The 72,089-nt window shown below is 37.6% G+C and overlaps 1 long non-coding RNA gene across 1 annotated transcript; it reads right to left on the minus strand.

Moving 5' to 3' along the window:
- Positions 1 to 20,832: 20,832 nt before the first annotated feature.
- Positions 20,833 to 47,149, minus strand: LOC123581254. The gene is made up of 3 exons (XR_006703687.1): positions 46,846 to 47,149; positions 32,693 to 32,807; positions 20,833 to 21,032 (listed from the first exon to the last, which is right to left on the minus strand). It is a non-coding gene; the product is annotated as an uncharacterized LOC123581254 (long non-coding RNA).
- Positions 47,150 to 72,089: the final 24,940 nt, after the last annotated feature.

Here is a 72,089-nt window from a genome sequence, read left to right on the forward strand (position 1 = left end):
TTGTTCTTTTTCTAGTTCCTTTATAAAGTTAGATTTTTTTATAAAGTTAGATTTTTTATTTGAGTTTTATCTTATTTCTTGAGGTAGGCCCATATCACCATATACTTCCCTCTTAGAATTGCTTTCACTATGTTCTAACTATTTTGGACCACTGGGTTTTCATGTTCATTTGTCTCCAGGTGTTTTTTATTTCTACTGTGATTTCATCATTAACCCCTTGGTTACTTAGCAGCATGCTGTTCAGCCTCCATGTACTTGTTTCTTTTCCAGGTTTTCTCTGTGACTGATTTCTTGTTTCATACCATTGTAGTCGGGAAACAATGCATAATATGATTTCAATCTCAAATTTATTGAGACTTGTTTTGTGGCCTAACATGTGATCAATTCAGGAGATTGTTCCATGTGCACTTGAAAAGAATGTGTATTCTGTTGTTCTTGAATGGAAAGTTTTGTATATAAAAGTTATGTCCATTTGGTCTAATGGGTCATTCAAAGACACTGTTGCCTTATTGATATTCTGCCTGGATGATCTACCCATTAATGTAAGTGGGGTGTTAAAGTTCCCTATTATTATTGCAACCACCAATTTCACCCTTTATGTCCATTAATATGTGCCTTATGTATTTAGTTGCTCCAATGTTGGGTGCATAGATATTTATAATTATTATATCCTCTTGTGGGATTGATCCCTGACACTACAATTTTTTTAACATGATATAGTTCAGAACATTTAAAAATCAGAGAATTTCACATAAAAGTTCAGATGCATAGCTTTCCTTGAAAAATAAGCCTAGGGGAGCATGAGTGGCTCAGCCTGGTTCGGCTCAGGTCATGAATCCACAGTTCGTGAGACTGAGCCCAGTGTTGGGCTCTGTGCTGACAGCATAGAACCTGCTTGGGATTCTCTTTCTCTCTCTCTCTCTGCTCCTCCCCCTTGCTCACTCATGCTCTCTGTCTCTCTCTCTCTCTCAAAATAAATAAACTTAAAAACAAAAAGGAAAAATAAGCTTAAATAACAAGAAAAAAAAGCAGTAACAAAACACCAGAAAATGACACTGGCTAATCAGTGGGCATCCCATTTCAGTCATGCATGTCCTATTATATTTGTTGATATCCATTCCGGACCACCCTGCCTCACTTACTATAGTGCTTGCCTGACCTTGCAAAGCATTTTACCTACAGGACTCAACCAAAGGGAATATAAACCATAACAAGAGTTAAATTGGACTTAGAACATATCACTTTTCCCCGGTATAAAGGTGAGTCACTGACTTAAGAGTGTCCCTTTCCCATCAGGAGAAACAGATTTATTTTTGAGCCAACTCTGACTCTTTAAGCCAACTTAAGAGCCAACTCTGACTCTTTAAGACTGAAGTAGACTGGGAAGCTCTGTACTCCCAGAAACAAAGCTTCAGTCTTCAAAATTTCTTCTGACTCTCAAAATAGGCATGCCCTCCACAGGAGCTCTCCTTACCTGCCAGCCTATCAATGATCTCCAAGATGATACTCATACTAACCCCATAGATAAGGCAACTGTGTCAGGCTTGTCCTCATGCTTGGGATGATACTAACTTGCATAATAAGAAGACAAACCAAGATCCCCCAGTGCTTCAGTGCCCTTAATGCAAAGGTGTGAGGTATTAGGAGGTTGCCAAGTTTGTACTGTGAGGCAGAGAAAAAAACCCAAACTCCTTACGATTGAGAACATAGAAAACGACACAGAGAGAATTCAGTGTAAAATTCAGAACAGAAGAGACAATAATGGATAACTTGGTGTCTTAGTCGCCAGTTTGGACTGCTATAATAACAAATTAGTACAGACTGAGTGGCTTAAACATTTATTTCTTACAGTTCTGAAGAGTGGGAAGCCCAAGATCAAGGTGAACCAGATCCGGTGTCTGGTGAGAGCCTGCTTCTTGATTTGCAGATAAGTATTTCTGGTTCTATTTTCACATGGCAGAGGGCAATGAGGGAGCAAGAAAGCTCTCTTATAAGGGCACTAATCTCATTCACGAGGGCTCTACCATCATGACCTAATTACCTCCCAAAGTCCTCACCTCCTAATATCATCACATTGCAGGTTAGGATTTCAACATATGAATTTGGAAGGGACACAAACATTCAGTCCATAACAATGGGTGATGGATCTGATCATTGTATCTGGTGATGATAAATGTCCTGATCACAAACATTAAGGACAGAGGGCCAAAGTAAATGAGATCATTATCTCCAGCTGACTCAGAATAAAAACACTGTTGTCCCAAGACAGGGGCTAAGCACTGAGGAATCACTGCAGGTAATACCTAAGGGGATGCTGAGTCAGGTTTCATGGACAACATGTTCTTTTGAGCCACAGGGCTAAACATTTCTATCTGGCTCCCTATAAAAATCTTAAGATTCAGAGTGAATAGAAAAAAAATATTTTTATTGATTTGAAATTCATCCATGTATGGAGACCCAAAACATTGTTTAAGGCAAAGAAAAAAAGAATATTCTGTTTTTGAATAATTCAATTATACTTTTATACTCCTTTGTTCACTGATAACCTGGCTTCTGATTTTAAATTTGCTATTTTATAGGTAAGGTTTTTAATATATATATTTTAATATATATATTTTAATAATTTAAAAAAAATTATTTTAGAGAGAGAGAAAGAGAGAGAGTGAGAAAGAGAGCAGGGGAGCGAGGCAAAGGGAGAGACAAAGAGATTCCCAAGCAGACTCCGGGCTCAGCAGAGAGCCCAATGTCATGCTTGATTCCACAGCCATGAGATCATGACCTGAGCTAAAATAAAGAGTCAGATGCTCAACCAACTTAGCCACTCAAGTGCCTCTAACAACTTTTTAAAAAGCAAACCTACAAGAAAGAAATCACAAGTGTCACTTAGTCACATTCCCAGGAATGAAACAGTCTTACCAAATAAAACCTAAGTATACCACCACCACCTGTCTATCCTCAGCATTCCCCAACTCACAAGTTACATTTCTATCTGTATTTGTTAATTATAGGTATGAGGCACACAGCGCCATGTAATTTTGAGTATAATTAATTCTATCTTTTTATCAGTGAATTATGTAAAACATTTTATATTAAAACAGAGATTTGCCATACTCATGATGAGTAAAAATGTTAATTTACCTTAATCAGTATGCCTGGTCCTTATTCCTCTCTCTCATCTTAGAAATAAAGATAATATAAAATTTCTTTTAAGTAGTTGTGGATTCTTTGCCTAATCTTCATCTCCACCATTTCCCAATCAGATTACTCTTTCCTTTCCTCTTCACACACATACTCTAATCTCATAACTTTAATTTTATGTAGCAATAAGTTTTACACATGCTAGGTATCAGCATAATAAAAACTAGGCATATAGAGAAAAATAAAACACCATATATTCCTCAAGAACTTCATAATCTGGTAAAAGAGATATTTAAGTTAAAACATTTTGTGCATTCATTTATTTATTTTCTCAACAACCAATAACTGAATGCCTTAAACATATCTCTCATTGTGCTAGAGATGGGGGAAAAACACCATGGGTTGACACCATGGTGCTTATAATCTAGCTGGAGTGGGGGTGTGATAGACAGCAAATACATAGATATAATTGTGTAATTAAAGTTGAGTAAAGTTTTTTGAAAGTAAATAGCATGTTCTAAAGACAATATAGTGACTCATTCAGAAATGGACATCAAAAGAGGTCAAGAAGACACACACACACACACACACACACACACACACACACACACACACAAATCAAAAGAAAATCAGGAGAGCCAAGGGAAGAGAGAGTTTCAATGAAGAGAAGTCAATTCTGGCAAATAGTATTTTGCACAACTGAGAAGTGTTTTTTCACATGTCTCTGGATAGGAGACTGGGGAGTGTCATGGAAGACGTCTCAGAGGAGGATATTCTTAAATAGGACCTTAATGCATGTAGGAGTCTGTCAAAGCGAAAAGTGATATGTACTGCATTCCCAGAAAGGAGAAGACATATAAAAGCATGGAAGTATGAATAAGCATGACACAGTTAGGTAATTGAAGTTCTTTCCACAAAGCTGAGGCATAAGTTCTATAGTAAGAAGAAGCAGTATCTTAAATAATGACAATGAATAGGAGGTCTTGAATGCCATGGAAAGGAATTTGAACTTTATCTGATAGACAATCAAGTAATTTAATTTTATATGGAAAAATATTTGACCAGATTTGTACTTTAAAAATGTCACTCAGGGGCGCCTGGGTGGCGCAGTCGGTTAAGCGTCCGACTTCAGCCAGGTCACGATCTCGCGGTCCGGGAGTTCGAGCCCCGCGTCGGGCTCTGGGCTGATGGCTCAGAGCCTGGAGCCTGTTTCCGATTCTGTGTCTCCCTCTCTCTCTGCCCCTCCCCCGGTCATGCTCTGTCTCTCTCTGTCCCAAAAATAAATAAACGTTGAAAAAAAATTAAAAAAAAAAAATGTCACTCTGATTATAAAGGAGTAATAAGAAGGGTGACAATTTGGGCAAAAGAAAACATAGGAGGACATTGTAATCATAACTTAGTAACAATATATAGGATGCCAAAAGCCTGGTATGATCCATTAGAGTAATTCATACGTGAATTTATAAAGTTTAAAGTTATGGTAGTGGCAGTTAAACCAGAAGGAAACAAAAGACCCAATAATAGAATATGCCCAAGATATTTCAGAAAAATTTAAAGAGAGGCAGAGCAAAGATGGCTATAGGACTTATGATAGGATTCCATTTATCTGGACCAGAAATTCCTTTTATTTAAAATGAATAAATCAAATGGAGATATAGAAGAAATATTTACATCTTCAAAACCGGGGCTTGAGAAAGAAAATAAGCTTGAGGTTCCTATTTTTAGAACCATCCATTTAGCAAGTTCAGTTGGAATCTTTAAAAGTGCATGGAGAGCAATGTAGAAGCCTTCCTAAGTAAAAACTTTAGAGCTACAAATGCAGAAAATTCAATACTAGTCTATAGGTACAGCCTACATTTTGAGGCAAGGAAGACAAGACTACTAAGGAATACTGTATATTGAAATGACATACAAGAAGGGAGTAGATCCAGAACACTAACATGCCATGAAAAACATCTGGGTCATTTCAGAGTTGGTTTATTAGTTTCAGGTTGGCATGTCATGGAAACTCCAGATTCTGTTATTCCCTGCAGAGTGTTGCATTTTTTGGTTTGTGTTTTGCTTTTCCAGTTTCCTTGGCTACTACAAAGTAGTAAGCCGAGGTAGTTTCCTTGGTTAAACTCAAACTGCAAACTCTGTCTCTTGGTTAACATCTCAAATCTAGTTCAGATATTTTGTCCTTAGCTGACCTATTTGGACTATGTCCATTGCATGAATATTTCAGGGGTCATCCAGAGATCTTGCAGAGAGTTTACACATGAAGCTCCTCCTTTCTGACTCTCCATTTTCCAGGATTCCTTTGTCATTTTTCAGCAGCAGTGACTGCCTTGAATTCTGTATTCTAATTCTTCAGTTCCAGCCTCTCAGACATCTCCAAAATTAGATGATTTCTAGGTTTCTCCTCACTTTTACAGTGATATTCTGAACACAGCTTAGTAAAAATGACCTAATTTAAATGCCATTCTTGGGATGCCTGGGTAGTTCAGACTGTTGAGCATCCGACTCTTGATTTCAGCTCAAGTCATGATCCAGTGTTGTGGGATCAAGCCCTATGTTGGGCTCTGTGCTGAGCATGGAGACTGCTGAAGATTCTCTCTCTCCCTCTGCTCCTCTCCCCTGCTTGTTCTCTCTCTCTCTCTCTCTCTCTCTCTCTCTCTCTCTCTCATAAAATAAGAATAAAAAACACCATTCTTAAGAAAATTTCTGATTAATACAAAACATAATGAGCTATTACCTCCCTTACACACAACAGACTATTTTAATTCATGCTACTCAAGACTGTATTCACATTTAAGTACCCATTCATTCCTTTTAAGCTTCAGAACAATTAAAATCATATTTTCCTTTTGTTTTTGTTCTTCACAAAGCAGTTCATAAATTAAGATTTGTCAGTTGAAAGAACATCAACATAAGCTTCCTCTACTTTCTAAATATGTAATTTACTTAGCACATGACCTAAAACAATCTTCACATAATTTCAATGTTTTTGTTATAGATTTATTTATTCATTCATATTTATTCTTGCAGCAAATATTTTTAAAATATTTTATGTTTATTTATTTTTGAGAGAGAGAGAGAGACAAAAGCATGAGCATGAGCGGGGGAGGAGCAGACAGAGAGGGAGACATAGAATTCGAAGCAGGCTCCAGGCTCTAAGCCGTCAGCACACAGCTCGATGCGGGGCTCCGACTCTCAAACTGTAAGATCATGACTTGAACCTAAATCAGATGCTTAACCAACTGAGCCACCCAGGTGCCCCCATTCTTGCAGCAAATATTTATTGAAATCCTCTAAGGCACTTGAGAAACAGTAAACATTACTGATAAATTACTCTTCTTATTTGGGGTGCTAAATTATACACAGGTAAACAAGTGATAACATGAGATAACACATCTACAAAACATACTAATTCAAAGGAATATATGCACATTTATGTGCATGATTATCTACAGTAGCCAAATTATGAAAATAGCCCGTGTCCACTGACTGATAAATGGATTAAAATATGATTGATATATATATAATATTCCATTATATTTCATTATATATATAATTCCATATATATTACATTATATATTACATATAAATATATTATGTAATAGATAGATAGATAGATAGATGAAATGGAATAGTAGTCAGCCACAAAAATGAAAGAATGAAATCTTGCCATTTGCATCGACATAGATGGAGCTAGAGAGTATTATTCTAAGTGAAATAAATCAGAGAAAGACAAATTCCATATGATTTCACTCATATGAAAGGGACAAAAAAGAGAGAGAGATGCAAACCAAGCAACAGACTCAACTACAGAAAACGAACTGATGTTTATCAGAGGGGAGGGTTATCAGAGGGGAGTGGGTAGGAGAATGAGTTCAATAGGTGATGGAGATTAAGGAGTTCATTTGTTGTGATGAGCACAGGGTGTTGTATGGAAGTGTTGAATCATTGTACTGTACACTTGAAACAAAGATTAGAAATACTAAAAAGTTCAAGGGCCCCTAAGTGGCTCAGTCAGTTAAGTGACTTCGGCTCAGGTCATGATCTCACACTTTGTTAAGTTCGAGCCCCGCATCGGGCTCTGTGCTGCCAGCTCAGAGCGTGGAACCTGCTTCAGATTCTGTGTTTCCTTCTGTCTCTGCCCGCCCCCTGCTCACACTCTGTCTCTCTCTGTCTCTCAATAACAAATAAACGTTAACAATTTTTTTAAAAGAAATACTGAAAAATTCAAAGTTAGAAAAAAAATAATGTGTCACTTTAGTAAATTCCTTCCATCTGCCAGAATGCACTAGGAACCCAATTGTTTGGGTATTTTAAATCATGAAAAAATCAACCCATTTACTTTTTGTGTCATAGACAATGTTTTTTCATCTCACCATAATTATATCATCAGAGAATTTATTCAATAATATTCTACTTGTTGAAATATTTTCTCCATGTTTTAACCAAAGAAATTTCCACTGCTTTGAGGTTTATCTCATTGAAATTCCCTTATTTATCTTTTCTATCTCCCCTTAATCTAAGTGACAACACATATATATGTATGCATACTAGTTAAAGTAGATGAAAAATCCCCGGGAGTGGGCGCATAATAGTCATTCTCCGCCCATCCCCCAAGGTACCAAGTGTTAAAAACATCTCACACATAATAGGGAGGCAATAAATGTTAGTTGAATTATTAAATAACATGATTAAGCAATTCTTTAAAAAATGCGCAAAAATCAAATGGCCAAGGAAGAAGGAATTAATTTTAAAACATCAGATAAATGAAAGCATTTTAGCAAACTGTTAGCATCCTGTACAGCTGGAGTGCTTTCTACATGAGTAATGGCCACAACATTATCATTCCTTAAAAATACAATGTATAACATCAAATTCTTGGTGGGGAGACATCCTTTACAGATCTCAGTGATACAATTTATTTTATGATGCATATGATAGTTCTTTGGATAGTATCTAGTAAGCATATATCTTTATATACTTGCCCATTAAATTTTACCTACAGGAAAGGAAATAATTCTGTATAGAAGAGAAAGATCCTCTTACTAAGCCCTCATTTACTCCTTGCCAGAGATGCAAGAGGTCAGTTTAAAGAACAGACCTTCCTAAGATGCTTCTTGATGCCATACATTTTAACCAGTTTATCACATGTCTTCATAATAAATAACATGCTATTTTATATCATCCTCTAATCATTAGTTGTAGAGATACACCATTTGAGAAAGAAAACAGTTCCATTCTGATTTGAATTTGTCTCTGTTAAATGTCATTTTTTAATACAAGCATACATATACACAGTTCATCCTAAAAGAGAACAATATTCAGTAAGCAAAATGAAGAAATTTTATAGCTACTTACCACATTTCGAAGAAATGCACCCTAGGTGAACAGAGAGAGAGAGAGAAAGAGAGGGAAACCATAAGAAATTCTTAATGATAGAGAACAAAAGGAGAGTTGAGGGAGGGAGGTGAGTGGGGGGATGGGCTAGATGGGCAATAGGGTTTAAGGAGAGCATTTGTTATGATGAGTTCTGGGTGTTGTACATAAGTGATGAACCACCGAATTCGACTCCTGAAACCAATATTGCACAGTATGTTAACTAACTAGAATTTAAATAAAAGTTTGAAGAAAAAAGAAAGGAAAAAGGAAATGCCCCCTTTTGATACAATAAACAGCACATAAGATAGTCATTCCCTAGATAGAGAACATGGCACACTTCATTATATATTTTAGTAAATTATAAAAGTAAAAGTGCTTGGATATATGCCCGTTAGGTTACCTTTTTACCTTTTCTCTGTGTCAGACTAAATAATCCCTATTCTTCTCTCTTTTCCTACCATAATATTTTAATCTTCTTAGTACACCTCATGTCTAAATTTCTTAAATCTTTAGAATTATGGTGTCAAACTGGGCACAGAGCTTCAGTAACAGGTGTTTGCTAAGTGCTGGCTTTCCTGAGACGATTATCATACTGTGCTTACATGCTGTTCTCAAGTCCACGAATCCCAAGTTTATACTCACTTATAACTGAAAGTAATGCAAGAATTTCTACTTCTTCTAGTAGGAAAGAAAATCAATGAAAATATTTCACAATCTCTTAGCTTCCTTAACAGACTGAAATAAAATGTTTGCCACAACAATATTCATAAGAAGCACTGTCATTTTAGAAAATACATATGCAAACATCAAGCACTCTTAGGCCAGGCCCATATGCCTACAGCTTTGGACATTTGCACATTAATTCTAGGGCACAGCACTAAGGACTAAGATTATATTTTTATCATCATGGCTGAATTCTCATGATGGTTATAGGAGAGGAAGAAAACAACCTCCAAAGAGTCATTCTGACACATTCTGAGAAGCATATATTTTACTCACTAAAGTAAAAATATTATTTCAGTGTCTGTAAAATATTTGGGGGAAGCTCTGAGAGGAAAATCAGTCATGTCGTAACCAAAAAATAAGGTTAGAGGATAAGAAAATAAAGATAACACATGAATAAAGAAAATGTATCTTTTTGCCTATTATCTCTAAGCTGGGTCTAACAAAAAGGCAATGATTCAATTGAGAAAATAAATTATTGTTTTAATAAGGCATGATCATTGACTTATGAGAGATTAAATTTGACCCTCTATGACCCAGTGTCATAGGCAATCATTTAACAAAATCCCTTCCCCTGCTCCATAAGAATTTGACCTTGTTTAGCTTTCTAGCTTTGTTTCCCTAGGAGCCAGATAAGGGTAGGCTATAAACTCTGTTACCAGTCAATATTGATTAGAGCAGAAATGGTCCCTGATTGGTAGATCTCATCTGGACTAGGAGGAACTACAAAGAAATGATCATTCCAGATGCAGACACCCCATGAAGACACACGATTTGGGCTCCCTTAAGTATAGTGACTCTTCTATGCATACATGGCTCTCTAACTGACCCTGGAAGCAAGCCCTTGGAGATAATACAAGATATTTTGGCTCTTGAGGAAAATGAAACTTCTAAGTACAGAAGGCTCTGGAACTTTAACCAACGTGAATCTTATCTCCTTGTATGTGAGCTATCACCTGGAGAAAATGACTCCTGGTTGCGTCCATGAATGTTTCCTTTAGAAATGTCTAACTCTGCTCTATTAGCAAGATGTGATTCCTTGCCTATATCATTTTCATTAGATTGGTGCCAAATATGGTCTATGGAATGGTCCTAGGAATCTCAATGTTTATTCAAGTAACCCCTAAAACTTATATACACAATTATAATCACTGTACACTGAAAAATGTCATAGATATAATGTACTCAGGTCTCCAACTTTGAATAAATGTGCCATTTTAAAAGATCTAATATGATACATCTCTTTCCTTACATATATTTTTATAACTTGTCACTAGTAGCATATCAATGGTGAGTACATTTTCTTTAGAGAATTAAAATACAATGATAAAATCAGCTCATTTGCTTTTCATGATCACCACGTACCCAGAAATCTAATTTGTCAATTTTAATGACAAAATATTGCCTACAGACACTAATTGCTCCCACTTTGATACCTTTGGTACATGTCATGAAAGTGGCATTTAGCTTTCAAGGGGATTTTTATAAATCTAACAAGAGTCAGAATCCAGGATCCTAGGTAGGCTTATAGATTGCCAAGTGATTAGCAACCAAAAGGATAATCACTAGAAGAGTCATTTCCTTCTTGCAATTACACCCTTTTCTCTTTCCATCCCTTTGCATGAAGCACTTTCCAAGGAGTCTAAAACAAATACCAAAGTGCAATGACTTGCCCCTCCATCAACACTACCAACACTAGTACTTTATAGATGAGGTAAGCCAGAGAAGAGACCAGCCAGTGTGGTTTAGGCAGGTCTTAGAAAACGAGGAAACACTCACTCTTTAAAATGTGTTGGCCTATACTTGGCATTTAATGAAAAAAAAATAATAATCACAAGAAAATGGTACATATGCCAAGTAATCCAAAAATCACCTAGGTATGCATGCAATCACCCAGCCAAGGTATAAAGGTAAAGTTCTCTAACTGACACCTATACATTATCTGCCTTTAACTGCCTAATCCATGAATTGCCTTCAATTCTAATGTAAACACAGCAGGAAAATCAAAACAACACATATTAGTTAGAGCAATGGGGTCCCCTCAAAAACTCTCCAAAGAGGAAGGAAAAAACATTGCTTACAATTTAAAACAAAACCTCTTTATGTCTACCCAGATTGGTTTGACCACTGTGCCAGTGAGGTATGGAGCCCACTTCCACTATCTATAACTCCAGGCTGATATCTATGACATTCATTGGGATTTGGTCAAAATGCTCTCAGCATCCCTCCCTGTCTCTCAAAGTCAGTGGTGTTTTAACTCATTTGAATTGTTGGCTATATGTAGAACCTTGAAAACTAAAGAACTCTTTAGTAAATTCATCCCTAATCTTGAAAAAACAAATCACAAATCATACCATGGTTTAGTAATTGTTTTTCTTTCTATCTTTTTTTTTTTTTCATGTTTATTTATTTTTGAGAGAGACAGAGCGTGAGTGGAGCAGGGGCAGAGAGAAAGGGAGACAGAATCCAGAGCAGTCTCCAGGCTCTGAGCAAGCTGTCAGCACAGAGCCTGATGCAGGGCTCGAACTCAAAAACCATGAGATCATGACCTGAGCCAAAGTTGGATGCTTAACCAACTGAGCCACCCAGGTGCCCCGTTTTTCTTTCTAACTTTAAAAATGCTTTTTGCATTGTGAATATGCCCTCTCCAAGCTTACTCTTAATTTTTTTAAGAAGTCACTGAAATCTCTTATCCCACAACTTAATTATGCTTCTGTAAGCAATATAAGTAAGTTAGAAATTCCCTTTCTCTCCATTTAACTTAATCAAAAGTTACTTCTTCAATAAAGATTCCCAGTGCTATGGTAAGCAGCTTTATGAATCAAAGAAAAGTTGAGAGAAATCCAACCACTTCTTGGATACAATCAGCAAGGGGCACTGTCAATAAGTGTCAAGCTAATAGAATTGCTTTAAATCTTGGATAAATTAAGGTAAAGCCACATAATTTCAGATATACAAGTGATTCCCTAGTGGGATAAAATTTTTTTGTAGGCAAGATCAGAGATCAATGACAACCAGCTACTTTAAATACAATTTCATTCCGTTCTCATTAAATGTTCCTATAAATGCCTTTTCACCAATGGTGAAAATTAGTTTCTGGGAGATCCTAATTCCATATGTAAGTGTTTATTTAAAGTACAATTCCTTTTATTTATAATTTGTAAAACCGAGAAGAATTTTCTGTTCCTGGGAGGAAACATTACCTAATATATTATGCTTCTAAGCAACCAGCTCAAAAAAGAAACAAAAAGCTTTGAAACAAGATGATATATTAGACTGTAGTCACCAAGAAGAAAATGCCATTGTAACATTCAAGGAAAATATATAATTATCACACATTAGCAGCAGGATCGAAGTGTATATTACAGTTCTCTGCATATGATAGGACATTTGTATTCCTGTGAGCTTGATGGGAAATGGAAGGAGGAATGGGAATCGTGCCTGAAAAATATTAAAAATCAATGAAGAAAATATAATCTGTACTTAAAAAAAAGAAACTTCAAGATAAAATTGAAAATGTAAAATAGAGAAACAGTGCAAGGAACACACTCTGAGACCTGTCTTTACCTAAATGTTTGGTATCCAGAATATTCTGATAGGTTCCATAATTGGGACTGATGAAGAATGCTTCACATTATGAACACGGTAGTTCTCTTGAGTCTATTATTCATTCCTGATGCCCTAATATGAATGTATCTAGAATAGCAGAGAGGGTATATAGGCTTTGGAGCCAGATAGAAATGAGTTTAAATTACACCTCGAGCATTTACTATACATGAGAACATAAGCAATCCCTTAACTTCTCTGAGCTTTTGTCGCTTCTCATTTTTAGACCTAATTTCATTCAGAAGGTGTCAAGGCAGAATTAAATATAATAGTATATTCAAGGGGCACCTGGGTGGCTCAATTTGTTAAGGGTCCAACTCTTGATTTTGGCTCAGGTCATGATCCCAGGGTCATGGATCGAGCCCTGCATTGGGATCCCTCACTGAGCATGAAGCCTGCTGAAGATTCTCTCTCTCTCTTTCTCAATCTGCCCCTCTCCCCAGCTCACACACACTCTCTCGCTAAAATTTAAAAAAAGAAAGAAAGAAAAAGAAAATTAGTATATTCAAATATCTATGAAGGGACTCATATTAAATGCTAGGGCAGTCACAACTGGATAGAAATAAACTAGAAATCTATTGTCTCACAGTTCTGGAGACAAAAAGTCCATAATTGAGGTATCAGCAGGGCTGCGCCTCTCCTCCCCCTGACCCCACTACAGGCTCTTGATCTTCTAGCTTCTTTCTGTAGCTTCCTTCTGGCAGCTTCAGGTGTTCCTTGGTTTGTGACTACATCACTCCAAATTCTGCCTCCTTGTAAACATGACCTTCTACTCTATATCTTCCAGGCTGGTCTCTTCTGAGGGCATTTGTGATTGGATATAGGGCCCACCTAAATAATTCAGGATGCTCTCATCTTGCTATCTTTAACTTTATTACATCTGCAATGACCTTATTTTGAAATAAGGTCATGTTCACAACTTTTGGAACACAGACATATCTTTTGGTGGACCACCCTATAGCCTACTATGAGCCCTAAAACATAAAAATGCTCAATAAATGTCAGATTTTTCCTAAAAATATATATAATGCATAAATTTACAGATTTGTAAGATAAGCTTAAGCAAGATAAGGAGGGATGAATAGGACTCTGGTATTAAAATTAGTCCTCATATGATGAAGATCACTGTTTTTCTAAGATTAAAACATTTATATAATTTGTAAAATTTTTTATATCCACCCATCCAAGTTCACTTTTCTCCAGAATAGTTCTAGAGGAGCCATGCCTTCCCATTTACTATTACATCTCAAAGCCCTAACCGAATGCCTGGCACTTAGTAGGAATGCAATAAATATTAATACATAAATAAATGAAAAGAAACCAAGGCCTAAGTCTTACAAGTAGCTGGGGTAGAGCCAGGTTTACAAAGTTGTTGTTCTAATCACTGTTACTATCACTGAAAGAATGTTTTGTTGACATTAGTTTGTTTTTATTACAAACAAATTGAACCACACATTAGCACTGTAAGAAAGTATCCAGAGGAATTCATTCTGTGGTTTGACTTGGAACCAGAATGTGGCTTATCAGTCATTCATGGAGCCTGATCACTGACAAAACCTTATGGTTTTGAGTAGGTATACTGAATAAATCAAAAGAATTCTTGCAAGATAAGGTTGGTGTTCAAAATATGTCATGAGCCCTTACAGACAGGATTATTTCAAAAAGGAGCCTATGTGGTAGGATTTGGAAAGCATCCTACCAAAATGTATCTTCTGCCTTCTAGAAGTTTCACTGGAACTTAGTCCTTTAGGTTAAGATGGCATTATATCTTTTTAAAAATCTCCATTAAAATGCAAATACTCCTTGGGAGGGCATCATATTTTAAGTTATTATTTAGTATATACAAGTATATGAATATAAACTATTGTGGCATTTTGCTAGATATTGTGAAGTCTATGGTGATAAACCAAGGCCTTGCACTGAAAAAGTCTGTGGTCCCGTGGGAGAGACAAGATCTGTCTTGTCTCTAATCTAATTCAAGACATAAAGCATTAAGATCCAAAGTAAAAGTACCAATTGTTACAGGAACACACGGTAGCAAGCTATTAATTCGAGAGAAAGAAGGAAGGAAGGAAGGAAGGAAGGAAGGAAGGAAGGAAGGAAGGAAGGAGAAAGAAAGAGAAAGAAAGAAAGAAAGAAAGAAAGAAAGAAAGAAAGAAAGAAAGAAAAAAGAAAGAAAGAAACAGAAAGAGAGAGAGAAAGAAAGAAAGAAAGAAAGAAAGAAAGAAAGAAAGAAAAGAAAAGAAAGGAAAAGAAAAGAAAAGAAAAGAAAAGAAAAGAAAGAAAGAAGTAGAATTTGAATGACATTTCAAAAAGCTGGGTTGGGTATTGACAAGGAAAAATGTAGGAAAGGCCATTAAGAGGCTGGGCAAAGTAGGAAGAAGAGAATGTTCCAACTACCAAGAAAAATGGGGACAGGGAGAAACTGCACAGAGGGGCACACAGTTTTCTAGGCACCCCCATCTCAAGTATTTACCATGCTTCCAGCATTGCCTACAATTTCAGAGAAATTCCAGAGGGTCAAATAAGCAGAGTGATACTGGATTTGGGGGTGGAGGTCCCTGAGGGATAGTCAGAGAAAGAATGTTTGGAAGAGAGAGGTTCAGGAAGACCAAGTCAAAGCTGAATATTGTGACCAAGAAGGGAATCCTCTAAACACATTTCCATTCATTCCTAGACTTCTGAACTGCTCTTAGAAGCCACCCAGGGGATAGGGCCTGGCATGAGTACTCTCTACTGAGTGGCTTCTCCTCAGTCAGCCAGCTCAGAACCTCACCTAGCCTCTTCTCTCTGTTCTCATGGCCACCTATTCTCTTGAAAGATGCTCCTCCAAGCCACTCTCCAGATCCAGCAACACCTCCACCCCACCATTTTTTCTCTTTCTCTTTTCTTGCTCCTCTTCATGCTACTGCCCAAGACCTTTCTTCTTCGTTTTCCTTCATACTCTTGTGCTAAGTTGATTTAGCTGTATTTGGTCCAGGAGGTAGGAAGACAGTGCTATTAAAAGTCCTTAAAAAAAGACCAAGTCAGTTGCTCCCAAATATTTACATAGGAAAAATGGTGTATTTAACTGACTTGGTGAGGAAAAAAAAATTATGTTTGCTTAACTGGGGAAATTGCTTCTTCAGTGCAATGCATTTCCATGGCCTAATAAAGGATTAACAGCACACCTACTGTGGAAGTACCTTTTAAAAGCCTCAACCTATGCCTGTAAACTCTAAATTGCTGTTTTCAAGTGTCTACTTCCTGCTGAGCTGCTTTTGTTCTTTTCATGAAGCTTCCCTGATCTATTATGACTGCTGCGTGCTTCTAATTTTCCCGAGCATACAGTCATTTCTAAGGATGACTTCATACATCTTATATAGGGCTTTTAAAACCATTTGTGAAGAAAAGTGAGTATTTAAGAGCAAAATGCATTTCTGAGGGTCTCCAATAATGGGAGTGATCTCTTAATTAGACATTTCCTTTGCTATTAGGGATAAGATTCTTTTGTAAGCCTGTCTTTTCCCATTGTTGTTCAAGTTCAAAGATGGAAATTAGTGATTTCCTGAAGATTCATGCTACCCCTCTTTAAATAGGAGATTATTGAGAGGTAGGCATATTTTGGGCCTTGATCATTTTGGACATTTTTGACCAACATGAATACATCGATGTAACAATGAGTTTACTTTTTCCAGTTCATAAAAACTTGAAATAGTTATATATTAAAAAAATGTGATTTTCCTACCCTAAATGAAACCTTATTTTTTTCTTTTACTTCAGGAGAATTTTAGGTAACCAAAAAAAGCTCCTTCACCTTCACTTTTAGAGTCTCTTTTCCCTAACAGTTTTCTTTCATTAATAACATTAGAATAATTTTTATCCCTTTGTCCAACAATAAAACAAAGAATTAAGAATAGCTCTTTTTAAAAGTATAGTTGACACCCATGTGACATCAGTCTCAGGTGTACAACAGGGATTAAATGCTGTATGTTACACTATGCTTACCACAAGGGTAGCTACAATGTCATGGACTATATTCCCTATGCTGTGCCTTTTATCTCCATGACTTATTCACTCCATAACTGAACGTCTGTATCTCCCACTCCCTTTCACCCATTTTACCCAGCCCCCAGCCCCCTTCCCTCTGGCAACCATCAGCTTGAACTCAGTATTTATGGAAGAATAGCTTCCGTATTTTGTTTTCTTTTGTTTCAAAGGTGCAGCAGTTGCTAGAACTGCCTCTGCCATTACAGTCTGTATTATAATTTATATTGCAATGTTCTTTGTTAAAGGAGGAAGGCAAGGTTAAGCTTCTCCTGGAAAGGAGAATTGAAACAAGGACTGCTTACAAGCAGCTTGTGAGAGATGATATAGAAAAGATAATTTTTCTTTTCTTTATATCTCAGTCTAAATTTCATTCTTACAAATGAAATCCCAAAATGCTTAGCAAATGGAAACTTCCCAGCTGTAAGGCTTGAGTTAAACTTATCCAAATTCATGGCCTTCTAAGATAATTCAAAAATAAACAGTCACCTCACTGATCTATTATGACCTATACCACTTCACAAATCCAGGCACTTGATCCACCAATGGATGAGCGTTGCCCGATCTATAGTCCTGGCTAGAAGGCCAGAGGTAATAAAGAAATCTGTATGACACAACCATTTTGCCCCTGTGTGAGATAACAATGAAAGCTTCTAAATATTTATTTCTCCTAAATTAAAAAATTAAAGATGAAAATACTGCAAGATAATATCAAAGGCAATGAAGCAGTCAGGTAATGGCCTGGGCCAGATTTGGGGTAAACATTTATTCATCGCTACTCTCACAGAAAATGTGCCTGGTGCTTGAACTCCCTGAGCCATGTGGGTCTGACCATCTGAACAAGCCTCTTCAGTCATAAGGTCAGTACTTAACCTGATTACACCTTTAGGCTAATTTCTTTTTAATGTGGTTATAGAACAGGCTTTTGGAAAAATTAGTCCATTTGTTGGCCACTGAGTACAGAAGATGTGCATTGGCAGAGTTAGAAGGAGACAGCTCAAGGGTGTTCCAAGACTGGTTTTGCCATGTTCTAAGTCTGTGACCTTGGGAAAGATAATTTTAAAAAGTCACATGCAGAAGTTAATTCATGGTATTCTCTGCATTGCTAAAGATACCAACTATTGAATTGTATTCAAGTCATTTAATTATTCAGTGTACCCAAAATAATACTGCTCAGAGTCATTCTGAGCATTAAACAGGGAAGAATAGATGAGGAAGTGACTGGTAAAATACACAGGAGCATACAAGGGTTGATATGGCCCTCATATTGCCCATTAACAAATAAACATTTCACATGAGAAACCATTTTATCCACCTCAGTAAGGTAAACAGTATGGTCCTAAAATGTGTATTTGGAAAACCACTAGGGAATTATTTTTAAAGCAAATCATTCTTTTACAACATCACAAATACCTTCCTACTACTCAAGCTATTATATTAAAATGGACAAGTCTGAAATAAAAGTACACATGCCAGGCCCTTGCTGTACAACTTTGTAATACCTCTGACTAAATGTTAGAGTATATTTTCCAATGACTTTGGGCTTGGCCATGTTTCTGCTTTGTAAATAACACACAATACCACTTAATATTCCCTTCACCTACACATGAGAGCACCTGTTTCTCTGTGGCCTTATCAAAACTTGACATATCACATTCATTAATTTTAACAAATCTGGTAAAGAGAAAATCATGTTATTTTAACTTGGCTTGACTTTCATATACATATTGAACATGTGTATTTATGCTTCCATTGAAAATCTTTTTCATATCATTTCCCCTATACTTTACTGGATGCAATCTTTTTGTTTATAGCTACAAAAATTATATTTTAAGTACTCTTTACTATAACAACTCAACTGTTGTTCAATTTATCCCACTGAAAATTACATTCTTGAGAATGTAAAGAGATATATATATGTACAAGTTGTTCACAATAGTATAATTTAAAATAATTCAAAAAAATTCTTTGAGGGAGAAGTAATGGGAGAAAGTCCTGCATTTTCTTGTTCTTATCTTATCACAATGATAAACATATTCTTTCACAGTTTTTAAACTTAAAAATTTAGACTGGCAAAAGAAAACTAAAACAACACAATCAGAAAGAAAAAACACTACTAGCATTTCTACTGTTGAACAGCCTTTCTATTCTACCCATATGTGTATCAGTATGTATTTTTATACTGCATCATTTTGCAACCTACATGTTTCATTTAACAATATATAATGATAATTTTTCTGATGTTAATACTCTTCTACAACATCATTTTCAAAGGATTTCCTTTATTTTATTGTTATTATTTTTTTAATGTTTACTTCTGAGAGACAGAGCAAGAGAGTGTGAGCAGGGGAGGGCAGAGAGAGTGAGACAGCTCTCACAGAGCCCAACACTGGACTGGAACTCATAAGCCGCAAGATCATGACCTGAGCCGAAGTTGGACACTTAACTAACTGAGCCACCCAGGTGCCCCTACAACATTATTTTCAATGCCTATAAAATTTTCCTTTGTACTGTAATGTATTTAGTTAATCCTCTTTCAGGCATTTATGTTTTTCCTACTTTTTCACTATACTAAATAGTGCTTTAATAAATATTTATATTGCCATAGCTTTATGTACTTATTTAATTGTTCTTTTTACTAACCCTTACTTTCAAATATATTATTGTAAATAAAAGAATCATCAAAACTTCATCCACAATATCAATTGTTTCCCTCATACTTTGGGCACAAACCTGAGGCTAATGGGATGATTTTTGATGCTCTACTTAATACAGGAAAAAAATTAAGGGTGAAAAAAGAAATACGTACACATTTCCCAGGACTTCCATCCAAATTATCCTAAAAAGTACATTCCCAAATCAGGCAGGCAAGGTTATTATAAAATACATTTCAAGCCCATGTTTGAGCTAATATACTGGTTGTGGCCAAATTTATAACCTATCAAAATTCTGCTTTGTGAACTTCATGTAAATTATATATAATAGGTTAAACCATAGGGAATTGCCATTTTTTGACAATTACAGACCTATGAAATGAAAATATATTGCTAGCTCTTGTATGTAATATAATAATCTATTTCTTTTTCTAAAAATGAAAGTCAATTATTGAATATTTATAGTGATGGTTAGCTATCCCTGATTTTATGTTTTCGGTTTAATTTATAGGTTTATATATTACTGAAACCTGAATAAGAAATATGATTTTGAACTCTAATATTGTTTATGGGAAAACAGGTTTCACAGCATTATTGATTTCTAGGAACACATTCCAGCAAAATGGTCATTTCTAGAAGCTATAGAAGAAGAAATGATCAAAATTGGGCCATTTTTCTCATTTGGTAAAACTATACAAAATTTAAGAATTATAGGACAAAGGATATTTGGGATCCTTTGTCCAATGTGGCTGAGCAGAAACTTTGTAAATATTTACTGATATGACTACTATATTTCACCTATGAGCTTTTCTCATTTTATAGGAAAAACTAATTAATATAACTAAAATATTTATCTTAACTGGGTATTCTGAGCTTCTTTCACCAGAATTCTGAAATAGGACAACAAGCTTTCCCTTTTAGCTGCTGTCTTCAGAGCATAATTTTATAAATGTGAATGATTTTAATATATATCTATATCTATATATTCTTTATTTGCACAGTACAGTTACCAAGGTAGAGACCAGCTCCTTGCATTTTAATTAAAAGAGAGAATAAAAGGAATGAATGCTGGAAAGAGAGTCACAAAGCAATATTACTTGGGTTCTCAAAGCACCACCATCCTAGAGTGGTAAGAGTTCTTGATTTCACCTCCAGAGCTCACTGGGGCAAAAATGACCAGCTTCCTGTAGAGATGAAGCAGAAACCCAGCTAGTCCATGTTCATGCTATTGCTGACACCAAAGCCTCCATATCACTTCTTTCTGAAATGAGAGTATCCCAACCTAACAGAGTGACCAACTCACCTCATCCAGATATCTTTTGTTATACTTCTTGGTGTCCTCGCTTCCATTACAAGGTCTCTTCCAATTTTCCCAGGCCAAAGTAGATCCTCAAGTTGGCAGAGATGTCACATCTTGTCAGTGTTCTGCTTAGTCAGGGGGTGTCGACTTCAAACTTAGCCTGAACTCCAATTATTACACCAAAATTCCACAATATATGGGATCTAGAACTTAGTATCAGAGTACAAGCTGAAAATCTCATATAGTCAATGTACAAACCTTTAAATACTAGCTCTCCTTCCATGTGGAGACATGCTCACACTATCAGAGGCATGTGTGAGCCAAATTCAAAAAGGAATACAAAAGATAAAGTCTTCCATTGCACACCGTGGTACATGCTCTTTGAAATTTAGTGATAGTGAATCTAGAAAGGTCCATAAAAATTAAATTCTAATTTTGACTTTCTAGTTTCTGTCATGTATGTGTAGTTGAATTTGAAAGTTTAATTTCTGTATTAATTAAGCGAGTCCCATGTCCTCACACAGATACATCCCAGGGGCAAAATTTAGCATATGAGCCACACAGTGTCTTCAGCCTCTAGTCCTCCATGCAAGAGTCAACCCTAACTGAGAATCCTGCTCCTCTCAAAGCAGATTCTTGGGATTATTTTTCTTCAAGATGGACTGGTAAAAGCCACTCCAGTCCACAAGATTAGCTTTAACAAATTTGAATTTCAAAAGAGAAGTCCCAGATCTTTTCCTCATTTAAATTTGTTGGTAGAAATAGAAGTGGTACAATTCCTGCACTTAAAACTATATAAGATCATCCAAGCTCCACATAGAGAAGAAAATGACTACCTAGATATGGAGTGTTCATTTGGGTCATTTTACTCCCATATAGAGAGTAACTGCTACATATAAATGTCATTCCATTTGTTTTCTTCCTCTAGGTGCTGTTCTGAAAAGGCATGAAAGTATGAACAGGAACATGTCTGATGTCTAGAGGAGGGAACTGTATTAGCATTAATCACCACTATTTCTTCTTTGACAGTCTTATTTCCTACATACAAATCTATGCAAGAAATGATAAGAATCACTCCTATACTCAAATGGAAAACAACAAACAAGAAAACCAACAAAATTTCTCCAAAGTTATTCTCTTTAATTTAAAAATAACCTATATTAGGGCACCTGGGTGGCTCAGTCGGTTGAACATCCGACTTTGGCTCAGGTCATGATCTCGCGGTTTGTGGGTTCGAGCCCTGTGTCAGGCTCTGTGTTGACAGCTTGGAGCCTGGAGCCTGCTTCAGATTCTGTGTCTCCCTCTCTCTCTGTCCCTCCCCCACTTGTGCTCTCTCTCTGTCTCTCTCTCTCTCTCTCTCTCTCTCTCAAAAATGAATAAACATTAAAAAAAAATTTTAAATAATCTATATTAAACGGTTTCCACTACTTTGGGGACTCAAATGGTAATAATCTCAAACCGATGTCAGAGAAATGAGAAAATATTTGAGTTAGTAGAAGTATTTAGAGTGTCTTCTAACAATGGACATTATTTTGTTCTTTGTTTTAGTAATTTAAACTTAATAATTCAACCATCTTTGGATCGCCCATGATAATGATCATCTGAAAACCAATTCCCACATGGACTGCATTATTTTCCCAGTCTTATAGGATTCTTTACAGAAAATAAAAAAAAATATATGGAAATTTGTGCCACAGTTGTATATTCAGCTACTTATCACTTTGTTCACAAGGTATTAGAAAAAGAAATTTTTTTTGAAATGCATCTTTTTACACTATTTACTCATCAATAGGTTATTCCTTAACAAAGTACATGGTCATAACCCACATAACCTCCAGAAAAGCACAGAGTTGGAAGGTCGTATCATTGCTAAACTAAAACTATTCAATATATCAGTTTCAAATTTTAAAAATCTCAAAGAATATTCAAAAGAATCAATAAAACATAAAGTAGTAGAATTATGGAGCTATGAGAAGCCTTACATTTTTCTAAGAAAAATGTAAAAGCACTTAGTAAACTGTAAAGTACCATACAAATCTATAAAATGTGTGCTGTCCTCATCTATGTAAAGCCCCTCATTTTACAAGTAACAGAATAGAGAGATTGAGAGATTTAAAAGATTCTTCAAAAGCCTTTGCAATGCTATTCAGAAATCATTAGGACTATCAACACTCGTCCCCAGGCAAATTCCCATTAACTTTAATCCACAATTACTGGTCAAGCGTCAGCAGTTTTTCTAGCCATTTTCTTTTAACTCAACAGCTGCATATATCACTAAACGAATCCAGAGAATATAAGAATGTGTATGTAATAGGCATTTTCCAAATTCCCCCCAACTGCATATTTTCTCAAAAAGGCAATGAAAGACAAAACTTAAAGCATATTCTGTTTTTCTTAATGTGGCTCACCAAATTCTTTCAGGTTCTAATATATTATTTTCTTTTGTAACTGATAACATTTAGCTATTTAAACATATAGATACAACATTAACCTCTCACCCTGCAAGCTATTAAGAAAAGCTGTTTAGAGACAAAAAGGCAGCAGATTTTACCTTAAGAGTTCAACAAAAGCTGAGTTTAAGTAGTAAATGAAATTGTTGCTGTACTCCCTGGAGCAATGGCTTTCAAATATTTTATTCATGCATTTCTCTCTTTACAAGAAGGCTTTCCATAAAGCCAAGGAACATGAATGAACAAGGAACCTCTCTGAAATAGGAGTGGGAAGTCCTTAGCAGTGCGACCTTTGACAGGAGCTCCACAGAGTATGAAAATCAACTTAGGAAATAAAGCCCCAACTCCCTAAACTGGCACTTTTGGTCCAGTCTAATTCAACTTTAACCCCGAGATTTAATAAACAAAGGATAAGACAGCAAGGTTTATCAGTCTCTCTGTGGGCAAATTAGCATATTAAAAATGTACAAACGCAACTGGGTGGTAACTAGGAATGGTAGAAAGAAAATAATGTTAGGAAACAGAAGACTTTCTTTCTAGTTTATTCTATGTAACCTAGAGGGCGTGTCCAAATTTCTAGACCTCAGGTGACCCATTTGTCAAACATGAGGAGAGTATCATACTTTATCAGGATACTGGATAAAATCATTTCTTCATGTTATTTCACACCCTAAGATGTATGAATCAATTCAACAAATATTTTTTTGAATGACTGTTTCATGCTAAGGCACAAAAGATATAATGATAGACAAGACAGACAAAATCTTTACATTCAAAGAGAACAAAGTCTAATGAAAGAGAAATTATAATAATTGATACTTGGTAATTCACTTGGGTCAGGACTGCACATGCTAGTGACAATCTGAAATTAGACTGATATATGGACTAGGCCATTTTCCTTACATTTCTCTGACCAGAGAACAATGGTCTTAGATTTTTAAGTGTCACAAAGCCACCCTCGCCGTGGGAATGGATCAATTTAGGCCACTGGAGTTGATTTTCCTACAAGGGAATAGGGATACTAAGCAATCAAAGCAATGTATAATCCACAGGCAGCTAATAAAGAAAGCCTGCCTGGAAGAAGTGATATCTAAACTGAAACCTAAAATATGAGAAGGAGGTACCCTAACTGGGGTAGGAACAGGAGCAGCTGGGCAAGAAGAGTCCTCAGACCAGGCATAAGAAATAGTTTCAGCAAAGACCCAGAAGTGACAGAAAAGGAAGCATGAGGTAGGGGATAAGGTCACAGAAGAAAGCGGAGGCCAGATTATTCAGACTTCTGTGGACCTTGTCAGAGACAGTGGAGAGGTAAAGATGAGAATGGAAATATTTTAAGCATGGAAAATATTCAATTTGATTTGCATTTTTAAAATACAGTTCTGTAGTGTAAAGAGTAGAGATGAAGTATGTATTGCAGACAGTGAAGCTCTATCTAGGAGGTTACTGCAGTAATACAGGATTGTGCAGTGGCACTGGGAGAAAAGAGGTGAAATTCAGATGTGTAGGAAATAGTATTCATGGGAGGTGACTGGTGGTTCAGGAGGACGAATTGAGAATGATACTGAGGTTTCTAGCTTAAGCCACTGGGTAAATGTGGTGTCATTTGCAAAGTTAGAGAACTTCAAGGAAATAAACTTTCAAAAATAATAACTAACATATATATAGTTTTTACAATGTAAAGTCACACATATTAACTCATTCATCCTCATCAACTCTATGAGATAGTTGTTATCTTTATCCCTTTTTATAGATGAGGAAACTGAGACACATAAAAGCTGAGTGACCTCCCCAAGCCCCACACCAGTAAGTAACCAAGTCTGAATTTGAACAATTTGGGAGCCAGGGAGTAGAAAATAATCAGTTTTAGTCATGTGAGTTTGAGTGATCTATGGGACATGCCAGAAGGAATTTGAACATATGGGTTTGAAGCTCTGGAGGGAGATTTGCAAGATTGGGAAGTAACTAAAACCATGGTAATGGGCTATACAGCCCCATGCAAAAGAACCAAGAATAGCCCATTTAGGTTACATAAAAAAATAACAATAAGCATTTTATAGAGGTTAATGAAAGCAAAAGAGTAACATTAAGCAAATTAAACCTTGAGCCCATGCATAAGCAGAAAAGAATAACAAGGCCTTTGAAACAAGAGTTCAACCCAGAATGACTTGGGCATAAGACCACGGGCAGTACGGCCATATGTCCATGGAATCAGATCTAATGTCCATCCTCTCTGCAATAATTGGAGAGGATACAGAGGACTAAAAGTCCTCACCAAGCTAATAGGAGAAATTGTAAGTTTATATCAAGTCCCGATACATCAGCAGTACTGCACATAAATGATAGCTTAAGTTCATTATGTACTATTTTCATTTACTCACAACTACTGCATTTGGTCACTCCAAACTAATTGTTTTTCTACCTCCCTAAAGTTCTAATTAAATAAATTCTATTTTTTGATAGGGAGACCATAGCAGACAAGATTTTGTCCTCAGAGTGGAGAAATGCAGATTAACAGCACCCTTTAGCAATTATTGCTTATTGCATCAGTAATGCCCATTTTTATTTGTATATTCCAGGCACTAATTAGCACCATCCTATGCACTGAATAAGTTTTCACTAATTGCTTAGTTAGAGCAGAACAGCGAGTAACTGCTACTGTGGATTTAGCCAGTCAAAATGCTAAGCATTTTACATTCTCAATTTGCAAAGATTGAAACACTGTCAGCACAAAAATGATAAAAATGTAGCAAGCAAAAAGAGTCAAACTAATCATCTGTATACCTGCCTTCCTTTTTCACATATTTTTTGTAGCTGTAGAGTTGACTAGAATTCTCTACCCACCAGAAAATGTCATTATAAACCAAGGTTAGATAAGGAATCGAAAAGGTATCATATGAAGAGAACATAAAAGGAAAGAAAACCTGGTTTTGCTATCTCTTCCACAACTCCTACTGGAATTTGTCTCCTTGGAGCCCCAGCTATCAAATGAATTAACCCCTGATAATTTTGAACACAGGTACTGCATGTCTGACATGTGTTTATAGAAAGTGATGGTTTCTCCTGCCCACACATCAGCAGAGCAGAGGAAGGCAAATAGTATTCATTGAGTTCATCCTCTGTGTCCTTTCACTTCCAGTATCTCAGGTGATCTTCCAATTAGTCCATTAATCTTTGCAGAGAGTCATATGGCAGACACTCGCTCTGTACTAGGGATGCCATGGTGAATAGGAAGACATGCCCCCTTTGATTATGATCTGAGTTTTTCCCAGCTATGAAGTGTGGGGTTGAGAATTAATCAAATAAACTGTTGCATGTGGTGTCCCTGTTAATGGGGCAATCCAGTCCACAGCTGGGGCACTTTCAGGGACTTAACTGAATCCAGAAGGTCCTCCATTTCAACTCCAGAACTCGGGCTCCAGACCAGGGCACTCGCGTCCTTACTCTGATCTTAGCCCTTGTTGGGGTGTCTGGCTCTGCCTGGAGGGTCCCCCCACTCCTGCTCTCCTTTTTCTCCATATTTTGGCCAATGGGAGGTGGGGGGTGGTACAGAACCACTTGGCTTCTCATTCCTATTGGAGAACATGCAGTCTTGGTCTAGATGCCTTTCTGGCCTTTTTTGAACCAGACCCTGTACCTCCTTCCCTGAGAGTCTGAGCTCTCCCCTCTATCTTGAGATTCCCGTGCCCTCCAGGGGATCCCCTTGCTGAGGACTGAAGGGGCCGGCTTCCCCTGCCACAACCTCTGACCCCTAGGCCCACCGTAAAACCACTGGGTGCTAGGTCCCGGCTGCCGAATCTGGAACCTCACCACTGTGCTGCTTCCCGGTCCCTTTCCCCGGTCTAGAATGGAACCCACTTGGTTCTAGAACTTTCATATTTACCTCGAGGCTCTTCCATCCTTAAGCTGTGTCCTGCCCCCCAGCTTTGGTGAAAAGGAGGGGCCCTTCACGCGTGCTGTGCTGTGTCTGATGCACTTGCTTTGCAAGTTGGGAGGGCAGAAGAGGTGTGATTGATGTGTGTCCAGAGATGAAAAAAATACATCTATATTTAAGAAAAAAAAAAAACAAAAAAACAAAAACCTCTTGCTTTCTACTATAGCCACCTTTCCTCCCGGGCATTTCAACTCATTCTGGGCGACACAACCACAAAATGTCTATGTCCCTCAAAAGAGGTTAAGAATCAGAGACAGAGGGGCGCCTGGGTGACTCAGTCAGTTGAGCATCTGACTTTGGCTCAGGTCATGATCTCATGGCTCATGAGTTCTAGCCCCGCGTTGGGCTCTGTGCTGACAGCTCAGAGCCTGGAGCCTGCTTCCGATTCTGTGTATCCCTCTCTCCCTACCCCTCCTCTGCTCATGCTCTTTCTCTCTCAAAAATAAATAAACATTCAAAAAAGTTTTTTTTTTTAAAGAGTCAAAGACAGAAATAGGAATAATAGCAAAGTTCTTATTTATACTTTAAGGAACTTGTGAGAAAGTAGACTAATTAAAATGGGCTATTTGTTGGCTATCATGGTCCAAAGAACAATTGGTAAGGAGTTTTCCAAGATAGGTGCAAAGAAACGATGAGGTAAAAGAGAAGGCACACCTCCTCTAAGCTCAGTTATGGGCCTGGCAAACCATGAAGAGAGATCCATGATTTATTTCTCTACGTCTGCTGTACACTCCATAAGCCCAAAAACGTATCTAATGTTAAATTAGAAAATGACAAAATTCTCCTTCCATTCTTATGCTTTTCTTTTGTTCACAAAGTGGCCATGTAAGGAGTAAGTCGGCAATGAGTTGCCACAAAGTGTTGTACCAGGTCAGTTCACTCCTTGATAAAATTACTATAATATGATGCAATCATAGTCCAAGTGACTAAAACTAGAAGATTGCCAAATATAATTTGCTGAATCACTGCTTCAGAAAATCAAGGTGCTTCTTTCTGAGGACAAAAATCACTAGTGATCTTCCAATTTGACTAAAAAGTATATGAGGCTTACCCCGGTGAAAAGAGCATTGTGAAGCTCCATAGAGGACAAGCCTCCATCCCTAGCCTTGGCTATGAAGTCAGGATCCTCATCCTGCTGGTTCTTCCTTCCTTCAACTCATTTCAGCTTGGGTGAGAATTCCTTTTTGTGCTAACTTCTAACATGCAATCAACTTAATGTAGCAGATGAGAACCTACTCCCTCACTATTTATATATTCTTTCATTTACTATGTAACATTAAAAGTGCAATAAATGTTTACTAATTTGCCAACCACAATTTTTATCATCATTATAAAGTCCTTAAAGTAAAGCACTGCCTGCTGACAATGGTAATTCTTATTTCAAAGATATGTCTTCCCTCAGTGGCAAGATGAACACAATGGGTATTATTCTCTCATTTCTCAGATTAGGCCTTCTCCTCTGGTGAGGACCATCTACCGAGAGTATTATACTTCTAACACTGCTCAGAGTACATACATGTCCTCTCAACTGTGAGCCCGGGCTTTGGAGAGAGAAAGTGATGAGGCAGAACAGGGTAGTATAGGCATAGCTCCCTTGGCCCAAATATGCTCTATCATGGAAAGCAGCAATTTCACTTAAGCATGTCCCATTTCAAAATGCAGACCAGGTAAAGGGCTTGGGCAAGGAGTCTGTGGCAGCATTGTGCCCACAGAAAGGAGATGGGCCTTCTCCAAGGTGCTGAATTCAAGCAGTGGAAGAAAAACCTTGCCCCATAGCTCTTCCCGTATAATACTATATTCTTATGCTGACTGACATGCCGGAAGGAAGGTTTTCTGCTTCTAGACTGGTGTCTAAACTGAACACAAAGCAAGGTAGAAAAATTCCTAAAGAAATCCACCACCAGAAGAACTTCCTCAGGCAATTGGTCTGGCTTCCTTTATCTCTTCCTGGATTCAGGAAAAGTAGCAAGTGACAATATAGCCACAGACCACCAAGCAAAAGTTTGATTATCCTCAGTTGGTTCAGATCTCACCTACAAAGGATCTATTGTCCTATTAAGGACAATCTGAACTAGGGCCTTAATTTATAGCCCTTTTCAGTTATAAACGAAATACCTTCAGTAAACTGTCTACACCACAGATGACTGAGTTAAAAACTACATAGGAATAGCTTAAAAGTTACTTTAATACAAGACCCATTAAATGGAATAAAGATTCACGCCTGGATTGTCCTTTAATAAAGTTTTATTATTTCTTCATATTTATGGGGACCACAGTTACAGAAAGGGCTGACAGCTCTGGAGTTTTAACAAACTACTGCTCAATTCCTAAGGAAAATGAGGACCTCAGAGTCCTTTCTCCAGTCTCAGAGTGAATTATGAATAGGCTGACCTACACTAGTACAGCCTTAAAAAAAAAAAAATTAAAAAGGCAGGAGAATTTGGGAATAAATCAGCTGTCCCCTGAGGACACAAGACAGAGATGAAAACTAGCTGACTTCTTTGAGTTCTCCCAGAGTGACAACTAGGACAAGGAAGCTAAAAAGAACAAAGACTGTACGAGGTAATAAAAATGTCTACTCTGAATTTTAGGCTGTCACCCCACAAAGCAAATCTGATATTTGAGAGTAATATGGTTTGATTTTTGTTATCCCAAAGGTTCTAAATTGCCAGGCAAGTCCTATAGAGCAATTGTTTTTAACCAGTTGTGTGAGGCAGAGTCACCTTTAGATCTTTTTTTAAGATATTTTCTGCCCTTGTATTGTTGAAAGGTCAGTGGGTTTAAGGTGGAATCAGGGTAATTTTTCAGAGTTCCTTAGAAGATTTGGAGGCACTCCATTGATTAAAAACCACTGTTAGGGAGGGGCGCCTGGGTGGCTCAGTTGGTTAAGCAGCCGACTTCGGCTCAGGTCATGATCTCGCGGTCCGTGAGTTTGAGCCCCGCATTGGGCTCTGTGCTGACAGCTCAGAGCCTGGAGCCTGTTTCAGATTCTGTGTCTCCCTCTCTCTGACCCTCTGACCCTCCCCCGTTCATGCTTTGTCTCTCTCTGTCTCAAAAATAAATAAACCTAAAAAAAAATTAAAAAAAAAAAAAAACCACTGTTAGGGAGACTGACAATTTCCAGGAAGACAGTGCTTCTCCAACTAATGTGCTCGTGAATCATCCCATTACCATCCCCCAACCCCAGGATATTAAAATGCAGATTCTGACTCAGTGAGTCTGAGATGGGACTGAGTGTCTACATATCTAACAAGCTCCCTGGTGATGTCCATGATGCTGGTGTGGGGACCCCACTCTGTGTGATGAGTAAGTAAGCTTTACACATCAACTTCAGAAGGCTGCCCTCAGGTGAATGAGCATGGGGTGGAGGCTAGGAGCCTGGTGCTGGTTCATGTGTGGTTTGTGGATCAGTCACTACAAAATAAGTACCTGAGGTACTTATTAAAATTAGGATTCTGGGCCCTCACCTCAAGATCCCCAATCAGAGTCGGTTAAACAAACTTCCTAATGCTTTTGTACACACTAAAATGTAAGAACCACTAAAAGTTAGAGAATTATCAGCCATGGATAATTAAAAGAATTATGAGTCCTAAAATCATTCAATGATGAATTATATATTTAAATTCATTATTAATTTAACATATTTCAGCCTTCTCTATTTTCTAGTTAAAACTGTGAGATTGAAGACAATACAGTCACCTTGATACATAACTTTAAAATATATAAAGAAAGAACAAAACCAGAAATATCATTAATATTGCTTATCTCTACATTGACTATCCTTTCACCCCTGAGACTGTCCCCAGAAGTGTTATACTATGGGATCACTTATCAGCTATGGTAGTCTATTTTCCCCACTGCTTTTCCTTTACCAACACCTGCTCACACTCACCTTCTTTCTCTCACGTACATATTCCATGTATTCTCTATCCCTGTCAGAGAAAATCACTTTTAATTTTACCCAGAAAATATTGTGGCTGATACTGTGAATTCCAAATCCCCAAATGTCATTTCTGACACTGAACTATAAATCCAAAAAATGGAACAACCAAAAGTCTTTTCTTCTCCAAAGTGATCAGAAGTAAATGCCATTTGCCTGCATATGAAAAAATAGAGAAAATCTACATCTACAAGAAGTTGAGTAGATATAGAATTTTAAATGAAGGCTGTTCATGGAAGCTACATTTGTATTGAACATAGCATTATGTGTAAACTGGTTGAATCATTAGTTGCACACCTGAAATTAATGTAAAATTGTGTGTCAACTATATTCAAATAAAAACAAAATTAAAGCTGTACCCAGGCATTATAAACTTGGGACCTGAAAATTGCATATTTAATTGGATACTCAGGCCTTAAAATATTTTATTCCTCCATACACAAGCCAGAATTTTTAGTCATATTTACATGAAATTGCATCCTTTTAAATGTATTAAATTAAATATATAATTCTGTATAATACATTATGCAAAATGTTCTGTACATCTTTAGAGTACTTTCATGTGATTAACTATTACAGATTTGACAAATATCTTCTAGCAGATCATTTCTCACAATTTAGTCTGGAAAATGTTTGATGGGACTATATGCCATGCTCACACATTTGTTCTTACTTTATTTTCATAGTCATACTTCCTGTGCTTATATATTTTGTTGATAATAACAGCAGAGATTGCTATGAACAAGCAAGGGTCAGAAAGGAATGGACCCATTGTACCAGAAAGAGTGGCACGATTATTTGAGTTTCCTAAGATTGCTATAACAAATTACCATAACTTTGGTAGCTTACTACAATATATTTATGATCTTACATTTCTGGGGCTAAGGAGTCCAATACGGGTCTTACAAGCTAAAATCAAAGAGTTCTATTTCTTCTGGAATAAATTAAATTAAATTAAAAAGTAAATAAATAAAGCACACTTTGCATATCATAGTCTTTAAACAGGAAGCCTCTAGATGCAAAGAAAAGTTTAGAAGATGTAGTCCTAACTCAAGAATTCATGGTTTCATTGGAAACTATTATATGAGGCACTGATACCAACACAATACAATTCTTCAAAAGTGTTGCTCATCCTTTAATAAACACAGAAGTATTCCCCCTTAGGATTCCTTAGCACAGCTAGGTCAAACTTAGAACATTAAAGCTGATTTTATTAAATGTTTAAGGGTTTAAAAAATATTAAAAACAAAGAACATCTAAATGTCTATATAACCTGGCTTAGGCAATCTTACTTGATTTCTAAAGTTTATATCAGAGGTTTGGTTTTCTCCGCCTCCTAGATCCTCATGACTATGCAGTAGGCAGAATCATCATGGCCATCACTCAAGAGCTCACATCTGGACATTGACTCTTCTCAAAGTATATACCCCAAACAATGAGGTCACCATTGCCAAGATCCCTATGAACATTCCTCTTTCAAGTTCCCTACTTAAAGCCACACCTTCACAAGATGACAGACACCCAAAATATCATTCTCAGCTTTCTTACCTTCTAGCTCCATGGCTCCTCCATCACTATTCATACATGAGTCTCTCACCTCCATCAAAGTGTTAGTCTTACAAACTGACATCAAGATCAAGGGCTTAGTCTTGAAGAGGTTTGGCTAGGGGAGGATAATCAATATTTCAATACAAAATAAATGATAGGATTTTAGAGCAACCTCTATAGAGAATGTTCAATTTTTTTTTCATATTCCTTCTCTTTTTTTATGTTTCCTTAGAGAAGGTGCAAAAGTTCCCACAAATATGAAGTGCTATAATAAAACTCCTGCCTCTCTCTCTAACCACTTATATCATCAATGGAGATGAGGACCAATTGGAATTTGTGAGGGCACAAATTCCCTAGGAAAGCAGATCTCTACCTTGGTTGTACATTGGAATCATGTAGGGATCTTAAAACAATATCCTACTCTCCGAGGTCTTGATATAATTGTAAGGTTCCTTCCCAAATCATTCTAATATTCAGCCAAGGCAGAGAGTTACTAACCTAGAACAGGATTCCTCTAACTTTAGACTGGATAATAATTGTGAAGGCTTATTCTTACGCATTGTTCGGTGTTTAGCAGCATCTCTTTCCTCTACTCAATAGATACTCTATTCCAAGTCTTGACAATCAAAAATGTCTCTGATATTGCTAAATGTTCCCTGAGGGGCAAAACTGCCTCCAGGTGAGAACCACTACCCTGGAGTGAAGAAAGCTACTGCTCAATGTGGTTCAAACTCTTCAGTCTTTATTCTCATTAGTTAAGATGCAGGTAGTAAGCATCTGGTAGGCAGTAAGAGTGCTGTCCAGGTTTGAATCTAGGTTCTACAACCTACCAGTTGTGTGACCTGGGGCAAGTTTCTTAACCTCTTTGTGCCAGCTGTGAAATCAAGCTAGGAAGTTCACATATCTTGAAAGATTACTATGGGAGGAGCTGATACAAGTAAAACCCTTAAAGAATACCTATCATATCATAAGTGCTGGATAAATGTTAACTTCTATTATTGCTGTCAATTGTCTCTCCCAACATTCCAAATCCATGAAGAAAATGAGTAATGTGAGACTCTCACTATAGTTTCTTTCAGTGATTTAGATAGTGTGAGGCAAGTCAGAGCCTTAGGAGGTGACCTAATATCAAGTTTGCTTTGTCTGACAGCCCAGACAATAGGAATTTTTGACCAAGTGAATCCATCAATAAAATCTATCAGTCCCTATTTGACTATCAGTTCCTTAAAACTAGAGGAAAGGCAAGGACTCTCCTACCCCACTTACTACACATGCATACACAAAAACACATACACATACACAAAGTCTCCAACATATCATATTCCTTTCTTTGACTATGACTTATTAACACTGTCAACTCATTCGTCCATTTAACCAAAATTTATTGAACATCTACTAACTATCAAGGAGGTGATAGTTATGTACATACATATACATATCCAATACAATCTAATCTCATGCCCTTTCTTTCCATGGAAATTGGAATTTAGGATTTAATGAAGAAAATCCCGAGATTCACCTGGACAAAGTTGTTAAATATCTATTCACTCACACATGATAATAAATATTAGTGATCATATGTATATAAACCTCCATTTTCCCACAGACTTCTGAGTTTTAAAATCTAAAATATACTTTTTAAAAATTTTTTTAAGTTTTATTTATTTATTTTTGAAAGACAGACAGAGAGAGTGAATGGGGGAGGGGCAGAGAGAGGAAGAGAGAAAGAGAATCCCAAGCAGGCTCTGAGCTATCAGTATGGAGCCTGATGTGGGGCTCAAACTCACATACCGTGAGATCATGACCTGAGCCGAAACTAAGAGTCCGACTCTTAACCGACTGAGCCACTCAGGTGCCCCAAAATCTAAAATATACTTACGTTCACATTCTAAACAATTAATAATTTGAACACATCATTACCTGACTACATCTTTAAAATTGCAATCCTGATTGAGATTTAAATTGAAGATTATAAAGGAAAACTCCTCCTGGGTTTTTTAATTCAAAACACACATACTTCACTTCTGGTCATCAAATGTATGCAGTTTTCCCACACCAAGTAATTCTCTGATTCTCCAGATACTAGCTGACTGTCTCACAATTTAACTCAACTCTGACACTACCTATCTAGAGATAGTGTCAGATCCCACAGGTTAAGGGGTCAGTCCCACAAGACTGCTCCCTCAACTCCAGACACCAATCAAAACACATTATCACCTGTACTTCTAGCTGACAGGCTATACGTTGATGATTCCTATCACCCCATCCTGGATTTGATCATTTGCTAAGATGGCTCACAGAGCTCAGGAAAATAATTTACTTACTAGGTTACTGGTTTATGATAAAAGAACATAACTCAGGAACATCAAAATAGAAGAGATTCACAAGGCAGGGTATGGAGAAAGGTATGTGGAGCCCCCATGCTCTCTCTGGGCATGTTACCCTCTCATCACCAACACTTGTTTACCAATCCAGGAAGTATTCAAACCCCATTCTTTTGGGTTACTATGAAAGCATCATTACACAGGTATGATTTACTAAATAAGTGGCTACTGATTCAACCCCAACAATTGTAACAATAATTATCCATGGAAAACTATCAGAGGAAAAACAAAACAGTGAATAACAATTGCATATAAATACCACGGTTTAAAAAATTATAAGATTCTTGTTTTATTCTGGAGGAAAATAAAAATACTGATTAACTTTAGACTTTTATAAATATGCATGCTAAAACATCAAGGTAATCACTTAAAAAATGATATGGAGCATATACTTCCAAATAGAGGAAAGAAACTAGTGGGAAAACAATACAAGAAGCTTCAATCAATGAAATAATGATGAGAAAAAAGAGGTAAAAAAAGAACTAGAATGCATCATACATAAAGAGGTCAAGTAAATCAAAGGGAACTCATGATCAAAATCTATCTTTAAACTACAATCCAAGAAGATTTTTAGAAAGGATATTTCTTCAGGGAAAGGATGAAAAGAAAAAAATTACCCAGAAAACATGACTTATGATGAATCGTTTTCTGATCCCCACCTCCAGAAACTCTCAAGAGGGGAAAGTGGGCAGAGAAAGAAAGGGAGGTGAGAAGCCATGAAGCTACACATTTAAGGACACCCTAGGTGACTTGATGCTGACGATCTAAAGTGCTGATTAGATTAGTAGCATCAACATCACTTGGAGCTTGTTAAAAATGTAGAATCTCAGGCTCCACCTCAGACCTTCTGAGTCAGAATCCAGATTTTATTCTCCAACACAATCTCCAACACAATGTGGGTGGTTCATACCCACATTGAAGACTGAGAAGCAATGCACCAAGCACCTCTTAGGGAGTTCGTGCTGTAATTTAGATTTGAACTAGAAAGTATTTCTAAGGTGTGATAACTTTTAAAAATTAATTTCTTGGAAGAATATTCTTAAGCAGAAATTTGTATACATTTCAAAGCAAAATTTAAATCATTTTGTTTAACTATAAATGACATGGGGACAGTGCCCTGACTGTAATTAAATTGTGACTTGGGAGCTTGTAACAGGAATAGGTTTGGCTGTAAGTAACAGAGACTTAGAAAATAGAGGATTACCCAAGACACAAGTTTATTTCTCTCTCAAGTAAAGGTTGTCCATATATGGGCAGACCAGAGTTGGTATTTTGGCTTCACACTGCCATCAAAAACCCTGGCTTTTATCTTTCTGCCTCATCTTTTTTTTTTTTTAATTTTTTAATGTTTATTTATTTTTGAGAGAGAGAGAGAAAGACAGAGAAAGACAGAGTATGAGTGGGAGAGGGGCAGGGAGAGAGGGAGACACAGAATCAAAGCAGGCTCCAGGCTCTGTGCTGACAGAGCCTGATGCAAGCTTCAAACCCACAAACCAAGAGATCATGACCTGAGCTGAAGTCAGGCACTTAACCGACTGAGCCACCCAGGTGCCCCTCTTTCTGCGTTATCTTGATGATTCCTTTATCTCCAGCGATCAGCTCTCAGTTCCCAGCCAGTAGGCAGAAGAAAAGGACAAAGAGGCATCTCTTCTCTCTTAAAGTGTATTTCTGGAAAATTCATGCAACACTTTTGCTTACATGTTGGTGGCCAGATCTTAGACACATGCCTGCAATCTATTATTAACAAAGAATGATGGGAAAAAGAAGCTTCTAGCTAGACATACTGCCACTCCCAACATATCTGGGTTCTGTTAATTAGGGAGGAAGGAGAGAATGGATATTGGGGTGAGCAGCTGGCAGCCTCTGCTGCAGACCTGCTGAGGAGTCCCAGCATGTCTAGAGGCAGCCCCAATTTAAAATATCTGACTTTTGAAACAACCTCCATTTACAAGGGACCTACTCTATTGTTTGAGAAGACATTGCAAAATGTAATGCTTTGGAGAAATCTGTGAGGTATAACATGAAAAAAAGCAAGAAAATGTGTCATGGATTTACCCTAGTCATGGCCACGGAGTGACTCAGCTCCAGGGGCACCTTCCATCTAGTGACACTTTCTGCAAATACAAAGAACACAGCTTGCATGCTTTGTAGTGGCCCTAACCAGGAACCCACTACTTAGCTCATCTGTGCAAAATCCTTCCCAATATAGCCCGATGTTTTGCTTTGTCCCTCCCCCTTTTTGTTAGCCACAGTGTGTAAAATTCCCCAATTAGCAATCAAGCGTCCTCCTTTAAAAATATTAATAGCCATGGAATGGTTATAGGTCATCAGTCATTTGCTGATGTGAATTGGCTTAATTATAGTAATCTAATGGCCGACAAAGATCAGCTGCTTTGTGGAAGGAGCCCATAGTTTTCAGCCAAGGGAGGTCAGGAAATCACTTTAGAGAACCAAACCTTTCTTCTGCCCCTCAGCTGAAATGGTACAAAGGCTGAGCCTGAAATCAGTGGAGGCCAGAAGGAGGGGGGCATGAGAGTAATGGAGTGGAGGGCAGAAAGACTGGTAGAAAATTAAATTTTAACTATTTCCAAAATTTGCTTGGAATTATCAGAGTACCAGGAGTTGGTAAGACAAAAAAATTTTCCTTCTCTCTCTAGCACATTACTCTCAGCTACCAGGGAAGATAACATAATGTGCTCAGGTGAGTATTAGCACACAGTGTGAGTCCATGGTGGGTTCTGTATATTGTGAAGGTTAGCTTAGAGATGAGCTACCATGTACTGTGTTTGAAAGTGCACAGAGATGAAAATAACTAACTGATGGGGAAATAAATTTTGGTGCTTATTGTGTACCTAGATTAGGGATTGCCAAATCCGGGACATTTCTAAGCCAATATATCATTGTTGTCGAGGAACACTTTTACATACACAATAATACATAGGAGAACAAATGTAAAACAGAAATCAAGAATACCTGTGCTGCTTAAACCCAGACTCAGCAAACTTGGCCTCCAGCTCTCTCTCCTGGCCCCCAAAGACAGGGCAGACCTTCAGAACCACCATTCTGAACCAAGACGGAACAGTGTCTCAAAATAATGCAAGAGCTCAGATTTCTTTAGCAGGAAACCTAAGTACTGCCCTCACCTCTGCAATGTCTTACAGCACGTTGTATGTGGAACAGAGGCATGGTTATTGGGTGGTTGGTGTTCATTTAAGAATAAACTACTGGGAGGGGCGCCTGGGTGGCTCAGTCAGTTAAGCATCTGACTCTTGGTTTCAGCCCAGGTCATGATCTCACAGTTCCTGGGTTCCAGCTCAGTGTCAGGCTCTGTGCTGACAGAGCGGAGCCTGCTTGGGATTCTCTCTCTCTGCCCCTCCCCCACTTGACCTGTCTCTGTCTCTCTCAAAATAAATAAAAAAACTTAAAAAAAATAAACTACTGGGATACAGATGATATCAAATTCACATTTTCAAAGATTTTTTCACATATATGACCTTTGTATAACATATCAACTCTATGCGGAAGATAGTACAAGTACTATTGTGATCATTTAATCAATAAGAAAATAAAAGTTCAAATAATTTAAGTGAATTTAAAGAGTAACACTGCCCAAAATAGAGAAAGGATTCAAAGCTTCTGACTTGTCAACTCTGGTGGTGTTGTATTATCACCAAGGAGATTTGTGGGGGAAAAAAAAAGTATCAAGGATTTGGAGACAGTGGAAGGGGAATCCTTGATTCTTAAACATCTCAGAACCCCTGTTCCCTCTAACCAAATCTGACAGAACAAATTTTAACACCCGTGGCTACAACAAAAATAGGAGTGTACACAAACCCAAAAACATGAGCAAGAAAGTGGGGAAAACCAGCATCAGTAAATACACACACACTATCCACTTCTGCCTGGGAGAAACAGAAAGAAAGCACAGAAGCTTCCAAAGGCTCCGAGAACCAGAGAGCGCCCCACCCCCGGTGTAAAAACACTCACCGAAAAATGTGATGCCAGTGTGAAAACAGCTGCAGAACTTAGGAGGGCTTTTCCTGGCAGGGTGTTAATGTGGGGGGTGGGCACTATGAATTTTCCAAAGGAAGAAAGGGAAGCTCCCATGCAAGATAAAACCACACCCCGGGGGCACCTGGGTGGCTCTTTGGTTAAGTGTCCGACTTAGGCTCACGGTATATGATCTCCCAGTTCAGAGCCTCTGGAACCCTTCATCAGGCTCTCTGCTGTCAGCACAGAGCCTGCTTTGGATCCTCTGTCCTCCCCATCCTCCCTTTCTGCCCCTACCCTGCTCGTGCATGTGCACTCTCACTCTCTCTTGAAAATAATCAGCATTTGTAATTAAAAACAAAACAAAACAAAACAAAAAAAACACCTTGAGGAAAATACCAATTGAGCAGCACAGGTACAACAGACCAAAGGAGAAAGAAAATCCAGATAAAAGAAGTGGGGGAAAGGTACAGAGGAGTTGGATTTCAGAAATGACTATACTTTTTTTTTTTTTGATCATTTCACGATAATAACACTAACGGTAGTTCTAAAGCCCTGAATCTAGAAAAGCTATCCTGGATAATCCTCCCTAAAACATGGGGAAACTTACTTCTGTAACATGAGCAATATAAACACATATATATTATAATAACTTTGTTAATACATATATAATATATATAGCAGAATACAATTAAGGCTCTTCAGAAATATATGTCCACAAAACTCTACCTTTCAGAAAAAGAAAAGTGAAAATATTTATAAGAAATTATAGAAGCTATGAAAGCACGGCATAAACAGAATTAAAAACCCACAGAAATGAGGTTATTAGAAAATGGAAGCTTTTATGAAAGGATAGGGGACAAGACTCAGGAAAGAACATAACCAGAAGAAAAAATCACTTTAGAAATGAAGACTCAACTCGAAATCCCTCAAAAGCAAATGAACACAATGGATAATGCCTTAAAAGAAACAGTGGAAACGAGGAAAGTTTTACAATAAAAAACATACAAAGATTTAACATATTTTTGAGAAAAAGCACAGCTGTAACATATTCTTGTAAAATAATTGTATTTCAGAAAAAATAAAAATAAAAAAAGGAGAGAGTCAGGTAGGTATGAAGCATGCCTGCTCTCTTCTCCAAAGTCACTTGTTAAGAAAAAGAAATTTTTAAATCAGGTGGTCATCAGACATTCTGATTTCATGTCAGCAGAAAATGAAGCAACACATGTAGGATACTTTTGGAAAAGAAAATGTGGAACCATGGTGTGCTAACTGTCCAGGCAAACATAACTCCAAGTGAAAAGGGCACAACTATTATTTTATTTTTTAATTTTCTTTAGTGTTTATTTATTTTTGAGAAAGAGACAGAGCGAGTGGGGGAGGAACAGAGAGAGAGAGGGGGAGACACAGAATCCGAAGCTGGCTTCAGACTCTGAACTGTCAGCACAGAGCCCCAGGTGGGGCTGGAACCCACAAACCGCGGGATCATGACCTGAGCCAAAATTGGACACTTAACTGACTGAGCCACCCGGGCGCCCCAAGGGCACAACTGTTATTAACTAACCTGCCAAAACAAACAAGCAAACAGCTACAACAACCCTCAAGAACACAGAGAAAACTGTTTCTCTACTAAAGAAAGCTTCAGATAACCAAAAGGACTAGAGAAATACTGATGTAAGATATGGTGGTAAACATTATATACTCATCTGTAGAATGTAGAATATACTCATCTGAGATGAGGTGATGATCATGGCAGAAAATTATAAGGTGATGGTTACAGTCTCTGATTATAATAAAACGGGGGACCAAAACAGGGACATATATGAAAAGGAGAGTGAGCACACTGATTGCTTTTAGGTAAAATCTAGGAGTAAAATAATATTTCAAATAGATCCTGGAAGAGACGGAGGAGAGAGGGAAGAAATTACTAGGAAACTTCATAATTTCTGGTAGTAAGGAACAAATAGAAAGTAGCCAGAGAGAGAAATGAGAAGGAATGAACTATTGGTAGACACTAGAACATGAAGGAATCTTAAAATAAAAATACTGATGGAAAGAAGCCAGGAAAAAAAAAAGTACAGAATGTACTCAATTAGTATAAATTTCTAGAAAATTCTGCTAATGTATAATAACAGGAAGCCAATGAGTGGTTGCCTGGAGACAGAGAGGGGTTGGGGGCAGGAGTGTCAGCAGGTACGGATTACACAGATCACAAAGGAGCAGGAGGAAAGGCTTAGGTTGACAGGTTTATTCTCTTGATTGTACTGATGGGTTCATAGTGTATGCATATGTCAAAACTTACTGAATTGTACACTTTAAATTGTTTTTTATATGTCAATTATATTTTAACAAAACTATTAAATTAAAAAGATAAGAGAAAGGGCCATACTTAAAAGCAACAAGGCATGAGTAATTTAATACCAATAAAATGACATTTACTTTGCTTCTGAACTGAGTATTTGGGCAGCTTATGATGGAAACAACTACTCTGCTCCAATCTTTTTCAGCTGGGAAAGTGGGATTATCTGAAGGCTCCCTCACTCACAGGTCTGGTGGTTGACGCTGTCTGCTGAGACCATATCTGGGGCTGTTGGTCAGAACACCTATAGGTGATCTCTCTCTGGAACCTTTGACTACAACAGTGGCTGGTTCCCAGGGTGAGCATCCTGAGAGAAAGCCCAACAGAAGTTCCATCACATTTATGACCTACCCACCAGAAGTCATGCAGGGTCATTTCTGTCGCATTCTGTTCATTGAAGCTTACAGTTTCAATGGAAAGAAAATAGATTCCTTCTGATGAGAAGTGGGAGCACACGTGGGATTGGAAATATTTTTGTGGCCATTTGCATTCGGAAAATGCAATGTGCCATATGAGATATTAAATGAGCTCTTATGTTAATGAGGAACTAGATTTTTGCAGGGAAGAAAGGAGATTCAGATGTTAAAGTGAGGAAATTAAAGAAAAACACTGCATTCCTGAATTTTAAAATATATACATATTTCTCAGCTCTGTCTACTGGAAAGGCCTAGAAAATGAGCAATGCTGTAACAATGAGCATGCCTAGCAATCAGATTTGTGTCTCTAAATAGATTTCTCTGTAAAAACCTAGGACTCCTTGGAGAAATGGCTGTTTCCAGGAATGTTCAAGATGAGCTTTCATACCAGAAAGTAAGAATGCTATCAGAGGCTACTAGGACTATGTCTGAGGGTCTCAGAATCCAAAATTAAGAGGCTTCTCTGGCCATTGTTGAGGCAATTTAAGCATAAACAAAGAAAATAATTGTAAGATATTAAAGTAAATCAAATATTTTTTTTATTATATGAAATTTATTGTCAAATTGGTTTCCATACAACACCCAGTGCTCATCCCAAAAGGTGCCCTCCTCAATACCCATCACCCACCTCTCCTCCCTCCCATCCCCCATCAACCCTCAGTTTGTTCTCAGTTTTTAACAGTCTCTTATGCTTTGGCTCTCTCCCACTCTAACCTCTTTTTTTTTTTCTTTTTTCCTCCCCCTCCCCCATGGGTTCCTATTAAGTTTCTCAGGATCCACATAAGAGTGAAACCATATGGTATCTGTCTTTCTCTGTAAGGCTTATTTCACTTAGCATCACACTCTCCAGTTCCATCCACGTTGCTACAAAAGGCCATATTTCATTTTTTCTCATTGCCACGTAGTATTCCATTGTGTATATAAACCACAATTTCTTTATCCATTCATCAATAGCCAAATTATGGAAAGAGCCTAAATCAAATATTTCTTAATTCATGCTTTCATAATAATGCCATTTAAAAAACTCTTCATTAGAACAAATGGGAACCATGTCATTATTTGAAACCTGATAAATGAAGGGAAAGAACCAAGCATTTTTTTTCTTTGCTATATAAACTATTTCTTGGGGTAATCAAAGAGTTGATAAGGGAAAGGTTCTCATTACAGAAGTACTCCAGCTAGTAGGTAAAGAATCACTAAACTCAAATATCACCATCTTGTAAACCTTAATAAAAAAAAACAATGAGTTTATCAGAGGATGCTAATATCACAAAAAGAGAAACAATCAGAAATGTTTTACCTAATGATGTCTGTGCTCAAAAAATTTATTAAATAGCCTTTCCAAAGTGATCCCATCTAAATCCTATCAAACTTATAGCTCTACCTACCAATTTATAGGAAATAAAGGAAACCTGTTTAATGATGTCACAGAAACTCAGTCACTGGTAACCCTTTAGAAAACTCCATAATACAAATGACCCAGTCCCCCCTTTTTTTAAGTTGATTTATTTATTTTTGAGAGAGAGAGAGAGAGCATGAACGGGGGAGAGGCAGAAAGAGGGTGAGAGAGAATTCAAGCAGGCTCCACACTATTAGTGTGGAGCCTGACATGGCACTCGAACTCACAAACTGTGTGATCACAACCTGAGCCACAACTAAGATCGGATGCTTAACCAACTAGGCACTCAGGCACCCCTGACCCACTCCCTTTTTTAAATTGCGAGAAAGGAAAAGAGATGGAGGTAATCTATAGATTGAAAGAGACATTAAGAGACACATTAACAAATCTCATGAATTCCCCTCACTTGAATCCTAATTTGAGCCATCAAACAATAAAAAATTGGGAACTGAGGAGGTGTAAACACTAACAGGGTATCTTGATTATATAAAGGAATTAATTAAGTTATTAAGATTTTAGGGTCCTGATGATATTGATTCTTTTAATGAGTTATCTTTTAGTCACACATATACATATACAAAAATATGTACAAATGAAATGATATGATATCCAGGACTCATGTCTAAAAAATCCAAAAGAAGGAGGCAGTGAAAGTAGGAACGACTGGGGTAGAGATGAACAAATTGAACAATGAATTGGTAGAAGCTGGGGGGTAGCTACATTATCCTGTGGGTACATTATATTATTTTCCCACTTTGTATATATGTTAAAGATGTTCCATAATGGAAAGTTTTCGAATAAACAGTAAGTAATTAGATCCTCACCCCACCTCCAGACATTCTGATTCAATTGTTCTGTTAATACCCAGGTTTGTTGTCTTTTTTAATTTCTGGGGAATTTTAATGAGCAACTGCGAATGAGAACCACCTCACTGAGTCGCACACACAGATACACAGCTCATAACATGGGAGAAAAACATAGCCTGTCACCTAGGTGACTGATTGATCTCAGAAGCCACAAATAATAGAAAGAAGCAGAGCCTTCACATATATGAATACACTATACACACACATATAAATATGCTAAAATAGTACATATTGCTGCTTGATAGGAAGAACAGCCAGAAGGCAGTGAAGTGTCTTCTGAGGGGCTCTCCTTCTGTGCTTGGTTGTTTACAGAGCTGGCTGGAGCAGGGCGGATTAGGGCAGAGCTAAGGTGCAAAGTCAGTGACAAGGTGGCTGAGACACTTGCTTGAAGCAAGAATGCGACGGACTTGTATCTGAGCATTTTTGGTTACAAATAACTCAGCTAAAGTACTCTTTATCACTTTCCATGGTCAGTGCATTTGGTTAATACCACAGTGTGCTATTTTCAAGTCCATCTTGATTAAATGCCTTCCATGACAGTCAAAACTGAGCAACACTTGAGATGTGGAATGACTCAATACATCACACCCATGGAAAACATAAACACACCCTGGTTTTCTTATTGTGCAATTTTAAGACATATTAATATTGCTCTCTCTACTAACTGAAATGAATAAAACCCTGAATCTCAACAAGCCACCTTTTATTAACACTATTATTCAAAATCGCTATAGCAGGTTATAGCACAAGAGCAATTTTTCCAAAAAGGGTCTAAAATATAGTACTGAGAAGACAGTCCTCAAAACACAGAATACCGTTATACGCTGGAGTCCTCAGTAAGCTAGCTATAAGGTTTCTTTTTTCCTTAGAAACTTATTCCTGTAAATTGTTCTACGTAGAGGACATTTCAGGAAAATGAAATCTTTAAAGAATTTATCAACTATTGCCGGTGCGTGTGGTAAAGACTGCTTGAGTACTTACTTTTAAGAGAAAATTCAAAGCAGTGCAATTTCTATCAAAATCACACAAGAAGGCACATATTCAGCCAGAATCTAAGTGATGTAGTCAGAGCATTAGCAAAACCCAGGACCCATTTCTTTTCAGGAAGTAAGGGTGGTCATCACCTCCCAAAAGGCTGAGGGTACTGGGGCCTGACATCTGGTTCAGCTCCCACTCTTCACCCCCAGCGTCAGTGCCCCCGACTATAAAAATACTGCTGCCTCTCTGCCCAACATACAATATTCAAAACCTTACTTGGAGACATGAATAGGCTCTTTAATTTTCCTCCAAGGGCCTCGCCAGAACCCTTCCATGAAAGTTGTACTTTTCAAGTAAAAAGTACAAAATGCTGTCATCAGCAGTTTTGTTTTTCAGGCTTCAGCACAGGAGAGTGCAAAGGTCCTAGGGCTTGGGTTTCATAGGTCAGTTGGGGGTCTACGGACATTATTTCACTTCTTTGAACTCCAGTATCTGCATCAGCAACATGGAAGTCAGATTACCTGTCATATAGGGGTAATTAAAGGTTAAAAAGAGTTACTGTGTGGGGCTCCTGAATGGCTCAGTTGGTTAAGCATCCAGCTCTTGGTTTCGGCTCAGGTCATGATTCAGTTCATGAATTCAAGCCCCACATCGGGCTCTGCACTGAGAGTGCACAGCCTGCCTGGGATTCTCTCTCTCCCTCTCTCTACGCCCCTTCTCTGCTCTCTCTCTCTCTCAAAATAAATAAACATTTTGTTTAATCTAACTTAAAAGAAAAAAGGAGTCACTGTGCAGTGTCTTACACATCACGTGTGCTTGGTCAATGTGTATTCCCCAATTTACCCACCCCAATTAGAAGAACGGCCCAAAGGAAATGAACACAACCCCTGTCATCAAAAGTCTTGCTAATCTAAACAGTACACCTCCAAATGCATTCCAGGATGATTACTTTCTTGAGACCCTGTTAGGTGATCTACTGAGTCGCTGAAGGGAAAAGGGAGTGTTTGTCGTCAAATAAGTTTGGGAAAAGCTGGGTTAAACCCCTTCATGAGTTTTTCACCTGCTAATGGAAACTGTGGCTGTGAAGGGGAAGACAAAGTGTGCTACATTTCCCAACATTCTGGGCACTAGAAACCTTTTTGTCAGGAACACTGACCAACACCCGAAGGAGCTGATATTTGTGGAACGAATTGACAAGAGCAGCGGGCAGTATTTGTCACCTGAGCAGATAACAATGCTTTTCTGGTATCTTTTCTGTGCATGGGATTGCTCATCTGCATCATGAGGACCAAATACCCTCAGCAATTCACTGTGTAGCTACTGGGTGATTTTTTTTAAACATGTGAATGCAAAAAATGCTAGAAGTAAGTTGCTCATTCTTGTGAGCAATTCAGTGAATAATTACAGTTCCTGCTCCTTGGCAAATGAGCAGGATTTCTAAAGGTGCAGGGGTCACTTCAGTCAGAAATATAATTAGCTGGACAAAAAGAAATTTGACGTTTTTGTACTTTTAGTAGACTGTTCAAAGTAGTTTGGGGGAACAGGGGTCATGGAAATTCAAATTTTGTATGCACCGGACAGATACATAATAAATAACCATTCTTAAAAGAAAACTTTGATTTTGTTTAGCAAATGTCTGCTTGTATCTGCATACCTTCTATATACAGTATATAACATACTGGCTAGCAAACCAATAGTGGTGTTAGAAGGCATGCATCCCTTTGAACAACAAATGAAAACGAGTCTATATTGTAAACTTACGTATGGCACAAAGGCTCACACTGGCTCTTCAGGTAATCACTGGATTTGAGTGTCTGCCACATCTGGGGTTTTAGCACGCTGTGACATTTTAGTTCCAACTCTGCGTAGCGATGCCATTGCAGAAACCATTTCAACTAGCGCTCAAATGGGACAGAATATGTGTTGGTTGCCAAAGCAACTGCACAGTGTGTGGTCTTGCAGATCAGTTCCAGAGCAGCTGTGGTCTACTTTGGGGGAAGGTGAAAAGGAGGTCACTTGGATTGCAGTGGCTTCCAATCTACATATTCAAATGAGTGACATTCAAATTAACCATGACAATCACAAGTACATGAGGAGGCTGAAGCCATCCCAGCTTGGTAGGTGCCTGGTCTCTGTAGCAGACAGAATTCCAAGGTAGCCCTCGAGATTCTCACTCCTTGTCCATAGCCTATCTCCTCTCCTCCTATTGAATACAAGTCTGTGAATAGAGCCAATTTCATTCTCATGATTAGGTTACATTATATGACAAAGGTGAAGGGATTCTATAGATGTAATGTAGGTCCTAAATAAGTTAACAATGAGTTATCAAAAGAGAGATTATCCTGGGTAGGTAAGCCCATGAAACAGACTGGATCCATCCTAGAGGATGAGACGGGAAGTGAGAGAGATTCTCCTGCCAGTCCCAGAGAAGCAAACTACCATGTTGTGGAGAGGGCCAAGGGTAGGGAATGGCGAGTGATTTCAAGGATCTGAGAATGACCCCCTAGCTGACAGCCAGCAAGAAAGAGGGGACCTCAGTCCTAGAATTACAGGGAATTGAATTCTGCCTACAACCAATGAGCATGGAAAAGGACTCCGACTGTCAAAAGAGACCTAGATGGCAGCCTGGTGAGACCCTGACCTGACCAGAGGATACAGATAACCATGCCTGGACTCCTGACCCAGAGAATCTGTGAAATCATATATGGGTATTGTTTCTATAGTGGCTTGTTACACAGCAATAGAAAACTAATACAGTCTCATAGACTTCCATCAACAATGGTCTCCACACTTCTTAAATATTTTCAGCAAGAAATGAGAAAGAAATCATACAATATTTGACCTGTATGAGACCATCAAAGTCTTCTCAAAATTTTCACATCGGTGAAAAAAAATCTCAGATGTAAAATGATGATATAACCCGTAAAGGGTCATATGTCAAGCTAAAAGTACCAAGTCTGGAACAGAGGTCACCTGCCTTTCAGTCTACTGTTGTGTAAGCAAATCTTACCTGTCACCTAAGAATTACAAAGCAGCACACAGAGAATCCAGTGTGTACTTTAAACCCCTCTGTTAAGTGAGTTTAATTGTCCATATTTTCAGATGGGAAATTCCTCCAGTGGGTTTGCTCAGAATACAGAGCTTGATTTCAGGAGGCACAAATCAGAACAGGTGTGCCAGACATATCAAACCTGAAGTCAAGCCTAGGGTTATAATAATGGTATTCCTAAAATTCCATACACAAGCATTCTGGAAGTATCCTCCCTGCCCAGGAGTTTATAAACACACATGGCTTATCCACCAGGGTGCCAGCAAGAAACAAAAACCATGTGAGTTATCTGAGTGGGAGAATTTAGTATAAAGATGTGATAGCTAGATAAATAGCTATTAACTAGGTAACTGAAAGGATAAGAGGACATTTCTATAGTACAACAGGTGTAATGCCTGCAAGAGACAGCTGTCATCCCAACAGCCAAGGAACAAAAGGGAGAGACTAGAGCATTACAACTTACAAGGAATCCTGGGAAGCTGAATCTCCGACATCTCAGGAAGGACTGATCATTGGTGGGTGTATCTGAGCTTGGAGGAGGGCCCGTGAGACTGAGACCAAGACCCCTCTAAGGAGGGGGCTCAGTGGGGCAAAGAAGCCTTATTCTTCAAAGGCTGGCGAATTTTGAACTGGATTCAGCTGCTGCTGTAGGCAGGTGCGGTTGTTGCCAGGGTAAAAAGTGAGGCTGAGGCAGCCCCTCTGAGAACAGCCAGCAGACAGAGAGTTTGAGGGAAGCAAACACAAAGGAGCATGTCTACATTTTCCATCAGCTCTGCAGTCTCCCCATAGTGGCTCACTGGCAGAGCCTACCATGGAACCATCCAGGGGCCGACATGGTTTCAGAGTCCTTGTCCAGCACCACAAGATGAGTATAAAAGGGTGAACTTGGAACTGGAAAAAAAAAAAAAAAAAAACTTAATAACTGACATACATGGTTCATGTTACTTTCCCTCTATCTTGTTCCATTACCCCACATCGTCTGCCAAACCTGAAAATCCATGCTGAAGTTTTCCTCTGAATGATATAAGGTTGACACAGAGCCCATGGAGCAGTTACAAAACATGCTGCCATCACCAATCCAAGTGTCTCCATGATCTGCTACCACTAAACTCACAAAGCGTCCAAAAGCAGAGAGCCTTCTTCTGCACCAGACACTGTGCCTGAGCCTTGCAGACCAGGGGGAGCCACACCGTGGACCCAGCAGAAATGAGTAGACACCCTCCTCTGTGTGACACTAGCTATAGGGGTTCTCCCAGCCACACTGCCTTGTATTCCTGCTGTCTTGGAGACAGCATGGAGAAGCTGGCCTCTCCCTCTCCATCACTAGGGCTGGAACTCAGGGTACTGGTTAGAAAATTACAAGATGAACAGATATTGCTGTGAGACCTCATGTGCATTCTGACTCTCTTTCCCCCTATGGCGAATCAGATCTCATCCTTCAGTGCAATCAGCTCTGTGATAGACTTATGGGCAAATCATGAGCACCCTTGAATGTAGCCTGAATCCATAACCTTTACCACTTGAGACAGTACACCATCCTAAATGCAAAGTGCATTTTAAGGGGTAAAATAGCATCACAGCTTTGTACAGGCTCTATAGCCAGATTGCTTGAGTTTGAATCTTGCCTCCATGTGTGACCTTGGGCAAGTTAGTTACCTTCTCAGGACCTTGGGTTCCTCAACAATAAAATGGGGTGACTATGGTAGTGTCTGCCACGTAAGATTGTTGTGAGAATTATATATGTGACTGTAGGTGGAACCCTTGGAAGAGTGACTGCCATAGCAATTACTTTATAAATGAAAAGTGTTCTTATTATTTATTCCTAAGTGTCATTGTGAAAATGTAACCAGATATTATGTCACTATACCAGGGGAATTCTGACTCTAGTACCAAGATATTTTATCATCCACCTGAAATCTTAATTTTGGACTTCCTCAGGACTCTGTGAAAGGTGTGCTTTTACACCTGATTATTTTCTTCCCTAAATGATTTCATCCTTTACTAGGACTGTATATCATTTATGTGTCATCAACTCCAAAATTTACTCTTCATACACAGATCACTGCTCTCATCTTTAAACATACACATATCCCATTACCTCCCTGAAATAGCCACTTCAATAGCTTATAGATATCTCAAACACAACATGCTCAAAACTGAATCCTCAGTGGCCCCACTCTCTTCCAATTTCTTCTTCTGGGTAAATGGTATCAGCAACCATCCAGATGCTCAATCCAGAAATCTGAGAGTCATCCAAGATTTACTTCTCTCCATAACATCTCCTATTCAATTCATTAATATGTTAATCATTTTTCTCAAAAATGTGACTTAATCCATGAATTTGTCTTCCCACCATACTTTTATTATTTCTTCTATAAACTACTGTTTCCACTCTTTCCCTCACCAAAATTCTTCCCCATAAGTCAGCCAGGAGATAATTCTTAAGTGTGGATCAGGTCCTGAGTCTCCTCTTAAACTCTTTGACGGCTTCCCATTACACTGAAAATAAAATTCATGCTTCTTTCCACGTGGCTACCTATGGATACGGGTGATATGACATGTTTCCTCTGCAACCTTTCCAATCTTTCTGGGCATCTTTCAGGCTCTTGTACCCACCAAACCCTGTCTTGCCTTAGGATCTTCATGCATGCTGTAATGCTCTTTCTTCTTTCTTCTAGCTTCTCTCTCTTAACCTGAGGTCTTAGCCAAAGTGTCAACTCCTTGGAAATATCTTTCCAATCACTCTGTCTAAAGTGAGTTCCCTCACCTACTACATCACTCTTGTTCTGTGATTCTCTTCCATGGTTTCTCATTCCCTTTAAAGCATTTATAAAAATATGCAATCATTTAGTTATTTCTGTCATGTACCATTGTCTGTCTTCGCCTGCAAGACTGTTCTGAATCCTTTTGTCTGACCAGTTTCTACTTTGCTACTAGCAATGTGCCAATCCCACAGTATATATTAAAAAAAATTTGCTGAATGAATGAACAAGCATATCACAGGTCTTCCTCCATGAATGTGTTTTTGTGAGGACAACAGAATTAGCCACCCAGATTGAAAGTGGAAATTGCAAAATCCCTTGTGATGAAATGGCACAGTAACATATTTAGAATATTATCATCACAAAAAGCTCAAAATTCATATTTTCTCACCTTTCAATTCCAGGTATAAGCAGATAATTGATAAGCTGAACCACAGAGCTTAACATTGAATGTAGTTCTCTATTGCCATCCCCAGTAGCTACTATGTTTTGAATCCTCTCTTCTTGGGAACAACCATACCTGCTAGTTCTAATTATACCATGCAAATTTCCAGTACTTAGAACAAAGGCACAAATTCTAGCTCTGGATCAATCAATAGTCACATCCTTTGTGTTAGTGTGAGATACCATTCCAGATCCTAAAATGATCATTCCCAATATCCTGTGCCAAACTCATGTCCCCCCTTTAGCTCATGCCCAGCATGTGACCCAGGCTTCTACGTTTGACCTTCATTACTCTACTTGCTGAGGTAGGCTTTCTCACAAATATGTTGAAAAACACATTTAAGTAGAGTTGAAAGTGTTAAGTCTACGTGTATCATACTTAAACCCAAACCAAGAAACAAGGCAGGGCTTACACTAGATTATTTTCATGGGGAGACATCTGTGCCTCTGGAAAAACCTCCTCCCTAGAAGCACCCATCCCGCCAAGCTTCTCCATCTCAACAGGACCATGCCTGAGCTGCTTCTGCTGAAGACAGAATGCTCCATGCATCCCTCATTGTCCTCTAGCTAACCATTCTATCCCCCTTTCCCCAATAAGCTAAATTGTAAGTAAAAGTATCCATTTTCACGCATTCTACTCTGCTCTCAAAACACCTCCCTTCCAAAGCAACAAAACTCCAGTGTCTGACTGAGATGAACTATAAAGACCTGGCCCCTCATCCCAACTTTAGGCAACTCCGAGGTGTTCTCCTACCTTCGGGGCTCTCCTAATGTCAGCTGAAGTCTTCAATGAGCCTACATCACAATCCAATCTGATCTCTCCTGCTCTCTTTCCTTCCACAGGTGATGCCCTCAAGAATGCTCTCTAATAAATGTCCTCGGGGCACCTGGGTGGCTCAGTCGGTTAAGTGTCTGACATTGGGTCAGGTCATGATCTCGTGGTTCATGAGTTCGAGCTTTGCATCAGGCTTTGTGCTGACAGCTCAGAGCCTGGAGCCTGCTTCGCATTGTGTCTCCCTCTCTCTCTGCCCCTCCCCCAATCGTGCTTTCTCTTTCTTTCTCTCTCTCTCTCTCAAAAATAAACAATAAAATTAAAAAAAAATAATAAAATGAAATAAATAAATGCCCTCTACTCTGTGAACCCAACCTGTGACCAGACTTCAATATTATATAGTACCCTTTAGTTCTCTTTTAGATCACTTTCAACAATTGGATTTTCACATGTAATTATGTGACTATTTGATTAATGCCTATTTCCTCCTCAAGTTCTATGCTCCATGAAACCAAGGGCCATGCCATTTTTTTTTTTTTTTTTTTTTTTTTTTTTGCTCACTATTGTTTCTCCAGTACTCAAGACAGTATATTTGGCACATATTTGTGCCATATTTGGTGAATAGTTCTTGCATTAGTATGTAAAACAATTCACCATTTGGAATTCATTTCTTCACATTAAGTTACAGTTTCCTAATTAAAACACAACTGGCCCTTTTATTTAGTCAGTGCAACCGAGGCCAAGCACATAGTTTCCTGGGGAGCAAAGTCTTGCAGAATAGACTGAGACAGGACGCTGAGTTGAAGAAAAGAGCTAAATGCTAATGGAAGACCAACCATCAGCATAATGTACCTGAAAGTTTGAAAAGACATGGCTTTTGGACTCAGCCAAGCATGGATCTGAGGTCAGATTGTCACAAGCTACCTGTGTGATCTGTCATAAAAATTAAAAGAATTCCAGGTAGAAAACACCACACATAAAGCAAACTCAAAAACTATTGGTATCTTCTCCATATACTTCTTCTCCATATACTTCTCCATCCTCCTGCTCCTACTTTATGACTTTTTCTCAGGAGAGGGCTGCCAGGGAAATTGCCTTAGCTGAATATCCACAGAGGAAGAAAGCCAGCATGGAGATACAGTTTTGGCTCCTTCAGATCTTTTGCTCTTTCTTCTTAAATCTTCCTAGTTTCAGGTTTATTTTGGTGAGCCAGTCATCACAGAATCCTTGAGATGATTGCTGTTGGATCTGGTTAAAAGCAATGAACTGAAACAAAGTATCATGGCAAAACTATGCAAACTGACCCAAACCTAAATCAAACTAATAGGCATACCTCTTACCCACTGCCAGCTAATTTACTTCATGCTACTGGATATTGATTCTACTTGGAGTAGTGGGAAATCTGTCATGCTTAAGATGCCATCTGCTCCAACTGCCAATGGAAGTCACTTCTCCCTTCCAAGGTCTGTTGGCCAAGAACTCATCCCTTATTTCCTGCAGGCTTTTGAAAGCTTCATTAGGTTTCAGGTCAACAATGGGCCAGGAATCCAATCTATTTATTTTCATTACTTCTAACAATTAACTAATTTTATACTTTTAGTTAGCAGCTTCCCCTCAACCACAGACCCAAAAATCAAATGGAGGAAGAAAGACTTGTGGCAAAAGGATATGAGTGTTTTCTGGGAAAAGACCTCAGAACTGTAGACAGCTCAATGAGAGTTAATTTTATAAGATTCCATGAGGATACACAGTAAGGACTGCACAGCAGATATCAGTTTGTTAGAGGAAACGGCCAGCAAACTTTCAAAGAGAAGTATGCGTCTGGATAAATTCGAGCAAGAAAGAGTCTTTCCCAAAATTATGGAAATTGTACTTTCTGGAACACCAGAAACATCTCAAATGCTATGGCAGATATTGTAGTAACAGACACCCATTTGTACCTACCCAAACATGAGTGAGTGATGTATTTTTCATACTATATTATGAGAGAATCAAATGAGAGAGGAGTATGAACACCTCAACCAGGAAGGAAACAGGTTTAACACCGAGCAGTGAAATCTAATAAACATTTTAGTGTTTAGAGAGGTCTAAAATTATGTCAATGTTATCTCTTCTCAAAGGTATATTTCTAGGGCACCTGGGTGGCTCAGTCAGTTAAGCATTCAACTCTTGATTTTGGCTCAGGTCATGATCTCATGGTTTGTGAGTTTGAGCCCTACATTGGACTCTGCACTGACAGCATGGAGCCTGCTTGGGATTCTCTCTCTCCATCTCTCTCTCTGCACCACCACCCCCCCATTCTCTTTCACTCTCTCTCTCTCTCTCTCAAAAATGAGCAAACTTTTTTTAAAAAGACTTAAATTCTTTTTAAAAAGTATATTTCTTTGAAGTAAACTTACTCAGTTTAAAAAATTGTCACTATTCAAAACTCAAATGATATTCCAGTTCTGAACATTCCTAAATATAGCATTCACTGATTTTTCAGAAGCCAAAGCAAAATAAAACAAGGTTCTGACCCATGGGTTGAAACCCTATCCCACTTTTATCTAGTATCTATCAACCTAAAGTTGGCAGTATAATTAGTGAGTAACTCCTACTTTAACCGAAGTTGGTGAATTTTTTGCATAGCTGTATTTAGAAGTGAAAACAGTTTACCTAATGTTAAGGCTTTGGGGGTTTTTTGTTTGTTTCTTTGGTTTGTTTTTGTTTGGGGGTTTTGTTCTTTTTTTAAGCCCTGGTGAAAACAGGAAGAAGCAGATTTGAGGCATGAATAATATATCCAAAGTTTAGACATACAAATAGCCTACCCATTTACTTAAACAGTTAAGTTGGTAATCTTGTCAAAAGGCAAGTTAATGTGGAGTGAGTGAATTTCGAGATTTAAAAAGCCTTAAATTGCTAAAATTACATCTTTTAAAGAGGTTTGAATTATGAGAGATCTAGTGATATGCTAAAGAAGAGGGAACAATCACACACAATATGGCAACTCAGCCTGCGTTCATACTCGGCAGTAGATGTTCTAGAACGGCTTCTCCGGCCACGAGCCTACCATTTCAAGTCCCTGAACTCTGAGCACTGTAATGTCCCCGTGTTACAAACGTATCATAGAGAAGGGTGCCTGGGTGGGTCACTTGGTTAAATGTCTGACTTCAGCTCAGGTCATGATCTCATGGTTTGTGGGCTCAAGCTTCACATCATGAGTTCAAGCCCCACATCAGGCTCTCTGCTGTCAGCATGGAGCCTGCTTTAGATCCTCTGTCTCCCTCTCCTTATACCCCTTCCATTTTTGTTCTTTTTCACTCTCTCTCAAAAATAAGTAAACATTAAAAAAAAGAAACAAATGTATCAAAGAGGGACTAAGTTGAAGACCCCTGTCAATTATACAACTTTTTCAGGGAAATTTATTCCCTGTATTTTAGTAATATTTTTGGTCTATTTATAATAAACATTAGGGGCACCTGGCTGGCTCAGTGGTTTAAGTGTCTGACTTCGGCTCAGATCATGATCTCATGGGTTCGTAAGTATAAGCCCCGTGTCAGGGTCTGTGCTGATAGCTCAGGGTCCGGAGCCTGCTTTGGAGTCTATGTCTCCCTCTCTCTTTGCCCCTCCCCCACTCATGCTCTGTCTCTCTCTCTCTCTCTCTCTCAAAAATAAACATTAAAAAAATTTATAATAAACAGTAACTGTAGAGAGTTGAAGAAAATTAAAACCACTCACATTCTTCCTCACAGTAAAAGACCTTGGTGAATACACATTCATCCTTTTCTGAATATGCAGACATATATACATAAAATTTATTTAAAAAATTGAGAATATTTAGGGGAATGGTATTATAATATGTATTTTTTAATTTATGTAGCTTGTTTTTCTGACATAATATTTTTAATATTCTGTATATTTTCATAAACTCATCAACAAATATTTATTGTCAGAATGTGAAAAGTACTAATAAGAATATAGACCAAAGTAAGGAGGATAGGGAGAGAGTAGGATTTGGTGGGGGGGGGGGGGATGACACTGTTATTTAGGGGGCTCAAGTAGGACATCACTGATCATGTGACATTTGGAAAGGCATGAGCAGCATGTGCTGCAGCCCTGAGCAGGAGAGTGGCTAGCAGGTTCAAGGAACTGCTGGGAAGTCAACGGGGCATTGAAATGAAGTGAGCCATGGAGAGCGTCAGGAAGTGAGTGAGAGTAGAAAATGAAAGATGTCAGATGTTGGAGGTAGAGATGCTAAGTAGGTGGGCAGACCGTGTTGAGTCTTTTGGTCTTTGGAAGGACTTTAGCTTTTACTCGGAGCAAAACAGGAAGTCAAAGAAAGCTTTTAAGCAGAAAAGTAACATAAGTAGATTTAAATTTTATTTATAATTTGTTTGTTTGTATGTTTCTTTAGAGCCCGCATTAGCAGGAGAGGGACAGAGGGAGAGGGAAAGAGAGAGTCTTAAGCGAGCTCCACGCCCAGGATGGTACCCAATGTGAGGTGCTCAATCTCAAAACCTTGAGATCATGACCTGACCCAAAATCAAGAGTTGGACATGTAACCCACTGAGCCACCCAGGTGCCTCCACCCCCACACAATAGATTTCTATTTTGAACAAACCAGCTTTTCCTGTCTACGTTTAGTACAGTGCAGAGTGACAGTCGAGAGAACAAACAAACATAAAACATGGAGTAATCTATAGGAATAATGCAGTTAAAAGTGAATGGTGGCCTCCATCAGAAGGATAGCTATGGGGATAGTGAGAAACAATCAGGCCCTGGATATATTTTTAAGGTACAGCCAACACATTTGCCAATAGATTAGATACAGAGCATGAGAGAGAGAGAAGTCAAGGATGACTCCAAAACATTTTAGCTGAAAACTGACCCTGAAAAAAAAAGTCAAAGGTGAACTAACCTTTCCTGTAAAGGGCCATATAGTAGGTATTTTAGGCTTGTAAGCATACAGGCTCTATCATAACTACTCAACTTTGATGTTAGTGCGTGAAAACAGCCAGACAATAAATAAACCAACAAATGTGGCTGTTTTCCAACAAAACTTTATTTACAAAAACAGACTGGCTAAATTGAGCCAGAGACCATAGTTTGCTGACCCTTTAATCTGTTGTCAAGTTTGTAGACATACAGTTTATAGTATTTCCTTATTGTCCAGAAAGATAGTAATCACTTGCGGTTTTAGCCACCCGCACTATCATGCACTTGAGCCCTACTTATTTAATGGTCATTAATTTTGCTCCCTTCCTAATCAGCCTGATGCTATTTACCCCACAGTCTTCATGTAGGGGTGTGTATGTGACTGTGAGTGTGTGTGTGTGTGTGTGTGTGTGTGTGTGTGTGTGTGTGTCTTCCCTCCAGAGTTTTTAAAGTGTCAGTGACAGAGATAGACTATAATCAACTTCAACTTGGCTGAGACTGAAATCTTGATTGATTTTTGAATATTGCTATCCTGCATTCTTTGGATAAATCCCACTTGGTTATGGTATATTTTCCTTTTTTTTTTTTACGTATCACTGGATTTAGTTAATATTTTATTAAGGACTACTACATTAATGTCCACGAAGGATATGGCTATGTCATTTTCGTTTTCTGTAATGTCTTTACATCTTCTGGTTTAGCAATAAGGTAATATTGGTCTCATAAGATGAGTTAGGAAGCTTGCTCTCCTCATTAATTTTCTGAAAGAATTTGTATAATTTCTGCCTTAAGTGTTTGATACCAATTACCTGTGAGGCCATTTGGCCTTGGAGGTATTTTCTAATATATAGTCATTCAATTTATTCTTGACTCAATTTTGTTCCTTGTTATTTTCAAAGTATTTGGCTATTTTTATCTGTTTTTTAATGTACTGCATAAAATGTTTAATAATATTCTTTATTATTCTTTTAATGTATGTAGGCTCTATAGCTGTGTCTTTTATGCCTGACATTGCGTTATAGGTCTTCTGTTTTTTTCTTGTTCAATGTAACTAGATGTTAATAAATTTTACTGATATTTTCAAAAAACCAGGTGTAGGTTTTATTGATTTCTCCCATCACTTTTGACTGATTTTCATACTTACCTTCATTTTTTCCTTTCTTTTACTTATTTTTTAATGTTTATTTATTTTTGTGAGAGAGAGAGAGAGATGGAGCATGAGTGGGGGAAGGGCAGAGAGAGAGGGAGACACAGAATCCAAAGCAGGCTCCAGGTTCTGAGCTGTCAGCAAGCCAGACATGGGGTTTGAACCCATGATCTGAGCTGAAGTCAGACACCTAACGGACTGAGCCATCCAGGCACCCCTCTTTCACTTATTTTGAATCTAACTTGTTCTTCTTTTTTCTAGCCTCTTAAGTTGCAAACTCAGATAATTGATTTTGGACCCTTCTGATTTTTTCATAAAAGCATTTGTAACTATAGACTTCCATCTAAGCTGCTTTTGTTGCTTTCCAAAGACTTTCGGATGGTGTGTTTTCTTTTTCATTACTTCCAATTTCAATTCTTTGGTGTACTGGCTGTTTAAAACTGTGTGGCTCAATTATTAAATATTTTCGTATTTTCCAGATATTCTTCTGTTAATGACATTTATTTTAATTTTACTATGCTAAGAGAATATGCTTTGTGTTAGTTCAGTACTTTTAAGTTTATTGAGACTTGTTTTATGGAAAGAAATATAGTTTATCTTAGTAAATATTTCAAGTGCTTTTTAAAAAATAGAAAAAATAGTATTCTGTATTTGGGGACGGAGTCTTTAATAAATGCAATTAGTTCAAGTCAGATGATAGTGTTGTGCAAGGCTTACAGCTTTTATTGATTTTCTGTTTGATTACAATATTAATTATGGAGAAAAAAGTTTTGCAATCTTCAACTGTAATTCTGAAATTGCCTGATTCTCCTTTTAGATCTATCAGTTTTTCCTTCATAAATTTTTACGTTCAGTTATTGAGGACATAAACATATGGTTGTGATGTATTATTAACTTTCATTATCATGCAATACCCCCCTTTATTCTTGATAACATTATTCATACTTCTTTGCTAATAATACAGCCACTCCAACTTTATTATGATTAGCGTTTGTATGGAATATTGTTTTCTATCCTTTTTCTTGTAACCTATGTTTTTATATTGAAAGTGGCTGTCTCAGCAGACAGCATGTAATTAAGTCTTGACTTTTATTAATCCAGTCTGATTACCTCTGCCTCTATTAGAAATATTTAGTCCATATTCATTTAATATAACTACTGAATATAAAGTAAGACCAGTCAGTATTTCCTTTCTTTTTTTTTAAGCTACATTTAATTGGGAAATGCAGGCTCAGTATAGTTAGAAATATGATTTTTATCCATAGCCTCAAAGTTGAAGCTTTTTCAGGAAGTGTGATGAATTGAGAATGGGGCAGAATACTGAGGGCATGTACAAGAAATATATAAGGAAGGAAGGAAAGTAAAAGCAAGCCTAACAGTAATGAAAGACTTGTATGAACAATGGATTATGGGACCTGACGATGTGAATATATTGTTGGAGTCCAACTACTTGAGGGAATAAACTTCAAAGTTAAAAGTAACTGTACAAAGTTTTAGAAAAAGTATAGTGGTGATGAAGTTTTCTCATTGGAAGTTCAAATACATGCAAAGAATGTAATTTTCATCATGTTGTAAATATTAAAAGTTTAAAGTAAAACTGTTATATCATTTTAATAATGTAACATATGAAGCATTCTTCCTATAGCAATTTTTAAAAATACTTGTTTTTATTTTTTTAATGTTTATTTATTTTTAAGAAAGAGAGAGAGAGTGGGGTAGGGGCAGAGAGAGAGGAAGACACAGAATCCAAAGCAGGCTCCAGGCTCTGAACTGCCAGCACAGAGCCCAACATGGGGCTCGAACCCACGAGATGTGAGATCATGACCTGAGCTGAAGTCAGGCACCCAACCGACTGAGCCACCCAGGTGCCCCATCACAGGTGTCCTTTTAAAAGGGAGGCAAGAGTTTCAGATCAAAGGAAGCAATGGAAGATGTTATGTTGCTGGCACTAAAGTTGAAGGAAGAGGCTAGGAGCCAAGGAAAGTGGCCAGCCCACACAAAATGACAAAGGCAACGAAACAGCTTCTTCCATAGAGGCTCCAGAAGGAACTCGGCTCCATTAATACCTTCATTTTGGCCTCATAAGACCCATTTTCAGAATTCTGACCTCCAGAACTATAAGATGACAAATTTCTGGTGCTTTAAATCTCCACATTTGTAGTAATTTCTTCTAGCACCAATAAGAGATTAACACAGGTAGTAAAACAGGAGAAGGGCAATTGAGGAAATGGAAACAGAAAAGGATAACTGACATGACGCTCACCACCAGCTCATTCTCAAGCGTATCTATTTCAGGAAAGGGGACTTCTGAATCCTGGGAATTTGGAAAGTGATTTCCTTAAATTACCCAAGAATTCCTTAAGAAAGTCTTTTGTGTTTCAAAGCACAGGCACTCTAATTTGAAAACTACTGTTGGTAGGAGTTGACTGTGACAACATGTTGCTTAAGTGTTGCAGTACTATAGCAGAAAAGATCACTGGAGGAGACATCAAGGAATTGAGAATCCAGGGTCAGAATGATCATCTAAATGTACATGAGTTAAAAAATATATAAAGGAAATATATTCAGGAGAATAACTGAGAATCACGAAGTAAGACCACAAAGAATGAGAGTTGGTGACAAGGGAGCTTATCAATGACTACAAGAATGAGAGTAGGTGATGGTCACCTGGCTGGCTCAGTTGGCTAAGCGTCTGTCCGATTCTTGATTTCTTGAGCCCCACAGAGGGCTCCACATTAAACATGGAGCCTACTGAAGATTCTCTCTCCCTCTTCCTCTGCCCCTCCCCCATTTGCACTTGCTCTGTCAAACATAAATAAATAAATAAAATGAAAAAGAATGAGAGTAGATGATATCCACTGAATACATGATTCATTTTAATTTATTATTGATTACATAAATGGTTCTCTTATCCTTTTGCAATTACTTCTAATATTAAAGTTAATATACTTAGACATTCATCTTGCATGTTTCTTATTTTCTCATAGTTAAAATTCCCAGAAACTTAATTACTCTGCAAAAGTGCCCACACATGTTCAAGACTTTTATTTCTTACAATTTGCCACTCAGAAATGTTTATAAATTTACACTTCTACCAGCATTGTGTGAGGGCCTGAGGTTTACTGACACCCTAGAAATAATAAATTTAAAATATTTGTTAATTGTGTGGCAAAATTTATCTTCCTACTGATTTGATATGAATTTTTGTTACTAATTATCTATCTATCTATCTATATATATATATATATATTTACATTTAGGTCTCTATTTTATAAACTGTATCACTATATACTTTAATTAACACTACAAATGCATTATCTTGGCAGTGTCCTTTTTTATTTTTAATTGAGTGATAATAACTCATATTCTATTATATTTAGTTTTCAAGGTGTTTGAATCTCACAACCATCTGTTGGAGTTGGAAAAAAGAGTACATTATCCTACTTACAGATGAACAACCTGTGACTTAGCAAAAAGAGTTTTGTTCAAGTTTAAACTCATAAATGAAGACCCAAGACCAGATCCTGGATGTTCTAAATCCCAGTCCAGTGTTTATTCTACATTCCCCATCTTAATATATTATAAATGTTAGGCATGGAACAAATATTTATCTATAATCCTTGGTTTTCCAGGTACTGCTTCTTATAAAAATGTCTCGCTCAGGACAAAATTGTAACCCATGTCAATACATTCTATTCTACATTTCTCTTCTCAGTCTCAAGGGAAGAGAAATGATGGAAAAAATATAAAAGGAATACTGAAGAAGGCAAAAGAGATTTTGCACTCAGTCTAGTAAACTTCACAAATCAAGCCAAATGCTTTTTTCACTCAGGAAAAGATTTACATTTCTAAAATAACAAAGATTTACTTTTCAAGAAAGGCCATGAATAGCAGAAACTTCTGAGTAACAGCCATGAGTTACAAAGGAATCCACACAAAGAAGTAGGCATGGATGGAAGAAACCTTTCCCAAAGCACTGTTGCCTGAGAAAACAAGAAAGATTGTGGTATTTGATATTATAGATAGGAGCTCATGGTTTCTGTCAGAACTGTGCCAAGTTATCCAATCAAAAATGGGACTGCTGTGTAGTAAAGTAAGCTCTGAACACTGTTTATTCTATGTTACAGGCCCCTTTTTAAAGTTTAGATCACTTGCATACAAATAAAAATTCTCTCCCCAACCCCAGATTTTTTTCTAAAATATTTTAACAGTTTTCTAGAAGTCCTTCTAAGACCTAAACCACTGGAGTTGATTAACCTGCATTCTTGAAAAGTGACAACCATCCCTTAGACCCAAGCTGCTGTCAGTGTCTCCATTGGTTAGTCTTGCCTCATTGCTTTGGCACAACTATCCCTGAGGGTGCGACTAGATTGTTTCTAGCTCATGGCTTTCTGATTTTCTGGATTATTTTATCTCTTGGCTCTGTGGTTCTCTCCACCAGAAACAAGTGTTGAGAGGTGGTACCTATCTTTGCTCTGGTCATGTGTCTGATTTGGATGATAGAAATCCAGGAAACCTCTGACTCAGGCTTTCTAACAACCAGGTCACAAGGGCTACAGTCTTAACAATATGGTTGAGAAGGAAAGTTGTCCTATGTCCTATGTCCACAGATACTACTATATTTTGCTGATGAAAAAATCTCCAAATCTCTTGTGTTGACAGATATCTTTGTTTTTGTGTGTTTGTAGAAGTAATTAATTATAAGATACACCCCCCCCCCATCTTATCTTAAAACCTCTGCTTCTTTATGTAGGGAAAGACAAAATCTTTTTCTTCTACCCTTTTAAGTTCTTAGCTGGGACACCTATAATAAAAGACAGATTAACAAGAGAAAAACATACAAGCTTATTTAATCCAAGTTTTATGTGACAACGGAGCATTCATAAGGAAATGAGGGCCAGAAGAAACAGTTAAATTTGAATGATTTCACACTAGGTTTGATGAAGGGTGGAAAGTAATGAAAAGATAATGATAAGACAAAGGGTATGAGTTAATCATGGCAAACTGCAAGAAACTTAGCAAGACACATTTATTCAGACTCCTGTCTATGTCCCTTCGTCTTCAGAGACAAAGATGCTCCTTTCTTCTAGGGATATAAAAGGCACCTCTCATATGAGGGTTTTAGGACCTGCTTTCCAGGGGAGGCCACAATGGCCTCCCTGCCGCACATGCTGTTTCTCAAATTCCTTCATCTTAAAATATTCAATATGCTAAGGTGCCATATTTTGGGGTAGAGTGTCCAGCATTTAATATACTCTCATTATAATCACAAGTATGTATTTGACTAAGTGGCATTCCTTCATTTAAGACCATCCAAATTTTCTGTGACCCATAGTTAGTAATTGTGCCTTTAACATAATCCTTTACTTATGGGGAGAATTTGAACTCAAGACAAAAATCTCAATAGCGTAATGGGCTGCTTTCTTTGATTGCTACACTGAATCCTCTGTATATCAACATGAGTATCATGTAGCTTTTTTTTTTCTTTTCACAAGATTCCCTGTTCAATGTAACAATGAAAATGTAGGAAAAAAACAAACATGCGTTCCTTCTCCTTCCTTTGACATTTGCTGAGGATAAAGGCTCTTATGAAGAAAACTTGAAATTATTTCACAGCTTCCTTACCCATAGCAGTTTCAAGGGACACTTCACCCATTGTTCCTTTTCCACTCTCACAAAATCTCATATCCTTTCTAATAGCTGAGCCCACCCTTAGCAAAAAAGAGCTTTCTCTTCAATACCCAGTAAAAACTTGCTCACCTCTTCAACTCCGTGCTCAGGTTCACAACATAGTTAAATGCTGTCACAAATTTATAGAATACAGGCAAAAAATACACAGAAATTTAGAATAACGTTGTATTTCTATACCCTAGACTGCCAAATTTCCATCAGTTTAATCAATTCTTGGTTAAGAATATCAGAGAGAGAAAAAAAAGACTAGCCAAAGTAGATAGAAACCTAATGAACATCATACCAGAGGATGAGTATATAACAAATAATTAGCTTCAAAAGAAAATTATTGTAGGCCATTCATAATGTCATCCTTATTAAGAGTGGATAAGTATCCAAAACTATAGGTAAAAGGTTCTTGAATCAATGAGTACTTTTAAAAAAAGTCTTGCTGATACCTTTATATAATATTCTGGTACACATACGGATTAGAAACAGAAATAAGAAAATTACTGGGAGATTTGAGTTGGCAAGTGGCTCATCTGGAAAAATTACCACAAATAGCTAAGCACTATCAAGACTCTTAAAGAAGAACAAAAGAAGAGGGAAAAAATCTCACAGCATTACAAATCAAACAATTGAATGAAGATGGCCAAGATCGTTGGAAACAACAAATTTCCTTTTCAATATCAGTCCTCCTTGCTCTATAAATTTTAATACTTAACAAGAAACTTGTGAAAGAAACCAGAAAGAATTTGGGCATCGGAAAAGAGAAAGCCCTGTGATGGCTCAAAGAAGATTAAAAAGGCTAACCACATGTCCCACATGGGACCCCAAGATAGGTTCCTCCAGGGTACACATTCACAAATAGCTTTTCCAGTAATGATGTTAGCCACCCAAAATAAGCTTAGTATAAAGTTTAAGGTAAACCTTGACACCTCTATTAAATACAAGTTTCATTATTTTCACATAAAACCCTTCCACTTTACTTCAGTTGGTCCCCCAGAGTAAACTGTCTTTCAGTAAAGCTAGACTATAATCGCACTATAAAGCTAGGTTATAATTTCTGTACCTTTACATTACCTTCCTCTTAAGAACCCATAGATACATAAGTTCTCTCTAGCCTGTAAACAAACAGTTCAATAGATATATGCTGTATATTCTAAACAAAAACAATAAAAATGCAGATAAAGACCCATAAACCCATTCCACAAACTTTCCTAATACCCACCAAAACCAGAATCTATGACATGCATGAAACCAAAAATTAATTCTCTGACCTATGCTATGCTCTTACATATTTCCTGTTTTCCTGAGTTGGGAAACATAATTAGTAGTGTAATTACAGATTCTCAGCACAATGAATCTAAGCTTGCTTTCCAAAAGAAAGCCCAATAAACGCCTTCCATGATTTTTAACCTAGTGATTGGACCTATTAGAAAACACATCAGCATATGTTTATATAGCTTTGAGGTATGATTTTACTAATTTCAATTACTCTTATTGTTGTTAAACTTCAAGGAAATAGGCCTAATACAAGATAAAGTCTCTTCCCAATGAGTTTCTACCCATTAGGGATTGCACTGGAAGCTAACTAAAAAGCCTCGAGAAGAATATGATCCATAAGAGTAGACAGTTACAGTATCTACCACAGAGGTACCATTTAAGCCAGGATTTCCAGTCCTAGATATATATTCAAGAGAAATGAAAACATACATCCATACAAAAACTTGCAATGAACAGCAAGCAGCATTATTCATAATAGCCAAAAGGTGAAAATAATGCAAATGTCTATCAATTAATAAATGGATAAATAAAAGGTGATATGTCCATACAATGGAATGTTATTTGACCACAAAAAGCAATGAAATACTGACACATGTTACAACATGGATGAATCTTGAAAACATGCTAAATGAAAAAAAAGCCAATTACAAAAGACAACATACTATAGGAGTCCATTTATGTGAAATCCAGGAATATAAAAATTTATTGAGAAATAAAATAAATTAGTGGTTGCCTAAAACTGGAGTGGATGGAGGATTTAGGAGGTGATGACTAAGGGGTATAAGGCTTCTTTTAGTGATGATGAAAGTGTCCTAAAATCGTGGTGATAGTTCAACTATTTGGTGAATGTACTAAAAATGATCAAGTTATACCCTTTAAATAGGTAAACTGCATGACTGATGCATGAACTATATCTCAGTAAAGCTGTGACTGAAAAAAAAAAAATCACAGTGCTAGAAATACTTCTAGTCTCTCAAGGAGGAACCCATGATGCACATGGAGAGAAAGATCATCCTAATATCGCTGCTAGTCTGACCACTCTCTCTCTAGAAAAGTGAACATACCACTGATCAGGTAACCACAGGACAACCTAGCATCACCTAAGATCCCTGCCTTTGGTTTACAAGTTATTTCACTGAGTGGGAAGTGGAGCCAGTTAGAGAATAACAATGCTAAATACAAGGTTTGCTCGTGTCCAATATCCATGCTTATGCACTAGAGCTAAAAGTGGGAAAATCACATGCCTCAAACCCATTATGAAATCAAATTAACAATACTGAATGGGAAAATCACAAAGCAAACTTATTTAGTCAAATCTTCACCTCAAATGAATGGCTGACCAAAAGAAGGGACTTAAAGGGGGGAAAAAAATCTAATTTTGCACAATATTTCCACAGCCTGCCTGGAAAAGCTTTGCATTTCTCAATTAAAGAGACTGTTTTCCAAGATGGGCTGTGGGTGAAGGGCTTTCCTAATACCATCTATGAACAAGAAAATATCCAAAAGAACATATGCTTTTGCAAGCAGATGAAAGGGGAATCTCAAAAATGGTGAGATTATTTGCTATTATTTTATCTGCCATAGGCCAATTAGGCTATGCACATAGCAAATGTTTAATACATATTTGCTGAACTGGAAAGAGATTTTGAAACCATGTAAAATAAGGAGACCTGTAATTTTTTGTTTATCAAAACCTATTGGTTTCTGTCATACCTGAACAAAACATTTTATAAACTGGAGTTGGGACTGCCATTTAATAATCTGAGCTCAAAATATCATGTATTGTCCCTTTTCATGGGCCCCTGCCTTTTAAAAACCTGGCCCCTTGCATGTAAATAAAACTCCTTTATTTTTTCCCAAAAAATGTGTATGAGTTTAAGTAAGGGCAAAATATTCACTTCTCACTGCATTTTAAAATACAATAAAAATATGCTTCCCAACTCAAAAGTTGCTATGTCAGTTTTGAACATTCTTCTCTTATGCAGTCAAACTGATGTGAAAATGATTAGCAAGAATTAGAATATGAGAAGACAAACCTGGAAAGGGAAGAGGATTACAGAGGCTCAATTCAACTTTAAATTTTATTTTTGAAAAGAGACTTTTAACATTGAAAATATTAACAGAAATAAAATTTTGAATTTAGTCGATAATTGCCTGTCTGAACTTCTTTTTTTTTTTTTTTTTTAACGTTTATTTATTTTTGAAAGAGAGAAAGACAGAGTGCGAGTTGGGGGAGGGGCAGAGAGGGAGAGGGAGACACAGAATCCAAAGCAGGCTCCAGGCTCTGAGCTGTCACCACAGTACCCAACAAGGGGACTCGAACCCATGAGCTATGAGACCATGACCTGAGCCAAAGTCCGTGACTTAACTGACTGAGCTACCCAGGTAACCCCGAACTTTTTTCTTGATGTTGCTGATGTTATTTTATTCTTCATTCTTCACCTTCTCTTTTTTTTTCTTTTCAAAGGTTCTTTACGTGTTCATACAATATAGCCCTCTCTTGACAACCATATTCAATTAGTCACCAATTTCTAATGATGTTCCCCACCTGGGAGCCTTCTCTTCCAGCATCCTCTGGCCATCCTGGTTCAGGCTCTCAGCACTGGTTTTCATCATCCTGTGTATATCTGGGGGTTTCATTTTCCCAACCACTTCCGTAAAGCCAGAGATTTTGTTATTATTTTATCAACTGCAAATCCAAATAGCTATGCATGTAATAAGTGTTTAATACGTATTTGTTGAACTGGAGGTGGAAGAGACTGGGAAATCAATCACACTAAATTTGAAGATGAAAATACTAAAAATATAGAAAATCCACTCTATGGCCAGTCACCAAGAAGAATGCTCAGGTCCACGTCTTCCAGTTGCATGTTTCCATTACTTAATGTCTAAATACAATCTTAAACACAGATATGATACATTAAATTGCTGGGTATACCAGAATCTTGGTTACTTAAAGAAGACTCAGAAATGTTTGCAGTAGTCCAAGTTGTTATTTCAGTCGGGCAATTAAAAATGTCATCCAGAAGGGGCGCCTGGGTGGCTCAGTCAGTTAAGCATCTAACTTCGGTTCAGGTCATGATCTCAGGCTTCGTGATTTCAAGCCCTATATTGGGCTCTGTGTTGACAGTTCAGAGCCTGGAGCCTGCTTTGGATTCTGTGTCTCCCTCTCTCTCTGCCTCTCTCCTGTTCATTCTCTCTCTCTCAAAAATAAAATAAACATTAAATTTTAATTTAAAAATGTCATCCAGAAAATGAATACAGTAGTTCTCTCTTATCCATGGGAGATACATTCCAAGACTCCCAGTGGATGCCTAAAGTCATGGACAGTACCAAGCCTTATATATACTATGCTTTTTCCTATAATTACATACCATGGTAAGCTAATTTATCAATGAGGTACAGTAAGAGTTTAAGAATAATACCTAATAATAAAATAGAATAATTATAGCCATATCCTAGAATAAAATTTATGTGAGGGGGGTCTCTTGCTCTCAAAATATCTTACTATACTGCATTCACCCTTCTTCTTGTGATGATGTGAGATGAGAAAATGCCTATGTGATGAGGTCAAGAGAAGTGAATGGCATAGGCAGTGTGACAGTGTTAGGTTACTATTAACCTTCTGACAATTTGTCAGAAGAAGTAACATCTGTTTCCCAACCATAGTTAACTGTGGGTAACTGAAACTATGGAAAGTGAAACTGTAGATAAGAGGGAATTACTGTAACATGCAAATTTTAGTCTTCATTGATCCAAACTGCCTTTCCCCCAAGCAATCAAGCAATCATGTCATTAAAAAATTAAGCACTTATGTTGCACCCAATTAATAACCAGAGCAAACAGTAATCATGCTAATGATAGAATATACAGTTCAAGAACTAACTGAAATTGGCATAAGCAACTGGGTAGGCATTTATTTTATTTAATTTGTTTACATGATGATTACTCATGGCCACATCCCATAGACTTTAGAGTCAAAATCCTTATGTTCAATTGCCTGCTCCACCACTTAGTCTCTGGGTGATCTTGAGTAAGATAAAATTATATATAGTTTTTGTGAGGAATTTTTGTTTGTTTGTTTGTTTGTTTAAGTAGGCTTCATGCCCAGCATAGAGTCCAGTGTGGGACTTGAACTCATGACCCTGAGATCAAGATCTGAGCTAGGAACAAGATGCTTAACCAGCTGAGCCACCCAGGCACCCCTTCTTGTAAGGATTAAATAAACTATAAATATAAATTAGAGTATCTGGACCAAAGATTTCATTAAATAGTAACAATTTTTATTAAAACTTATTTTTATTTGTTTCAGTGTTTGTTTCTGCTTCTCAATTTTACTTCTTCCTTGACTATCATCTGGCCTCGCCTCAAACTGCAATTTTAAGAAATAAACTTCTAGATAATACACTGGCCTCCCTAGACAATCGTTTCTCCACAGTTAGGATTATTACTACTTAGAGAATCAGACACATTACTACAAAATTATAATGTGAAACATGGTACTGTGAAGAAGAAAAAGTAGTTGGTATGGATCATTCTTTTGAGCAGCTTAGCAGTTAAGAAAAAATTGTGTTAGGATAGAGATGTATTATTCATAGAGGGAAAGGAGCAAACGGACAGGGTAGGAAAGGGAGAAAACGGGAGATTATAAAAGAGGAGAAAAATTAAAGTGCAAAATGGAGGAAATACAGATAGAGTAAGCTTCTAGAAAAAATAGAAATGAATGGAATCAAGAGTGCATATCAATGGATCAGTCCTAGAAAGAAAGTGTAACATCTTCTGAGAAATGACAAAAAAGGAGCTAATGGGTGACGATATAGAGAAAGCATTAGCTGAGAAAGAAGCTGAAGAAGTAAGTTGTCAAATAAAACATGGGACACCTAGTTACATTTAAATTTCAGATACATAATGCATACTTTTTTAGTATAAGTATCTTCCTAATGTTGCCTGGGAAATACCTATACTTAAAAAATGGATAGTTTATATGCAATTCAAATTTAACTGGGCTCCTGTATTTTTCCTTGCCTAATCTAGCAACTCTATGAGGAAATCACTTTTTATGATCCCTTTATATTCAGAGAAGCCAGCTATATGAAAACCTGCTTGGGGAAGAGATGGAGACATGAAAGTGGGAAGGAGTGTTAACAGCCATGGTGAAGCTATGCATCATGATCTACTTACTCAGCATAGAATTTTCAAACAATTAGGTGAGAGACACTGACTTCCTAGGCCAAATGTTCTCTGGTGTTAAGGAATCAATTCAAATACTGAGGGTTCTTTGCACATCATCTTCCAGTAGGTCAACATCTAGCACTATTTTTCATTCTCATTTTCCACATTTAATTCCCTTCAATATTGAGACCAGAATTAGTTTCCTCAGTGTCCTTGGTGCCTAAGAAAATAAAATTCTTTTGATCTCAACTCAGGTCTAAGAAGTTCTTTTTAACTACCCTTCAGAGTATCCCAGGCACTGAATTAAAGACTTCCCAGGATCCTTCTAAGAATGACTTTTTGCAATGTCTCTTAATGCCTTGTTTTGTTCTGCCTGGAAAAGTTCCTTTCTTAGTGGCTGGCCACTTGGAAATCTTCCTTCACCACCTGCTTGATTCTGCTCAGTTAATAATTCCTAATCTGGCTACTTCCAGGCATCTCTGATCCTGAGTATTCCCTTACCCACTGTATCGCACATTCTGAAAGTCCCAGGGTCTCTAAAGTCATACCCCCTCACATCTCCACCCCTGGGGTCACCACCTGGATGCCTGGCACACAGAATAGTTTCTTCAGTATTTGGGGGCTGACTACTTGGTCACCATGCCCCAGGAGGTAAAAACACCATTCAGTTACAGCCTTATCATATGTTAAAGTTGCATTTAACTTCAATGGAAAAATACTTAATAAGTAACTTTCAGAAATTGTAGATGCAGGATGAGGAGATACACTGAAACTCTCAAACAACATGGTAGGCTATCTCTCTCCTGGAATGACTTGTCATGTAACACCCTAACTCTAAGTGCAATAGCTAGAAAAGTCTCCCTTACGAGGTTAAATTCCAGGAAGAATTTGTTCTAAGAGCACCTGATGCAACCTACCTAAGGGTTCATTTTTATCTTGATGCTTCTGGTAACTCTCTATTAATGTTTATGATACTCAACCCCACAACATATAATTGAACTATTCATGAAGTTTTAATCTTCTTTTTAGATTAGGAGGAAGTACTAATTCATCAGAAAGAATGTCAGACTTGTAGTACACCAGACTTAAAAAAAAAAAAAAATCCCCAGTTTTCTGGTCACTTGAACACTGTCCTCTGAATCTTTAAACTTTTCAACTGAAGGCCAAACTCTGAGATGGGCTGTTGAAGAAGATATTTTTAAAATGTATTTTAAAATCTCTCACCAGATGTCAAAACTCCATTTTTGAAGATTTCTGAGAGAAAATAAAATAATTATTTTTTGATTGTATAAAACACATGTGATTTAAATATATAAAATATTAATTATAACTCTTTGAGGCAGAGCCTTAAAAAATATGGGAGGAAAACAACAGGGACTGTCACCAGGTTCTCAAATTCTGCATCTGTGTCTATGAATTTGGTATTTCTCCAGTTACACTTAGGTACCCTGCCACTAAAATGGTATTCTTCCAACTTGAGGGAGGCAATTGTGAGGAAAAAAATAATTTTTTTTTAATTTCAAATTATTTTTGTGCATGTATGTGCATGTGAGAGACAGAGACAGAGAAGGAGACAGTATGTATTTGGTATTAGCTTCTATTCATATATACTAGAATATAATATAGATTATTTGACTAATATGAAATTCTATTTGAATTTAAGTAAAACAAGCCATCACAGCCTTTTCTGTTTCTCTGCAAAGAACTTCAAGAGTCCAATGATCTCTGCTATCTGCTTGTAAAAAGACTGAAAAGAACATAGTCAGGGGCTAGGAACTTGGGTTTGAC

The sequence above is a fragment of the Leopardus geoffroyi genome, chromosome A3 (assembly GCF_018350155.1).
Source record: "Leopardus geoffroyi isolate Oge1 chromosome A3, O.geoffroyi_Oge1_pat1.0, whole genome shotgun sequence".
Taxonomy (NCBI): domain Eukaryota; kingdom Metazoa; phylum Chordata; class Mammalia; order Carnivora; family Felidae; genus Leopardus; species Leopardus geoffroyi.